We start from the raw sequence: 60,948 nt of genomic DNA, 5'->3' as shown, positions 1-60,948 counted from the left end.
CATTGAATTTGTGATTATCTTACGATGATTTTGATATGATTTACGGTGAGTTTGGATTGTGTTTGTTGTGAGGTTGTGAGGTCGGGATATAAGAAGAAGACGGAAGTGTATACTGTTCATCAGCCGATAGACATTTTTAAGTATAAGGACAAATAGATTAGTTATTGCAAAAAGAGAATACTATATACAATTGTAGAATGCACAAATGTCGCGTAATCGTTTTGAAAAAAAATAAGGTCTATTATTAAAAAATTAATTTTTTTTATTTATTTATTTTTTTTAAAAAAATTATGTGATACTTACATACTTCGTGATTATAAAAATAATTTATCTACCAACAAAATTACAAATGAGAGCTATTGCTAAAAGAGCAAGGTCCTAGATCCGAAGCGGGCAGAATACAGAGGATGTCCCATCAAAATTTCCAAATGTGAGCAACTTATTTGGATCATGCATTAACTCGTATTTGAGTTTAAGATATATCTTTAAAATCTCCGCGTTAGCATGTAAAATCTGTCTATGTAAATTTTATGTATACAGTAGTACTCTTAAAAAAAAATATTGATTATTTTAAAAAAGAGTAATACTATATGCTTATAATTTTATTTATAATTTTACGTATAACAATCATTTTATCAGTTTTTTTTTTTAATTTTTAATTTTATAATTTCAACTTATCAATAACTGTCACGTAAAATTAAGATTTTTTTACATTTTTCTTAAGAAAGTTAGCATTTCTCTTAAAATCAAATGGGCCATGCTTTGGTCCTTCAAACTGCGCGGCGTTTCAATTTGTTCTTCTAAACTGCACGTCGTTTCATCTTTGACACAGCATCGAATTCGGCCCAGATCCGGTAGAATATTCCCTCTAAATGACTTCGGCTTAAAATGTCCAATTAGGGTTTGGCGGCCCAATCCTTCTCTCTCCATCTCTCCACAAGCTCAAATCTCTCTCTCTCCCTCCCTCCCTCCAATGGCGGCCGTTAGCCGCCTCGCAAAGCTCTCCTCCATTTCCTATCTCAGGAGATGCTTATCTTCGGCCGTTGCATCCGAATCCAATCCCCCTTATACCTCTCCTTTCCTTCCAAAGCCTGACTATAATCTAATCCACAAAGACCCCAAGAACGGACATGTCCAATGGGTATTCCTGGGCTGCCCCGGCGTGGGCAAGGGCACCTACGCCAGCCGCCTTTGTAATCTCCTCGGCGTCCCCCACATCGCTACTGGAGATCTAGTCCGGGAAGAGCTCGCCTCCTCTGGCCCCTTCTCTCAGCAGGTTCTTCTGTCTCGTTCCTTGATCTCTTTTTCAGAGTTCTTATTACTTTTTATTTTCGTTATTACTCGGATGATTTTGTTTTGAACAACTTCATACTATGAAAGGGTTTTAAGAATTAGTGGTGAATACCGCAGAAAATATAGCCTTTTCTTAGTGGATTATAAGAGTTAAAAATAAAATTTTTCTTAACTGTCCATTCTAATTTTTTTGAAATTCTTGTTTACTGAGGCTGGCCATAGGAGTGCTTAACTTATATATATATATATATATATATATATATATATATTGAAATCTTAACCTCTTTGTTGAGTGACTGAAAATGGTGTAGCTGGTTGGACGCGTATAACTTGTGATTATTTAACTGATTGATAACAAGCAGTTAAGAAACTTCCTATTTGAGCTATATGAGCTGTCAGGCTTGCCGTTATATGGTATTTACATTCTAGTGATCTTATTTGTTATCTAGCGAGTTACGTCTTCCCCTTTAGTACGTGGGGCTCAAGGCAAGACAATTCGTTAATGGGAAAGCATATTGTTTAGAAGTTCTTTGAGAAAATTACAAGCTTTGATACTTCTCTGTGTCTGACTAAACTTCATTGTTTTCTGGTGCAGCTATCTGAGATTGTTAACCAAGGTAAACTGGTGTCGGATGAACTTATAGTAAGCTTATTGTCAAAGAGACTGCAGGCTGGGGAAGCTAAAGGTGAATCGGGATTTATTCTTGATGGTTTTCCTCGAACAATAAATCAAGCGGTGGGCATCTTCTCTGTGATCGAGAGAGTGTTATAACTTACTATCTTTTACATTTGAAAGAGAAGGAAAAAGAAGGAAAAAGAAGGATCTTTTTAAAATACATCACCAATGTTTCTTTATCCTATCTTTTAAAATGCATCACCAAAACTCATTTTTTATTTTATTTTACATACTAACTTTTACAATATACCATATATCAATTTATCTATTTTTTCTTCATATAATTTAAATATTATAATATTTTCTGGGAGAAAAAGTACAAGAAGAGAAAATAGTTAAAAAACTGTTTACATTTGTGCACAGTCCATGCTACATGTAGCAGCAACACTGTACAAAACTTGAAAATAGATATGAAATACATCAACTGTTGGACGGTACTTTTGGGCTACTTTCCTTCAAATTGTATAGAAATATGGGTTTTACAAAACCCATTGGGAATGCTAGTATGGGAGAACATAATCTTGCTTGCTACAACATAGTCTAGATTCTTTCTATTTTCCCAACAGCCTGTCTAATACCATTGAAAGGACATACCTAAGTCAGAAATACCCTGCCAAAACCCAAGATTATTAAGCCTGGGTTTAGTTTTCTTCCAAAGGTTTATCTTCCCAGTTCGGCCAGATAATCCTTCAATGAGAACTATGCAATTGCTAATTTTTGTTTTCATATGATTCTCATCTGGGTGGATAATCTCTCTCTGCTTTTATTAGGCAACCTGAGTTAGGTGACCAAGCAGTATTACACGAATCTCTCGCTCTCTCTCCTTGTTCCTTTGTGATATATGCTCAAATTTGGCTTGATTGTTTGTTCTCTCAGGAAATATTGGAAGGCGTGACTGACATTGATTTGGTGGTCAATCTGAAGCTCCGCGAAGATGTTTTGCTTGAGAAATGTCTTGGAAGAAGAATTTGCAGTGAGTGTGGAGGGAATTTTAATTTGGCATCCATTAATGCTAAGGGTGAAAATGGGAATCCTGGTATTAGCATGGCTCCACTTCTTCCCCCACCACAGTGCATGTCAAAGCTCTTTACTCGGTCAGATGATACTGAAACCGTTGTAAAGGAACGGCTTCATATATACAATGAAAAGGTATTGATATATTCTTTTACTTTTCTATCTATCAATGGGGCACTTGCAAGACACTTGTGAATGCAAACAGGTCTGTCTAAAATATTTTTTCCCCTTTTATGTGGTTGGTGTTTGTGTCCTTGAAATGGTTTTTTTGAAAATAGATTGCATCTCTATAGGTTTTAATGACTCCTTTTAGATTTCTATCTCTTGTGCTGATTATTTGGTGCCTTGACCATCCTATTTTTCTTGCAGAGTCGGCCTGTGGAGGAATTTTATCGAAGCCGAGGAAAATTATTGGAGTTTGACCTCCCCGGAGGGATCCCAGAATCCTGGCCAAAATTGCTGGAAGCTCTCAATCTTAATGATTATGAGGAGAAGCAGTCTGCTGCAGCTTAGGCTATTTTACTGCATCTTTGAAGGTACATCATTCATTGCATGTGTAAGGTTCATTAGTCAAGGGAGGGGAAGTTGGATGGAGAACATACTCTCCCTTGGAGAATTAAAAAATAAATAAAAAACTTGAAAACTGCGTTGCAATTTGATCTCTTCAGAATTTTTTTTGCTTCAATATGAAGTGGTTTCTGGCCTATTATTGTATGAGAGAGATCTGTCACAGTATTGTTTGGTTGAGGGATAACTTAATTTTAAGAAGTTATTTTTTGTAACCAATAAGCTTCAGTAGTGGAGGCTGATATATGAATAATGAATTTTTGTAACTTACGATTAATGATTTAATCAAGCTTCAGTTTGAAGTGAGTGATGTTCTGTAGTTCCCACATAAATAATCCTTATTGATATTGGTGATTTCGAATGATTATAGATTTCATGATCTTTTGTATAGGGGGTCTGAAATGTCTGAGATTGTGTTATCAAAAAGTACTTGTGTGCATTGTATGGCACACTGAATACATCTCTTAAGTAGGACAGTTTTCTTAAATATACGTCCCATTTCCCCTTGTTTTCTCTTGGGCTTTATGATATCCCTCAGTCAGTCATAGATGTAGTGATGAATGAATTTTCCAGTATGATATTTGGGAAATGAACCGCATAAGCAGTTAAGGGATGTTGTATCGGTTTAAGACACCCTGTGGTTGGTTGGTTGGTTGGTTGGTTCTGGCTAAATCATATTCAATCCATGCTTTGATTGGGTTTCCTTTGCAGCTGGCCGAGCTGGTTGGCTCAAGTATTGCCAAGCAGTAAGTTAACACAGCTGCACACATTGAATCGGGGCACATACCAGCTCTTGACTGCTAGAGATTTGAGTGGTGCAAGATAGATTGTGCTGTACATTTTACCTAATCAAGTCCACACATCAAATTAAAAATTCACCTCGATAATGATGTGTTCAAAATAAAGCTGCTTGCATAGTCAAATTATTGGGGTTTATTTGATCTATTAGAATTTTAGTGTGTACTCTGCATCGTGTTCGAGTGAGTATTAATGTTAAAGCTCTATCCATTTACTTATATATTCGAACAGTAGCAGAGTTTAAGCTCATCATTGAGCTACCATTTATAGCCTTGACTGGTTCAAGCTTGTTTAAGAGTTCGATTAATTTACTATTTTCTTAAAGAACATTTACTTCATTGAAGTCTTTTACATTTTCACAAGCTCATTGCTGTAATTAGTTACTTAATTATGCCATTAACATTTGTAGGTGGGCCTACTATGCCCCGCCCCACTCTTACTTCTGGGCATACTGCCCAATGGTTTTTTTTTTCTTTTATCTTTTTTCATTTTTTTAATACATTTAAATATTTAAAAAAAAATAAAAAAATATACCAATATATTTAAAATCACTTTCTTAATCATTAAATAAATAAAAATAATTTTGTCATGCTGTATAAATGGGAGGATAAAGTAATGTTTTTCTTTGTATTAAATCATGCATAGCACTTTATGACAAAATAGATTATTTATATTTTTTAGTGACTTTATTGACTGACTTTGACAATCCAATGTCGATTGCATTTACTAGGGGCTAGCATCGATCGAATTGAAGTCAGAATCTCCTAAATCTGACTTTGTCAGAGTTCGAGTTTGAATTTCCAACTAAGATTTGTGTAGCTCCAATCCGACTCCAATTTCAATTTGGATTTGGATTTGAATTTAAACTTTTTTTAAGATTTTTTTAAGCTTCATATTTAGTAAATTTTTAACCAAATCTCCTTTTACAAGACCAACAAGATGTCCTTGTTAATGGTCATTTTACATCAACATTTACAGTAAATATTTAATTATAAAAAAGTATTAACAATAAATATAATTGGAGCCCAGTTTTTTTCTCCCTAAACTCTGTTTTGGGCTTTTTTGTTTTTTTTGCCCTAAATGAATATGTTTGAGATATGGAATGAGACACAAAATGTTCATTTTATCTTAATTAAATTTTAATAGTGAATTCTATTTTTTTTTTTAAAGCGATTATGCGGTGTTTACGTACTTTATGATTGTATATAGAATTACTCCTAATTAAATTATCTTTACTATCTAATGCCAACGGGAAACATGGGGTTGATTTCAACTAATTTGTAAAACTTTTACAGGGCGATACCACCGACAAATCCCTCCCTTTTAGAGTTGAAGCAGTAATTGCTGTCTACCAGAAAATCTGTTCAACGATATTGATGGCATTGTTTACATAACAACTAGATTTGTCGACTTAATAAATTGAGTAGACTTTTAAACAGGACGCGGTGATAAATTTATGTTTACACGTAAGCTTTCTATTATAATTACTATAGAACCGATCTTATCTTATCTCTAAAAGGTTTTCTCCTCATTCGCTCACTATTCAAATGACCTTAGCTCCATCAATAAAATTCGGAAAGAAAATGAAACAAATACTTAACTGAGCTCTCTCGATTGTAAGGGTATTTCCGCGACGGAAATTAGGGGGCGAAACAAAGCAGCTTTGATTTTCAGAAGGAATAAATCTTCACAATTTTCTCACGCTCCATATTCTTTTTAATTTTTATTATTTTTTTATCAAATATTTATTATATGAATAATGAATTAAAAATTTGAAATAATTTAAAAAGAATAAACTAAAAAAAAATTAAAAAATTATAGAGTGTAGAATGTGGTAGAGGTTGTGTAGTAATACTTGTACAAAGGTCACAAACTCATTTTAAAAAAAGTTGATAAATATGATATTTATATAAAAAATAATTTTTCTAATAGTCGACTTATTCCACTTTTTATTAAAAGAAGTGCGTGAGACTTGTATATCTTAAAACTGTATATAACACAAATTTTAGATCTATTTAAACAAGGTTAAATAATAAAATAATTTTTGTAGTTTGACTTTATAACATATTAGTCTCTAGACTTTATTTTTGAATATTGTACTCCCTATCATTTCAATCATCCGGTTTATCATGTATATATAGTTGCCTATGGATGACAAACCAAAGAATAAACATACAGCAAGACAAATGTAACAAACCAGCCTGTCAACCGTAGGACTGCGGTGTCTAATAGCTTCCTAAATCACTTTTCTTTTCTTTTTTTTTCGTTAAGAAGAAACTTCATTTAATCAGCAAATGTAGTGCTTACAAATTAGAATGATTGAGCCAAATATATTGATGTAGAAAAGAAGGGACAGATCCCATTAACGCAGCATCAACATTTAGCTTGCAAAAACTAGGAGGAGGAGCGTGCCAACAACCCAATTTCTGCATTGAATAGTTTGGTTCAGCAGGTGCTGGGAGTACAAGTTTTTGCAAACTAATAGCATAGTTTGCAGTCTGCAGAGGGTTCAGTAGGGTGTGCTCAATGGTTCACTTGTTGCGCCTATACCAGAATGACCATGCAATTAAGAAGAATCTGCTAAGTAAACCTTGATCCCCTCTGTGTAATAGAGACACAACTGCTTCAGTAACTGTGTATAGGTCAGGCAAAGATGTTAGATCAGGTAAAAGTTACCGCTAGGCAACTTTAATATCATGACACTGTAACATGGCATGAGATACATCTTCAATAGGATAATTGCAAAAATCACATGTCGTACTCTCTATAATTTTCCTCTTGAGCAAGTTATGTTTCGAAGGTAGGTTTTCCTTGCAAACTCTCCAAGCAAATACTCTAACTTTATTGGGGACCCTCATTTTTCAAATGGCTTTCCACATTTTCTACTCTTCATTAGCATTTGAACTCTCAACAGTATCATGTTGTATAAGATTTTTGAAGAATCAATTAGAAAAAAAAATAGCTAGAGAGAGAGAGAGAGAGAGAGAGAGAGAGATATCGGCTAGGGCCGATGGCGAGAGAAAGAGAGAGACCACGACAGCGATGACGCCATAAAATACTAAAACATAGAGAGAGAGAGAGAGAGAGAGAGAGAGAGAGGGGTGGGAGAGATTTTTTAAAACTCTATATCAAAATGACGTCGTTTTACTAAAAAAAAGGTTATTATATATATATATATGTGTGTGTGTATGTGTGTGTGGACGGACATGACCCAATGAGGCAGGTATAGGCCCGTACCCCATCATTTGACGGCCGAGGGGGCCTGACTGCCCAAGTGGGGGCGGGCGGACGGGTGGCTGGGGCCTCTCTGCCCACCCCTAATTGAAACTATTCAAATATACCTAGAAGCCTAAAAAAAGTACCCATTAAAAAGTAACCAAAAAAAAAAAAGAGATTCGGTTCGATTGAAATCAATTCAATTGATTCAATTTGAATTGGTTAGAAACAAAATCGATTTTAGTTTTTTTTTATTTGTTCACTGAACCACTGTAATTAGTCGATTCAGGTTGATTTCAAACCAGTTTAAGCCGATTCCAACTTATTCGAAATTGCATTTATTTTTTAAACTATATTTGATAAATGAATTTCTTTTATTTCTTGTACGAAAATATGATGGAATTAATATATATATATATATATATATATATAACTTTTTCATCATTGTATTCAATGAGAATTGTAGAGAAAATGAAAAATAAAACATAAAGTTCTTTACTTTTTTTAGTTGAACAGAAAAGCTAGGAGATGATGAGTATTTTGTATTAAACTTGTGATTGTGCACAAGATACTAATATTGCCATATGCTTATAACTTAACAATATTTATGTTCTTCATATATAAGAATATTCAAGACAAAAAAGTGTAAACAATTGAGATTAAATACATAAATCACATGCTTCTTGAAATTATATAGATTCATATCATATTCTTATCTAAAGTAGTCTTTTATATATCACATTAAATGCTTGAACTGTATTATACATGATTTTCATATGATATTAAATGCTTAAATTGTATTATTATATATGATTTTTCATAATTTTATTAATAATAAAACCACCGATTCAAAATTATCATAAATCGCCAAATTTAATTTGTTGAATTGACAAATTCATTGAACCGATTCTTATACGATTCCGAATCCGATTTCCATTTTTTTGACTCAATACAAGCAACATGTTAACAACTTTTTATTCAAACAATTTTCAAATTTTGTCTTAAAATTCTCAACATTTTTCTTACCAAGACATACCCAAAATTCTTGATCTAGATCATGCCACAACTACTTTTGATCTTTGCAATGATTTGCTAGGGAACTTCCAAGAATATGTTTGTAACAATGCTTTGTTTTTTTTACATTCTTTTCTCCTTTAGTTTCTCACTAATAAGCTTAATATATAAAATCGAACTAATAACATTATATAAAATCGAACTAATAAGCTTAATATATATGTGTAAGCCATATGCTGGTCATCAGAATCATAAGTCAACTATATGCTTATTTTATTCTATTTTCGGTGTTCGAGTTTGTCGCATAAATAATAATAATAATAATAATAATAATAATAATGCATAGTCATGAATAGGAGAAGGACAGGATCCCCCAATAATATACGCACCAATTCAATGACCCAACACTATCAACACACTATCCAAAAGAAAAAAACACTATCAACAGGAAAAAAAAAAGGCTATTAAATCTATATAATATTTAAAAAATCTACTTGACACTGATTTCTATATATATATATATATATATGAAATCTTGAATTGATTGTGGTGATTCGATGTGTACAAATTTAAGATTATGTTTGAGTAGTGATGTATTTTTAGATATTTCGTGAATAATAATAAAAATGTAATGAAAAAATAATGATAGAATATTAAATAATAATAAATAATAACAAAATATTCTGAATTTTCAGTACTCAAGTTAGACCTAAAGGTTTAGGAGATATTGTAGGGAGCTTAATTACTTATAAAAAAAAGAGAAAAATGAAGGGATCGGAGAGCAATTCTATTGGCACGCACGTGTGTGGCATAATGCAACTACCAGTCTGGAATTTCAGGTTTTTGGGAACTTTTTAGTTGTTTTTGGGAGTTGGGGATGAATGCATCCCACGTGTTCCCAACTAACTTTCCAAAGGTCCCAAACCTCAGCTAACCCTCTAAATCTAACTCTATACTACATGACAAACCTCTCTCTCTCTCTCTCTCTCTCTCTCTCTACAGACATTTCATTTTTGTTTATAATCTTTTAAAAAATAATTCTATTTTATATTTTGTACATAAATTTTTAGGCCCATTAAAATGCAACTTTACCCATAAATGCCATTCTACTTGGAGGTGCCTGTAACTCAAGAATAATAATAATAAAAAAAAATCATTTCTCTTAAATAATAAAATACCCCAAACAATGAATTCATCCCAATAGCATTTGCACTTCCATGAATCGAATCCAATATGATTTCTTTATCTTAAAAATATTTAATATCATCTTAATCTCCCAATGTCTCATGGGCACTGATATGTTCACATGGTTTTATACAAGGAAAAAAACTTTTATCCTCAAGTATGTGAGTAAAGCACATTTAATAAATTACTTATATTGAATAATTTGATTTAAAAGATAAATTTTAAAATTTTAATCTTATGGATTATATTTTATCATTTAAGTGATGCGAACGGTGTGCTCTACAATTCATTTTTCTATGTCTCCCCAGTTATATAAGTCGATATCATGCATTTTAAATTTGATACCCCATCTGATAAAGATAAGAGTATGTGGTATATGAGATCTCACGTTGCTTAGGAAAGAGAAGTTCTTGCTCTTTATAAAGTTCTAATTGAGCTTTAATTACATCATTGACTTGTCCTTTTAAAATATAAGTCATGTGATTTAGATCTTCTATTAAGACGTTACATTAAAAAACTTAGTTTGGTTTACTCTATGAATTGACCATGTAAAGAAGCAGCTCTATGTATGCATTTTTAGAGATGGGAGTGTCAAATTATTAACTTCCATGAAAGGTGGGGAACAGGAAGCTATAATTAACAATCTATAAAAAGGAGAAAAGTCAGGCTACTCAATTCAATTAAAATCATTTACTAACATCATTTTCTAGTGCAAGTGCAGCAAATAACCCTTCTTCCTGTATGTACGCAGCTCTTGAGTAATTGGCATTGTCTTGCCAGATTCATGCAAAGAATTAACCGACAACATTATTGCACATTACATGTTTTCCTAACCATAAGTCATCAGCTTTTATTTTGTACCTGACATGTCTTGCAACCAACCTGGATCTCGCTTTGCCATTGAATTCTGGTTGCTATCAAGATTATCCCAACATTGGTTTGTTTGTACAAGGATTTTATGATTAGAGAATGTTGGAAGTTTCAAAAGATGGGTCTTTTCTGCTAGTAACTTTCGATTCATTTTCTTCACAGAATGGTGGGCGAAAAGATCTATCTTTCCACTAATCTGTGATCAATAGAGGAGCAGATTAAGACCCAAATCAATTATAGTGTCAGGTTTTCTGCCGTTTACTTTGGTTTCCTGTTGAGCTGGCCCGTACTGAGGTCTCCAGTGCATATCACGCGCTATGATATGTTATCTATTTATCGGAGAGTCAAAAAATGGGAAGCAGAGAGGCGCTGAGAGAGTTGGTTGGCCGTACAAGTAGGCTCGGTGTTCTTGGTCCAAACCACTCCGGTAATCTCTGCCTTTGAGACAAAAGTTCTGATGAAAATCCAACAAAGTAAAGTTTTTCTTGGATTTGCCTTACTTTCTGCTGCAACTTTCCCATCTGTTTTCCTTAGTAAGCCTCTCTCTCTCTCTCTCTCTCTCTCTAAACTGTTTAAAAACCACAGGCACTGAATGACCAGTGAAAAGTCTTTAAGGTTGTTTTTGCTTAATAAGAACCCGATATGATTGGGCGACATCACATGTTAAACTGGTCGAGGTTTCTCTCTCTGAGAGGTCAAGTTCTTGTATATATGTCACATTTTTATTTTCTAGATTCAGGTTTATTTATTTGCTTACAAAAAAAGCCTCCACCCAATACAGGTCCAGCCAAATGGTATAAAATGAATTGGTGAACGGTGTTTCAAGAAGCCAACAAACTTCTTTGCTTGATAGTTATTGCCATTCTGGTTGGCTCTCCCTTCCTTTCCTTTTATTTTGATTTTGTCTATCTGAATGTCTTTGGATTTGATCTGTGACGCGATTGCATGTGCTTTAGTTCTAAGGGTCGCTGGGGTTTCTTTGGAGTTCATTGCTACTCTCAAGTCCCATATTATCCAGCACCTTCCGTTTTGGTTTAGAAAGTTTGTCGAATTTCTGTTTCAGTGAGTTGGGCAAAAAAAAAAAAAAAAATTCTGTTTATGTGATGCTTTGTTTTGTATTCGTGCAATTTAGTGCCCATTGTTGCAGGACTCTTAAAATTCTCTTGTTGCTTATGGTGCTTGGTTTTTTCTTCTTTTTCTTTTTTATCCTTCAAAAGATGAAATAATTCAGATTGGTTTTTGGTTTTCTTAATGATTTAGTTGTTAAGAATGTCCCATATACAGAAGGCGATATTTTATGGTAGTTCTTAGCTCTGCTAGTCTCATTAGATTCTTGGTATCATGTCTTTAGAGGAGGAAAATGAATCTGGAAAGGCTAATAGCAATAGGGTTTTTATCATCAACTTTGGGATTGATGATAAGATTCAAGTTGGTATTTTTAAGTTGGTATTTTTATGTTGAAAATGATGTAACTTTATTGCAAACTTGCAATGAGAACCAAGAAATTCACTGTGTTGTAGGCAGATAAGCATCATTACGCTTGCTTGTAGATGTGAAGTTGGACGAGGAAATCCATAATGCATTGTCTATCCGTGGTGTCTTTTATTTTGATGGAGAATATGAATTAGTGTTCTATAGAGTTAAGAAAAAAGAATTCCATTGTTCAACTAAAGATTGTCATACTCAAAGTTGTAGAGAGAAATCTCAGTTGCTCAAATAAATATTTTGGGAAACACCATTGGCTATATCTCATATTTTTCTTGGAGTATCTTTATAACTCATATTTTGCTTAGCAGTGGAAGTTCCTCGTACCCATATTTTTTATCTGCTAATTTACTGTAATAGTTTTACTATATGTACTCTGAATTGAGTAGACATCAGTCGGATTCAGACTACGAGGCCCTTGTATCACACAATGTTTATTGACGATTGAAATTCATCCTTCTTTCTACAATGCCTTAAACAATAAACATTAAGAAAAAGGAGAAGATAAAACTAAAATTCATTTTCTGGTCAGAGTTGATTTGAAGTTTGTTTTATTTGAAGTTGGTTAAGCTTTAATATAAAGTTTTTAAACTGAAAATAACTTCAATAATAGAAGAAACTGTGTTTGCTTCTAGTTTAAAAGACTTGCTTGAACTTAAACCAATTATATCACATCAGTTCTTTTTAAAGATTTAACAAGCATTTCTTCTGAAGCTAAGCTAGCCGATTTAAGTTGAAAATCATCTTATTAGTTTCTCCTGCATTCCCATCTTCCTACAATGGTATCCAATAACTAAGTTAAATTCAGTTCCAGAAAGGTTGGTCTGAGTGATGAACATTTTTTCTTGGTGAACTATAGAAAGTTAATCCCATGTACGTGTCTTGGCTAATTATAAGTCAGATCCGCAATCCAGGTTTCACATAGCCAGGATTCTGATACCAAGTGATATGCATGGCTGCATGTGACAGAATAGTTTGTTAATAACTTAATGGCTTTGCTTTTCTTCATTGTTATAATTTTATTTCTCTATTTACTAGTAGTTTATCTGATCATCATGGGATAATGCAGGTTTGAAGAAGAGTTTGGCTAGGTAAATCTGGAATCAACACATGTGAAAGGAACATTTGAAGCATGCTTTAGTTGTCCTGCTTAAAGTATCACCTCCCAACAAGTTTATAGTCTACTCTTGCTGTCTCTAATAGAGGAATGTCGAGTATTCCAGGCCTATTGGAGTTCAAAGCTCTCCTTTTATTCATCGAGGCATAATGCTCTATGAAACTTTAAATTAGAACAGCATATAGTCATTTGAGATGGATACTAAGGAAGCAGAGAGAGTAGTTATTGCTAAGCCAGTTGCCTCAAGACCGACTTGTTCCAGTTTTAGATCTTTCTCAGAACTTCTTGCAGGCGCCATTGGTGTCTCGCCCTCCAATGTGTGTTCAACTGCAGTTGCTGCTATTCGACCAAAGACAGTGAGGTTCAAGCCAATGGTGAATCGTGCTCCACCTGGGCCGGTTTCTTCTCAGGTGACCTTCTAAGTTCTTCTCAAAGAAGATGACCTTCTAAGTTCTTCTCAAAGAAGATGATCTTCTAAGTTCTTCTCAGAGTCCTTAGTCATTTAAGTTCTTCTGATCTTTCTGTTGGCTGGTGATTTCAGGCCAAAATCTCTGGAGCAGCTGTTTGTAATTCAGCTGATGAGGTTCCGAAATTTGAGAGCAAAGCAACTGTGGTATACAAACCATTGGCGAAATTTGTATCAAAGACGACTGCTTCTCTCTTGGCAAATATGGTCAGTTGCTAACATATGCGTATTTGTTGTTTTATAGGGGTACCTCTTTCTTTTCTGACATGTATGGTCTCTTAATGGCTATTCATGTCGTTCTGTTGTTATTTTTACTTTATTTTTTCCATCTGGTTCAATGACATTGGATATTTTGTAGACTTCCTAAGCGTAAGAATATTCCTTTTTCTTTTTGAACAGGGAAACTTCAATACTAATCATCAACCACCACAACCAACAGTCGAGACCTCTTCCCAACATTCAAACCAAGAGAAACATAAGTTCAGATCCCAAAAAAGCTCAAATCTTCACCAGAAAATTCCCTCACAAGTTGAAACAATGCAGGCAGTTGGGCCCTCAAAGGTAGCATCCCAGAAACTGGAGGAGGATCCGAAAGCTTTGCCGACTACAGCTAATGGTGACAGTCCTTCTTATGATGGATATAATTGGAGAAAATATGGCCAAAAGCAAGTCAAAGGAAGTGAGTACCCAAGAAGTTATTATAAGTGCACACATCCAAATTGCCCCGTGAAAAAGAAGGTTGAGAGATCATTGGATGGTCAGATTGCAGAGATTGTTTACAAGGGTGAGCACAACCATTCAAAGCCTCAGCCTCTTAAGCGCAACTCATCAGGGACAACACAAACGCTAGGAATTGTATCTGATGGGCTTGGTCAAGATACCACCAGCAGCAGATACAATGAAGGAAATGATGGTTCTGAAGGCAGAGTAGAAAATCAGAATGAAGTAGGATTGGCTGCACGTTCTACTTATCAGGGTAATGCTGCACTAACTTGTGATCCTGTTTCAACTGGTACAATTGCTGCTGCTGCTGCTGGTACTCCTGATAATTCCTGTGGCCTTAGTGGAGAATGTGAAGAAGGGAACAAAACAATGGAGCTGGCGGATGAGAAACCCAAAAGCAAAAAAAGGTAAGATTAAGTGGATATTTATAGCTGCCTAAAATGAATGACACACTGGTTTTGCATGCTGAATTGGTGATAAAGAGAGCTTTATATCCTTATGCTTTTGGGAATGATGTTTCAATTGATGCTAAAAATAATTTAAGGGTTATAACCAAAATTCAGCATATTGTTAAAATTAGTAAGCTCTCTTTTTTGAGCCCACATTATAATCGTTCTTTTCATTCAAGTGGCATACGATTGTTTTTGCTGAACTTAATGTTCTCTGCTTCAGGAAAAGTGAGAGTCAATCCAACGAAGCAGGTCTATTAGGGAAAGGCACACAAGAGCCCCGCATTGTGTTGCAAAACTCCACAGATTCTGAAACTATGACCGATGGCTTTCGCTGGAGGAAATATGGACAGAAGGTTGTCAAGGGAAATCCATATCCCAGGTTAAGATTCTTGTCCATTTTATGTCGATATAATCTTCTCTATTTCAGGTTCCTGGTCTAATGCGGCCTTTATATTCAAGTCCTTTTAAGTAAGAAGCGATTGATCTTTCTTTCCAGATAATATTCCTTAAACCTCTCATTCCATGTGTCTTGCAGAAGTTACTACAGATGTACCAGTCTCAAATGCAGTGTGCGCAAACATGTGGAAAGAACATCAGAAGATCCAAGAGCTTTTATCACAACATATGAGGGAAAACATAACCACGAAATGCCACTCAAGAACACAAATCCAGTGGTTTCCGAAACAGATTTCCTCGCCCCTAGAAGTAAAGAAAGGAGAACATGAATGACTGTGTGCACTGAAATCTTCACCAAATCCATTATTTGATATGGTAGTGTAAGTTTGATAGAGGTTAAGGGCATTAGAAGCCAGATGACTTATGTGATCAGCAATGGTGGATCATTTTTACTCTAAATCTCACAGATTGTTGACCAAAGACTCTGTTTCTTTCTTTTCTCCTCTTGTGGGGGTAGCTCAGATTATTCTATGGAAACATATCTGTCTCTATACAGCCTCTTCACCGTGCTGCCTCAAAGCTTGTTGTAACACTAGCCGCACACTATGCGTGAGAAAAATGACGATGTTTTTTAATCCTAATCTATTTTAAATTTTGTTTATAAAGATGTAGTGTTCTTGATCTTTAAATACATGATCTTTAATTTTTTATTTTTTTTAAATTTATGGTCATTTAACATAAAAATACCCAATAGATAAAGAAGAGAAGAAAATATTATAGATAAAAGAATATGTTATTGTAAATTTATGATCATTTAGCACAAAACTGACTGAGGTGGTACAACAGAAACAGAACTATTTCCACATCTAGTGTGATGATATATATATGCACTCTCGTTTCTTTCAACTGCATGAAGTATTGTTAGACTTCCCTCTTCATCATTTGGAACTTGTGAAATCCCATGTGCTTATTATATCACATGGACGTGGAATAACAACCAATGTGTAAGATTCTTTTATATTTATACTTTCTATAAGCTTCATGTAAGAGTGTATAATAAAGCGGCATGGCGGATCACCCGACTCGTTTCTTAACGAGTCGGGAAAAAGTTATCACTAGGCCCGACCAAATAGTAAGCTTATCATTATCCAATTTTAAAACCCTCCCATACATTTCATTACTATGTTGATGATTATGTTCTCCTCGTATCTCAGTTTTGTGAAAAACAAAACCCACATTTCATTCTTATAGAACACTGCATTTTTACACCAGTCTTTGATACAAAATCAACTGATTTAATCAGCTAAGCTAAGCTGACAATGCCTTAATTTGCTTGCTACTGTTGAGCCACATCACCCACCTAGGCTCACTGAGATTTCAACAAGAGAAATATTTTCGCTAGAAAGGAATTACACAAAAGTAAACTTACAAACTAATGTAGCTTGATGCATTACTTCAAAATTGTAAATTTACTTTTATTGTAAAGTAGATCTAACGGATTAAATAAAATTACATTAATTTGTGTGTTTATTTTTGTATACTCTCTTTGTGTATGTAGCACTTCTCTTTAAACAAACTTGAATGTTCATGTCCATAAATATTAAATAATTTGAAATTTTAAAAATTTGTAGCACGTTGTCTACTTTCTTTATATCTAATTAATACCGCTAATAATAATAATAACAAGAAGTGGTGTTCATACTTCATACGAAGCCACATCATTCACTATTCGACTAGATTATTATTAAAGCACAATTAATAACTATAAAGTCGTATCATTTTCACCCTCCAATTTTTTTTTTGTCATATCATGTCATGATGTGTGTATAATGCAAAATAACACAAAATTTAACAGCCTGTCAAAAATTCAACGGAGGAATTTTCTTAGACTTTAGGAACTCGTGAAAACCTAAAAGAATTCATGAATCGACCCAAGTTTTAGTCTGTCAGTATAGTCAGTATTGCCACTCACTGTGGTGTCAAAAGCGAAGGGTTCTTGGAGCGCAAGAAAGACTCTGCCTGGGTCTTGTGATTGCGACGTTCGAGTTCGTGGGGAGTTCGTGGGGTTGCATGGCTGCTGATGTAGAGGTAGGTTGACGTCCTTACGTAGATCTGGTCTTTGTGGTACCTCAACCAATTCCTGAGATCTCTGTGGCTTATCGGGGACCAAAATATGTAGATGGAGAACTATGTTTTCAATTCTCTAAGGAGGAGATAGTCCGATCCTATGAGCTTTTCCGTTTCTCCATTATTCTAAAATTCTTACGATAGAGGCCTTCTTTGGATGCCATCAGGCTTTATATTTACAACCGTTGGAGATTATCTTGTTTACCAGTGGTTTCAACTATGAGGCGTCCAAGAAACGTGTTTGTACGTATGTCAAATGAAGCATATTTACAGAAATCACTTTCTCATGAAGTTTGTGAAGTGAATGGAATACAATACAGAGTGTTTCATTGGAAACCTGGTTTTAATGAAGATGAAGAACCATCTTTGGTTCCAGTTTGGATTGCATTGCCTGGGCTCCTGCCCAATTTCTATCAAGAATCGTTCTTAAAAATATTCACTGCACCGATAGTCCATTATATTGATAGAGATAATCCGACGGTTTGTGCAACTCGTACAAATGGTTCATAGCTATGTCTAGAGATGGACGCTTCGAAGGAGCCAATCCCGTATTTTTGGATACGGCTACTAGGTAGTGGTCGCAAACAGGAAGTGATCTATGAAACATTACCAGCATTCTGTTCTAGTTGTAAAATTCAAGATAATAATGTGTGTATCTGTAAAATAAAGATCCTGCGGAATGGAGAAAAAGTTTGGGAGAGGAAGAAGGGAGTAGAGACTGAAACTGCAAAAGAAGTCCAAGGCGCAAAGTTTTTGGAAGATGTTGGTAAAGGCAAATGTGCTATGGTTATTTCGAAATATGATATTGGTAATACTAGTAACATTTTGCAACTCCAGGTTGTGGATGTGGCCACAAATCAGCCGGTAAATGAGTCTAAAGGTGGTGATAAACCGGTGGACGAGTTTGTATCAAAACAGGGTGAGCCTTCGGTTGAAAGGGTTGTAAATACGCAAGAGGAGGTGGGAGAGGTTAGGTTGGCACCTGATGATGATGATGTCATACTAGCGCCTGATGATCCTTTCCTTACATTAGAAGACTCTGTTTCTAGACCTGATCCATAACTTGATGCTGAGATATTTGATACTCGTAAAGATTATGCCACGGAGAATGAAGAGGAGGAATCAAAAAAAAGAAAAGGTACTCAAAATTTTTTTGATAAGGTTTGGAGATCGTCTCGGATTTTAGCCAAACCCAATAAAATTTCTTTATGATCAGGCCAATTTTGATATGGAATATCCGAGGTCTACATACCTCGAAAGGGAGATTAAAGAAGTTGGTTGGTAAGATGAAACCTCAAATTATTGCTTTGATGGAACCTTTTGCGTTGTTTGATAAAGCTCAGGGTATGATGAATATTTTACATATGGATCATTTTATTTCGAATGAAGGGGAGGCTGGGAAAATTTGGGTGTTGTAGCAAGAAAATATTTCAGTTCAATTGGTTTTACGGTGTGAGCAATTCATTTTACTGCTTGTTGATAATGGGATTAGCATATTACTTTGTGGATTTGTCTATGCCAAATGGACTATGATTGATAGAAGAGATTTATGGGCACAATTAAATAGCCATGTTCTAGGCAATGAGCCATGTATTATTTCAGGTGATTTTAATATTATAAGGGAGGGTTTTGAATGGAGGGGTGGGATGCCTCGCCTAAGAGCAGCAATTGAAGAATTTAAATCTTGGATTCACGAGTGTGGTCTTATTGAAATGAAGGTTGTGGGAAGAAGGTTCTCTTGGTGTAATGGACAGAGTGGTTTATCGAGGAGTTGGATAAAATTGGATAGAGTTTTCTTGAATGCTAATTGTCTAACCAAAGTGCCTAATGCTACTAACAATTATTTAACGAGATCAACATTAGACCACTCTCTGATGTTTGTGGAATTTCAAGCTGATCTTTTTTCTTATGACCCTACTCCTTTCCGTTTCCAGGAAATGTGGACAGAGCATACATAATTTCACTCTTTTGTGGCTTCATCTTTGCAGGGGGATGTAGGGATACATGGCTTTTGAAGTTGGCCTTTAAACTTAAAAAGTTTAGGGGGGTAATGTGAAATTGGAATAAGCAAATTTATGGTAGAACAAAATTTCATATACGGGACCTGGAAAAACAAGTTGATGATTTGGAGTCAGTCTTGATAACTGAATGGGACCCTAGGATTGAACATGAGAGGTTGCAGAAACAGCTGGAGTTGGATGAATGGAGGCATAGGGAAGAGATTAGATTGGCTCAAATGTCAAAAATTAAATAGCGTCTTGACGGAGATCAAAACTCTAAATTTTTCCTGGCCTACTTATCATATAAACGGAAGAAACAAGTGGTGAATATAAGTCTTCAAGATGGAACAAATTTGAATTCTCTGAAACAAATTCACGTAACTGTTGTTTAGTATTTTTCAGAATTTTTGCAAGAAGAGGCTCCTAATGGGTTGCCAAATTTATCAAATCTTATTTCGCCAACTATGTCAATGGTTGATAGTGATGTTATTTGTATTATTCCTTCCGCTGAAGAAGTTCACCAAGCATTGGTTTCTATTCCCTCTAATAGTGCACCGAGTTCAGATGGTTTCGGCTCAGGATTCTATAAGAAATGTTGGGATATTGTTCAAGCTGATGTTATGGATGCTATATCGGAATTTTTTCAAGGAGGTAGGTTGTCCAGATTTTACTCATCTTCTTACTTGGTTTTAATCCCAAAAATTGATAATTCTACGGGATTTGATAAATTTAGACATATTAGTCTTTGTACGGTGTTTTACAAACTTTGTTCGAAGGTGATAGTTAATCGGTTAACTCCTCTCCTTTCTAAAATGATATCTCTGGAACAAGACGCATTTATCCCTGGTAGAAGTATTTTTGAGAACATAAGTCTTACTCAGGAAATGGTTCAGTTTATTCACAAGAAGGTCCATGGGGGGGAATGTGATGCATAAATTGGATATGGCGAAGGCATATGATCTTGTTAATTAGGCTTTCCTGTTGGAAGTTCTTCGCTCATTTGGTTTTTCTTCACAAGTCTGTGCGTTGTTCAGTGAATGTATTTTTACTCCCTGGTTTTCTATCATATCGAATGGCACTACTAAATGTTTTTTCAAAAGTGGGCGCGGCTTGAGACAAGGGGGGGACCCTTTGTCTCCTTATTTGTTTATTATTTTGTAGGAAGTTTTATCTCGACTGATTAAGCAAAGTGTGTTTGAGCAGAAATTTGGCCAATTTTCACAAACTCATGGCACACGTTTGTTATCTCATCTCATGTATGCGGATGATGTCGTTATTTTCACTAATGGTGGTCAAAGCTCTATCTGCTGCCTTTTGAAAATTTTGGCTACATATGAGGAATGGTCTGGTCAAGTAATTAGCAAATAAAAGACGGTTATGTTTTTTTCGAATAAAATATCCATCGTTCGTAAACGACATCTGAAGAGAATTACTGGTTTTTCTGAGGGGAGTTTTCCTTTCAAATATTTGGGAGTCCCCATTGTTTCAGGAAGGCTTAAAATTGCGGACTTTGAGGATCTTGTTAACAAAGTGAGTAAGAAAGTTAGTGGCTGGAAAAGGAGGTTATTGCCTGTGGGTGGTAGATTAATTTTACTACGACATGTTCTTGCCAGTATGGTATTGCATTCTTTTGCGGTTTTACAGGTTCCAAAAGCCATAATTTCTTCTTTAAATAGATTGATGAGTTCTTTTTTTGGGGGAGAAAGCAAAGGAAGAGGCAAGCGAAAATGAGTTGCTTGGAATCAAATCTGTCATTCTACTGCAAAAGGGGGTTTGGGAATTAGAAACTTGGATGATATGCATAGAGCCCTTCATTTAAAATTTGCATGAAAATTGATGTATGAGGATTCTCTCTGAGCTAATTTTTTCTGATCCAAATATATTGGGAATAGGCCTATGATATTGTTAGGCCATCAAAAGGGGTCTCGATTTTGGCAAATGATAGCAAATTGTATTCCTCTTGTTTTGAATAACTCCAAATGGAAAATAAATGAGAGGCAGATGTTCTTTTGGTATGATAAGTGGTTGGATCAAGGGATCCTTCCTGACAACTTTTTGGTGGAGGAGCAACCACTATTAAAAGTGAAGGATTGTCGTATCAATAATGGCTGGAATATGGATTTAATAGATAGGATGGTGGGAATAGAAACTACGGATAATATCATAAATGTGCTTAGCAAATGTAAGGAAGGAACAAATGTGTTAATATGGACTAAATCTGAGAGTGGTGCATTTACGACTAAATCAGCTTGGGAGTGTATTCGGTTTCAAGGTGCAATTTTGGAGGGACATAAATGGATTTGGAACAAATTACTTCCAAAATAAGTCTCGGTATTAATGTGGAAGGCCTTCCATGGAGCATTGGTTGTAGATGACAGAGTTAGAAGAGTTGGGATTCCTTTAACTTTGAAATGTGATTGTTGCCGACAAGGTCAATATGAAGATCAAAACCATGTATTATTTGCTGGGGAAGTTGCTGTTGCGGTATGGAAAAAATTTGGTTCATTATTGGGTTTGCCGATTGGTAGATCATGGTGTGAAACAACTCTTAGTTGGTTTCGACGTGCGTCCAATTCATCTCAGATGGGGATTATTCTAGGATTGCTACATTCAATCATAATATGGAAACTTTGGGAGTGCAGGTGCTTAGCATGTATGAAAGGTAGATTGGTTTCGGAACATGCTATGTGGCATTCTATCATACACTAGATTGGCGTAATTTGTCATGGTGTTTCTCGGGTGCAGAGGATTTCTCAAATTGACATATACATTTTACACAGTCTAAAGATTCCTCCAATTCCAACTCAAACCAACCAAATTCAACTTGTTTCATGGACAAAGCCTACTTGTGATCGAGTAAAACTAAATACAGACAGAAGTAGTCTCAGAAACCTAGGGCCTTCGGGAGCAAGAGGGGTGGTTCGGGACATGCATGGTGCTCTGATTTTTGCTTTCTTTGTGAATATAGATTATGGCTCTAGGTCACGTGCTGGGCTGATGGCTTTGTTGGAAGGTGTTAAATATTGTAATCAAAGGAATTTCCGTGCGGTAGATATAAAGATTGATTCGAAGGTACTCCTTTCTTGGTTGCAACGTGAACGATGTGGCATTTAGTATTTAGAGGACTACTGGGAGGAGCTTCAGACTTTGCTTCCTAAGTTAAACTTCATAGTATCTCATATATATAGGGAAGGGAATGCGCTTGTTGATTGGTTAGCTAGGAGGGGAGCAAGGGGAGGTGATTCGGAATGGTCCCATATGACAGAGGTGCCAATTCACGCTTACTAAGAGTTGATAAATGGGGTCTCCCTATGATTAGATGTATAGGCTCATGTAGAAATGTCTAGCGTTAGCGCACCTTTGGTTTTTATTTTGGTTTAGTTTATGCTTTTAGTATTTTTGTGCAGGTGCTCTACTAATGTGCTGCCTGTACCTCGTTGTTTATCATTTTTAGTCTTAGGATTTGGTCTTTGTTTGGGCTTTATTTTGTCTCTGAGATTTGTGTCTTGGTTGTATTTCCTCGGAGTCTATGACTGTACCACGGTTTTCCTCTACTACAAGTGAGGGTAATTAATAAAATTTGGTAGGGGTCCCTTGTGGACATGGGCCCTAACTCTTTAATAAAAAGGAAAAAAAATAGGTGCTTTTTTTTTTTTCTCAACATATCCCTTTTACTTAGACATGCTTTAAAATAGCTTTTTGTCCCTCTCTTCACTTAAGCAAGATTTGTGGATTTTCTTATAACTAAGGTAGAGAACAGAAGATTATTTTTTAGAGCAAAATGCTAACATTGACACTAATTTAAACTGTCTATTCAGTATATAATACTTAAAGGTATACCAATTTAGTCACATAGAGCATTATTCATTTAAGAGAGAGAAGAATGGAAGACAATAGATGAGAATAAGGCAGTGACAAATTGAGAGGGCATCCCATCCAACCAATTAAAGTTTTAGAGCTCTTTTGGATAGTTGAATGAAATGAAATGGTTTTGGATGGGTTAAATAAAATATTATTAGAATATTATTTTTTTAATATTATTATTATTTTAAAATTTGAAAAAGTTAAATTTTTTATTATATTTTATATAAAAATTTAAAAAATTATAATGATGAGATGAGATGAGATGAATTGAAAGTATTTCTATATCTAAACGAAACCTTATACTAAACCCGTCCGTTCAAATTGAGAGTAGTGAGAGGGGGTGGGCCGTTACCCAACAAGCCGAGAGGAATTTGCAGACGGGCCACATACATGGCAGGCTCCCGCGACCCAGACCTAATCTCAAGTATCAATTTTAAAAGTGTAACATTTTGAACTTAGAACAATATGTAATAAGGACAATCTTAATGAATATGAGTACGGCTAGATATAGTTATAGGTTATACAAGCGATATACTCTTTTCAGAAAATAATAGAATCTACCAAAAAAAATTATTTTTTCATGTAAATATTATATTTTCTCACTTTTTTTAAAAGAAGTACGCGATATTTATACACTCTATGACTACAAATATCATTTCTAAATAGAACCATTATAAGTACAAAGTCGAAATCTATTGGTAATGATTTCCATTTATTTAAGCATAAGCAATACTACACGCGTAGGATAATACAAAGTAGCTCACATCTTCGACCAGTAGTACGTAAGCACAAAACTCATACACACGTACCATTTATTATACAAAAAGACATTACGTAGACGCACAAGGCCATTTATTTTGCTCCGAAGTCCAGAAGACGTGCTGGAACGTTCAATGCTTACTTGGCCTGAGAGACTCAGATCGAACGTTGAAATGAGGGGTTAGCAAAAAACATGATTTCCAAAAACAAGAATAAAAAATTCTTTAACGGAATCAAATTTATAATCCAATTTACTAAATAAGATAGTAGTACCAGAAAGCGAGCCTTGAAGGTTTCCAGATGCTCATTGGGATCAATCTTTGTTTGCTTGTAAGCATCGATTTTGTTTACCTCCTGCAAGATGGTTAACAAGAACAGTTTCCATTCAAGAACCACGAAAATTCATGCTTCTTTCAAACCCAGGTTAAAGAAGAATAGAACATTAAAAAAAAAAAAGATTTGTTCAGCAGGTAGAGTTTGTTTCTGTACTTCTACTTAGAGGTGTAATCGGTCCGGTTCAATTTTGAATAAAATTTAAGATCAAACCGGTATGTACCTGTTTTGTATTTTTTAAAACCGATTACGTCCCGGTTACTCTCCTAAACCGGTACCTCCGGTTTTAGATCCACTAGTCGGGTCCGATTCTCCGATTTTTTAAAATGCAAAAAAACATATAATAAAGTGTTATTTCTTATGATAAAATGTTATTTAATAATTTAATATATATTTTATGTTGAAAGCATATGATCAATTTAATTTTCATCTTTAAGATTAAATTTTTATTTTATAAATTATAATAACATTATCTTATATATAATTATATTAATAACATATTATCAAACAAATTACAAATGTTCATATTTAGGATTAACATTTCATGTTATAATTTATAAATTATAATATGAAATTATTTAATATATGATATATAATTATATATTATATATAAAACTTATATATATATATATATAATATTTTGTATAAATATAAAATTAAATTATATATATATTTTCCAATCGGTCCGGTCCCGAAAACTACGGAACCGAAACCGGACTGGATCCGGCCGATTTTCATAATATAGGAACCGATTCCGGATGAACCGTCCGGTCTGGTTTTCCGGTTTTCCAATTTAAATTTACACCCCTACTTCTTCTACTTCCCATACAAGAGTGTAATCAAGCTTGATTAACTCAAAACAATAATCTCCAACGAAGGGTATGAACTTGACTACGTAATTAATTGGCATTGATCTTCAATTAGGTTCCAAAGATAGCACAAAAGCAGACATGACACCACAATTTTATGTCGGGAAGGGGGTAGGGGTGCTACCTACATGGTGCGGAGCAGGGTGGACCCACCCCCGCACGGGGAGGGTTTCCAACCCTAGGGGCGGGGCCCCCCGCCCTGGTACTAGGGAGTGGGGTTGAAACCACACCACACCTTGTCCCAGCTCAACCCAATGACCCATTGGGTCTATAGATAATTTTGGGTCTAAAATTTTTTTTAGACCAAAATTATAATACAATTTAAATTATCAATTAAAATTTATGCATTCAAAAATAATATAAACTTATTAAAGTTGTATTTTAGATTGCATTTGTCTTCTAGGTCAACTTTTATACAGGAGGTCAAGACAATACAATAGTCATGCTTAAAACTCTCATGGTGCAACTTTACACCACAACAACAAAGCCGCAGCTGTCGGTTCATACGGACTAATAAAATATCACATACATGATTAAATACCTAGTGCTGTAAAGAATTACTTGAACAGTGTATAATGTAGATACTGTGGATTCAAAGATTTGAGTAAACAAATTCAACGGAAGAGACGAATTGTCAAGGAGTAAATCTTAAGACAGTGGATGTGGTTATATATAGTACCTCGATCCATTTCGTAAGTTTAGGCCTGCCTGCTGTGATGTCATGCTTCCACACCCCTGAGAAGAAGATATGGAATCTTTCAAAGAATGTGATAAAAGCTATGTCCACCTGTGGATCACATAGTCCAACCAAAAATAATTAGGGGAAACACACTGCAGCAACAGGAAAAAAAGGCAACACAATCGAGAAATCAACTTACCAAACTGAATTGTCCCAAGAAGAATGGCCCGTCATCGAACTTATGAAGAGCCTCTTCTATGTGATCAAAAACAGGGCCTGATGGGAGTTCAAGGTCTTAGTCAATACAGTTGCTACACGAAATGATATCCCTAAGCATCAAATTTTTATAACTTACCAGATTCTTTTATAGGGTCTCCTTTGAATGATGAAAACACTGTCTTGGTGAAGGTGTCAGTGTAAGCTATCAACTCTTCAGCAAACTCCTTTTTAGCTGGATCCTACAACACTTGCCAATCACTAATTAGTCAAGTTTTAAGAGAAAAGGAAAGAGAGAGACTTTTCTCATCAAAGGCACAGATGAATTATGCAAGTCTTTACATTGGGTGAAAGAGAAGGCCCCTCAAAGTTGCTGTCTAGATATTTAATTACATCGAGACTCTCTCCTATGATTTTTCCATTGTGTTCCAACGATGGCACCTGTTATATGGATTATTCGATAATTGATGAATAAAATCTTTCAGCACAATCAGGTATATGTATTAAATATCTAATACCATCAACGTAGGCATAGTTTTCTTAGGAAATTTTAACCGTGTTTGCAGCGTAGACTTTCTCCTTGTACCAAGCAGGTCTGCTTTGAAGCTTAATTGCAACTAATTTGATACTGTCTTGTAATCCCTGCACCTCAAGATATTCAGCAACCTTAAATATTATGTGAAAAAACGAAAACAAAAGAAAACAAAAGACCCCAATAGAAAGGAAAAAGAAAAATGACCCCTAAAGGAGGAAAGTCATGTAAAACTAGAGCAAAACAAGAAAATGGTACATAGACACTAGATTATGAAATCAAAATAACGGAAGATAAAGAGTCTATGACAACCTTATAATTTCTGGTGATCCATGCACGCTGTGCAAATGGGCAAACGTAAGCAATGTACAACCTTCGATGGGGAAAAAAAAAGTAGTGAGGAAAGTGAATCAGAGAAAAGAAAACAAACGGATCAGCATATTTAGAAGAGTAGAGTGAACCTCGTAGTTCCATCAAATAGAGGAGGTGGGTCGGAAGTGGCTTCCAAGGACGGGGGAAGATTCTCTTGCACGCTCCTGCACAACCCAGAGAAATATAAAAATGAACAATCTCACAAGTTAAGGGAACCCCATATGGCGAAACCCGTTGAGACTGAGAAACCCGTTGAGACTTGAGTCGATGATTGAAAATCCATATCGGGAATTTTGGATTCCGAAACACTTACGCTGCAGCCATTGATGATGATGGTGATGTTGTCCAGAGATCGATCTTTCTACTTTACTTTTATGTCTTTGTTTGAGGGATTGTCTGGATATTATCTCCTTGATTTTATACCGATTTTCCTCGCCAATCTGAGGGGCAATGGCGACCTTTTTGTATAGCAATTCGAAGCAGTGAAGACGTGTGCAGTGACGAAATGTGGGGCTGGGAACGTGGGGGACAGAGTGAGGTGTGAGGTGTCAGATAGGGGAAATAATAATAAATAAGCCATGCCTTATCAAGTGGAACTCGATAATCTTTTAAAAAATTCTGAAATTTTCAAGCTTTTAAAAAATAATAAAATTTATTATTAAAAAATTAATATATATTTATTTATTTTAAATTGAAATGGGCAGTTTTCGTTTTGATATGAAATCCAAACGTGACAGGCCAACTGCGATAGAGCACGTGTTTCGGTCCGACTTCCGAGGCACATGTAAGGATTACCTGAAAACCAGCCACGTTGATTAGTTTCAGAATTTTCGTAAGTTTTAAAAAGATTTTGCGATGTTTTTTTTATTAGATTTTATGTATATAGCTAACAAAATGAGAAAGTAATTGAATAAAGATTTTAAAATTTATTCTTATTAGATTTTTAAAAGTAAGTAGGTCCTTTTGAAAAGTTATTTAAATAAAATTTGTAAGAGATATTTTTTATAGGTTTTTATGAAAATTGTTTTTATTTCTTGTTTTTTGTTTTTTGTTTTTTGTCCACATAATCCAACTTAAATGTTTAGATGTAAAGATTTCTTAAAAAATAGTTTTTTTTATTATAAAATTAAAAAGAGAGCAAGAGAAATAAAAGATTGCAATATAGAAAACTAGCTATTTCAAAGCTCAATATTATTCACCTTGAATTGCTTGTGTCTTACAAATAATTCCGACACCATTTTAATTTTTATACACATAAGAGATAAAGAAAATAAATAAGTGATATATTAATTAATGAAATATATTGACGAATTTAGAAATTATAAGAGTTGATAAATGAATAAGCTAGAATTCTATGAGGTGGAATTTAAATGGTCGTCTATCAAATTCATGTATGTATTTATAACACTTTCCTTTAAATCTCAGTAGAACTCATCTCCCTTCCTAAACCTTTTCACTTCAATCCCAGACTTCTCGTCATGAATCCCTCCAATTCAGACTTGGAGAAACTCATCACCTAGGCAGAAGCCCTCTCATGGAATGACCTAAATCTGGAACCGGAACTAGAGGTGGCGAAGAACTTCTCTGAACTGACACTAGTTGGCAAGCTTATCTCCATGAAAGCCCTTAATAGACAAACGTTCCATGCAACCATTAGAGCTAGCTGGAGCTTCGTGCCACACATTTCCATTGAAGATGTAGGGGAAAACACATTTCTTTTCACCTTTGCCTCTCATTAGGAAAAACACCGAGTGCTGGACAATAGGCCCTGGAATTTCGAGGGCTTTCACATGGGTCTAAGGCAGTGGCCCCCAGGATTAAGCATCCATGATATTCCCCTTCATATGTCCATTTTCTTGATACAGGTCCACAGGTTACCATTAGAAATGTTGACTAAACCAAACGCGGCAAAAATCGGTCAAGTCCTTGGTAATCTTCTAGAAGTAGACCTTGCATCCATCTTTGGTGTCACGATCAGACGTTACGTCTGAATAAAGGTGGAAATCAACATCAACAACCCATTATCAAAAGGATTTGAACTTCTCCGTCCCAATGGAATCTCTCACAGGATTTATTTTAAATACGAGCGTCTCTCAGAGTTCTGCTACACTTGTGGAAAGCTCTCTCTAGGTTGTTACTCAGGCAGGGGGATCCTCTCTCCCATTTTCTCTTTATATTAGGCTCAAAAGCTCTCTCTAGGTTGTTACTAAGGCAATAACAAACTGAGTCTATTAAAGGTGTCAGTATCAGTAGGAATGAACCATCTCTCTCGCATTGGTTATTTGCTGACGATCTAATCCTCTTTGGTTCTGCCAACTGTAACACTGCCTCAGCCTTTGACAGATCACTAAATACCTATTCTCAGTGGTCGGGACAAAAAATCAATAACTCCAATTCTTCCATTCAGTTCAGCAACAACAGTAGACAAGCAACCAAAACAAATATAAGGAATATCCTTCATTTCAAGCTCTCATCTTCAAAGATTAAATATCTAGGAGTGCCTCTCAACTCTGGTAGTCCGATGAAATCACACCTTAATGATATCTTGGTCAAAATTCAAGAAAAACTCGTAGGATGGAAATCAAAACTTCTTTCTCAAGCTGGGAGGACCACGCTTATCAGAACTGTCGCAAGCATAATACCTTCTTATACTATGGCTACAACTCTTATACCTATAAACATGGCAAAAAAACTTGATCGTGCTTTGATGAGGTTTTGGTGGGGCTTTGAAACTCACCAACAACATAAATATACTCCCAAGGCGTGGTCCTCTATTTGCATGCCCAAATCTTTGGGCGGCTTAGGAATCAGGCTTACATCCCACTTCAACAAAGCCCTCCTGGGCAAATTAGTCTGGCATCTTATTAGTAATGAATCAAGTGCATGGAAAACAGCTATTTTGAACAAATATATGCCAAATAGCGATTGGGTGACTGTTAAGGCCAAAGACTCAGATTCAAGAATTTGGAAATGCATGATAAAGCAGAAGATTTCATCTTGTCTAGTGTACTCATTCAAATTAATAATGGCACTGCTACGCATGTGTGGTCGGATCCTTGGCTCCCTTCTCTACACCCCCCGATTCCTACACCACAAAGTCCAGGTATATACCATTATCCAGATCTTAGAGTTGCTGAATTAACACTTGAAAATCCTAGAAGATGGAACATGCTTCTTTTGAAACTTTGTTCTCTCCTGCAACAATTGCTGCAATACAAAGCATTCATCTTTCTCAATATCAATTCCATAATATCAATGATCTGCCCAAATGGAAACATCACTCTTTAGGCAATTACAGTGTAAAGTCTGCTTATGCAGCTTAGTTCTTAACACAAATACAATTGCACCTGATATCATTTGGAAGAAATTGTGGGCTGTCAAATTACAAGATCAACTGAAGCTTTTCCTATGGAAAGTTTATAATGAAATTCTTCCCACTCAACTCTCTCTTAGTCACTACCTCCCACTCACAGAAGATCAGGTTCTCTGTTCTCTTTGTCATATGGAAAATGAAAATCTGGATCATCTCTTTCTCATTTGCATTTTCTCTAGATTTTTGTAGAGAAATGCTCCGTGGCCACTAGATATAACTTGCTTCACACAAGCTGGCATAAGGAACTGGGTTAATATTATCCTAAATCCATTAGACAAACTACAGATTTCTGCTTCTGAAGTTCATAACTTTCAGGTTTTCTCCACATTAGCTATGGATACTTTATGGTTTATACGGAATCAGACCACACATAATATTGCAAACCATACAATCCACTACTTCATAACAAAAACGCAGGAACTATACAGAGAACATGCCAAGGCTTGGGAGATGGAACCAATCGAATCACAACATAGTTGGAGACCCCCTGAATCCGAGGATACCTTCTCCATCACCTTTGATGTGGCAGTTAGAAACAACAGCATCACCTCACTGGCAGTATGCAGAAATAACCAGGGCACCTTTCAATTTGTTGTTGCACAAAACAATCGGCATGGTGATCCAAACCTCGGGGAAGCAACGACTGCCTTCATAGGTGTCCAAGAGGCATATATACAAGACAGATTGCTAATGTTGTTCTTCAAGGAGACTCTCTAAATACCATTCGATCCATCAATTGGGAAATAGAAGGGGTATCTTGAGACACAAGGTTTTTGCTCCAAGACTTTCAAGCATGGCAAGCTGAAAAAATACATCGATCACAAAATCGATGCGCGCATTCCATTGCACAATGGACTCATTCCAACTTAGAGTTTGGAAACATCCCACTTATTAAAATACCTACCTGTTTGCTGGAATTTCCAAGTGGGAAAGATCCACCATCTGTAACATATTAGTTTTCAACTCTTCTTATGTTTCTGTACTTCATGTTGCTATACCTTATGTTTCTGGACTACTTTAGTGCTGTAAGGAACCTTTTAAGTTTATGGAATGAATCAACTACTTGCTGAGAAAAAAAAAAAAAACACTTTCCTTTAAATGTCCATACATAAAGAACATGTCTAGTTAAAAATATTGCTAAGAAAAAATCTGATAGAAAAAAAGGCGAAAGAAAAATAGTATAATAACCTTTAAGAGTGCAATATATGACACGACCTGTAAACTCAACCACAAACATAACACAAAATTAACCGGGTTGAGTTTAATATAAATGAGTTCGGGTCAAAATGAGTTAATCCGTTAAAACATAATTAGTAAATAGTTCAATAACGGGTCAACCCACTTAATGAGTTAACCCGTTTAAATTTTATTTCAAATTATTGTTGGATTGTAATATTGAAATTTCTCAGTATACTTATATTTTTATTATAGGGATCATAATTATTTACCTATGCTCATATTTGTTATTGTTGGGTTTGTAATATTGGTTTTCTTATAGGTTAAAATTTGAAAAATATTGATATTTTTTGTAAATAAGTAGTCTTTTTTATAAGATATTGTCGCTACTAATAAATATATATTTTAACTTTTATGTAAAATTATATTAATTAGGTCAAATGTGTTTTGCGGGTTAGTTCGACCCATTTATATTAAACGAGTCGAATTGAGTCGTGTCTTGTTAACTCATTTCTAATTAATTATTAAATAAATCAAAACGGATGACATGACATGATCTGTTATTTAAATAGGTTGTGTTAGGGTTTGAATGTCTGATTCATTTAGCTTAACGAGTCGTGTTCCGCCCACTCCAACTCCGTTCGACTTTTGTTCCAGTTCCAACTCTAACAGAGTCAGAGCGACTCCAAGATTACTGTTGGAGTCAAAGTTGGAGTTCGGAGCGAAACAAAGCTCCAAACTACGAACTCCGACTTTGTTTTTTAAAAAAAAAAATCTAGATGTATCGTTTATATTTGGATTTAAAAAAATAAAAAAATAAAAATAAACGATGTCGTTCCCCTTAATGTGGAACGGTGTTGTTTCTTCACACGGGAGTCCAAAACCCAAGACCCCCCCTTCTCTTCTTCCTTCTTCCCCATATCCCCTTCTTTCCTTCTGAATCTCTCCTATGAGCCTCCGTGAGTCCGTTCCCTCTCTGCACCTCTGTAGTCCGTTCCCCTTCACTTCTCAGGCTAGCCTCCGTTCAGTCGTTGCGACGCTGTAACTCATAAGTTTAGTCCAACTCCAAGCCCTAAATCATGTAATTTTCCCAATTTTTCTTTTTTTCAATGTTGTTCATGGATTGCCTGGAATTAGTTGTTTTGTGTCTAGTTGTTGGCTATTGGCCTGTTGGGTTGCTTGTAAATGTAAAATGGAATGGATTACGGTGGAGTGAAATAATTTAAAATGGCACTAGTGTATGCATGGAAGGTGTTTGTGAAAATGAAACTGTGAAAATTAAAACTATCACATTCTTCATGAAAATCTTTAAGAACCAGCACTGCTAAAGAAGCTGAACTCGATTCCAAAAGAATTCTAAAATCCAACTGGGGAAGAATATTAGTCATTTTACAGAATCATGTTTTGATGTGTGGTGGCTCTAAATGTTGTTGGGAGTGGTGGCAGAAATCCTAGAGTCTATCCACATGGAAGACGTTGTACGTGAGACTCATCTTCAAATGGTTAGTTTGTAAATAAGCTGCATCATGCATTTGAATATCCAGGAAATGGTAATCTAAGTGTTTTAATTCCTTGGTGAAGTTGTTCGAATAGTACAAGATTAAGGTTAGGCATGCATTGATGCATATCTTCTCCATTAGAGCAGTATTCATGAAAACTAGTACCTGTTGATCAAAAGGGTCCACTCATGTACATTTCAAGCCAACATGCATGTTGTCTAAATTAAAGTCATTAAATGGTTCTCTAGATATTTAGATATGGATCGATACTATTGGTGGGTGCATGAATCAAAACGACATGATATTCCACCGTCAGGTTAGTGAAAACATGAGCAATATTAATATACATTCTCTATATATTAAGATAAGAGTAGTAGTGAAAACGACATTTTTTTTTTTTTTTTTATCTTCTTCCATAAAGTCATAAACTTCCAATTACTACAGGGAGTAATTTGCTATATATTATTTATTCTCTCCAAAAATATATTATTTTTCAAGAGAAAAAGCTTGAAGTCATGAATCTCTAAGATATCATTTAATTCTGAAGTCTTCAACCACATATGATCGTATAATCATTAATTAGGAATAAGGTGATGTATTTATTATCTTATGTTGTTTGGTTGACGTTTGAATTTCTTAAATAATCTGAAATATAGCAATACCATATTTTTGAAATATAGTATGGAGTTAATTAGGAACTTGAGAGGAAACATCATGAATGGGTGGGGCGATTCATGTGGTGAATCATGATAGAATTTGATGTCAACGCTCAGGAATTAGAAAAATACTATTATGCCCATTCCTTTTGACACTTCTATTTGATTGCTTGTCAAAATTATTTTTTTATTTAATAATTAAAAAAGTGATTTTAAATATATTAATATATTTAAATATATTAAAAAAAATTATACTGGACGATATATACAGCGATCAACATAGGACGGCATAGTAGCCGCACCCAGGAATTAAGCTCCATGAATGTTAGTAATTTGGGAAATGCTATATCTCCCGCTGGGAGCTCCCGCTGGAGATTAGTGTATTTTTTATGTGTTTTTTTTTAAATTATTTTTTATATAGATTTTTTTAATAATTTTAAATATTTTTAAAAAATAAAAAAATTTAAAATATTATTAAAAAATACTTTTTTAATCACGAAGTAAAATAAAAAATCATAAAAAAATATTTTTTTATTTTACTTCGTGATTAAGAAAGTATATTTTAATGAATTTTTTTTTACTTTCTAATTAAGGAAGTATTTTTAATGATGTTCTAAATTTATTTTATTTTTTTAAAAATATTTTTTATTTTACTTCATGATTAAGAAAGTATTTTTTAATATATATTTTTTTACTTTCTGATTAAGAAAATATTTTCTGAATGATGTTTTAAATTTATTTTATTTTTTAAAAATATTTTAAAATAATAAAAGATCTATATAAAAAATTACTTAAACAAAATACATGTAAAATAACACTACACCCCAGCGGGGGCTGTAGCATCACCCTAGTAATTTTGGCATTTCCCCCGCATCATGAGTCATGACATGACACCTTGACACGACACCACTCTCCCTTTGGTCGCTAGTGAAAGATAGAAACGGATGCCTTTTTTGTGTTATCTTATTCACGGTAACGTATGCCTACATTAGAGCATTGGCAATGGACTAGCCAAATGCCAATGCAAGTCTATAATTTAGCTAAATGTAAAAAAAAACATCTACATTGGACTAGCTAAAAATATAAAGTTAAAGACTTGAGCTACAGTAAAATTAAGTTCCTCTCCAAATATAGCGAGTTACTGTTCATGGTTTATACTAATATTTTATTATTTCATCTACTTCCCACGTTATTTTCTCTTTCCTGGTCTATTTCCCTCGTTTTCATCTCTGCTTCCCGAAACAAAGATCTCCGTAGCCCGAGGCCTTCTTAAACCCGCGAGACGCCTTCTTCAACCCGCGAGACGCCTTCGTCTTCTTCAAGCGCGAGACGCCTTCTCTCCGTCGTCCTGCCGGCGTCTTCCAGCCCAAAAGGTAATTTCTCTTCCTCGCTCCTCCCTCCCTCTTCTCTGCGACAATTTCCTCTCACTCTTCTCTTTCTATTTTCTCACATTTCATCAAATGATTGACACTGTGTTTAGGGTTTGCGCGGAACTCTGTCACAAGGTTGCATTGCCCGTGAATCCTCGTCCAAAGATTGCACATTTCCTCTACAAACTGAACTTCAAAATCGCGATTGGGGTATTTTCGTGTAACTGATTTGAGATTTCGGTATTGGTTTGTGATTTGGGTATTTGTCTGTGGTCATGCATAATGTTTATTGATTATGGTATTTTGCTTTGAGATTTCGGTATTTTTGGTTTGTGATTTGGGTATTTTTGTGCTGGAATCTGATTTGAGATTTGGGTATTGTGGTTTCGGAATTGGGTATTTTTTATAGTAACCAAAAATATTGTGGATTTGGGTATTGTGGTTTCTGAATTGGGTATTTGTAAAAATCTGATTTGCCGTGAACTTTGCTCCCACGAATCTGAATGGTAGACATAACTTGCTGACCTCGTGGACTATTCTAGGGAGAACTAAGATGTTTACAAGTTTCCAGTATAGACACATATTATCTATATTTAACATGCCACCAATTTTATGAAAGTATAGACACATATCAGTAGTTAAATATTGATGTTTCACAAAAAAGTATTGAAAAGGGATGAGTATGTGCAATTAAAACGGTGGCTAATTGAACCATCAATACTATCTGCACTGTGAGTATGGCATTTACCCCTAAGCATTCAAAAAGCCTTTAAAATTTTAGACTTTGGATTGAAGAACTACCTCACCTAACTACCTCACTCCCGATCATAAGTAGATGATGTTGCTTACTAGATCATTAATTAAAGAGAAAGGAAAAAGATGGGGATTATTAGGTAATCATGTGATTGGTTAGGATGGCCTTCATCCTTCATTAATTTTTGCTAAACTAAAATTTATTGGGCATTCATGTGCCCTTGGCTTACCATCCAAAATGGATTAATCATTTGGAAGATTTTGTGCCATGCATTACAAGCAATCTTACAAAGTAGCATTATAAGTTTATTTCGAAAGAGTCAATATTGGTTTTGGAATAAAGCTCGATTCGAGAGCTTGAATATATATATATTTCGAAAGAGTCAATATTGTGAACTGTTTTGAGATAAATAATGTACTGCTTTGTGAATCTGTGGACTGTTTTGAAATTTTCTGGACTGTTTTGGCAATTTGAAAACTGTTTTGGAATAATTTGGAGACTATTTTGTCAATTTATGGACTGTTTTTGGTATTTGTGATCTGTTTTGGATAATTTATGGACTGTTTTACCATTTGTGAACTGTTTTGAGATAAATAATGTACTGCTTTGTGAATTTGTGGACTGTTTTGAAATTTTCTGGACTGTTTTGGCAATTTGAAAACTGTTTTGGAATAATTTGGGGACTATTTTGTCAATTTATGGACTGTTTTTGGTATTTGTGATCTGTTTTGGATAATTTATGGACTGTTTTACCAATTGTGAACTGTTTTGAGATAAATAATGTACTGCTTTGTGAATTTGTGGACTGTTTTAAAATTTTCTGGACTGTTTTGGCAATTTGAAAACTGTTTTGGAATAATTTGGGGACTATTTTGTCAATTTATGGACTATTTTTGGTATTTGTGATCTGTTTTGGATAATTTATGGACTGTTTTACCAATTGTGAACTGTTTTGAGATAAATAATGTACTGCTTTGTGAATTTGTGGACTCTTTTGAAATTTTCTGGACTGTTTTGGCAATTTGAAAACTGTTTTGGAATAATTTGGAGACTATTTTGTCAATTTATGGACTGTTTTTGGTATTTGTGATCTGTTTTGGATAATTTATGGACTGTTTTACCAATTGTGATCTGTTTTGAGATAATTAATGTACTGCTTTGTGAATTTGTGGACTGTTTTGAAATTTTCTGGACTGTTTTTCACTACTTCATATATGTTTCACTACTTGCCTCAATATTATTCATATGCATTAGATTATTCATATGCTACATGTATATTAATTAGATTATTCATTAGATTATTCATATATGTTTTGGACTGTTTTGTTGCGATAAGCATGCTGCCCCATTAGATTATTCATATGCATTATATATATATATATATATATTTCAGTTTCCATGATTCATATGGTTTTATATATATATATTATGAAGTTAGGATTTCACCTTTAGATTGCTGCTGAGTTAGTGAGTTAGTGACACAGTTTGCTGCTGAGTTAGTGAGTTAGTCTGAGTTAGTTAATAAGTTTGAGTTAGTTTTAGGCACACTGCATATATAATGCAGATGCTGATTTTCGGTCAGAGTTTGTATGTGGGATCACCTCATCTCAGAGTGCTTTAAAACATAAGAAATATGAATTAGATATTGTGCACTTATAACTATTGGAGCTGGAATTGCTGAAACCACTATTGTGCACTTATAACTCAAGCTGAATGTTGTGAATATGCTGGAATCTTGTGGATTTGGACTTATATTGGGTCAATTTTCTGGCTCATTGAAAATTTAATCTTTCTCAAGGATGGACACACGTTTTGAGGATGACCCCTTCTTCACCACTCTCTTACAAAGTGGGGGAGGAGGTTGTAATAGCACCCCAACGCAACATTCTAATGTTATGATCCAAGCAACCACAACTGACTGTGAAAAGAGGCATCATTCAAAAAAAGTTCAAAGAGGTGCATCTTTCACTGTAGAGGAGGATAATCTCCTCGTCTCAGCTTGGCTCAACATTAGCATCGTTGCGATCAGGGGTACTGATCAAAAGTCAACTCAAATGTGGGAAAGAATTACCACATTTTATCATGAATATAAAAAACCAAACATTGTTGACCGTTCTGAGGGCTCATTGATGAATCGATGGTCCACGATTCAAAAATTGACAAATAAGTTCTGTGCATATATAGCACAGGTAGAGTCATTGCACCCGAGTGGTGCAACCGAGCAAGACAAGGTATGTAATTATTGGATTTTTAATCATGAATTACATACCTTGACTTATTTATGAACTAAAACATATTCCTTCACCTTTATAGATTGAGAATGCCAAGATGTTGTACAAAGAGATGGTAGGGTCTAATTTTACAATGGAACATTGTTGGTGTCTTTTGAGACACCAACCAAAATGGTAGCAACACATATCTACCTTTGGTAAGAAGAGAAAGTCACAAGAAAAATATGTTGGTGAAGTTGATGTTGATTTAGCCGAGGAGGACCTGGAGGTTCTTACTGAGAGACCTCCAGGCAAAAAAGCTGAGAAAGAAAGGGAGAGGAAGCGGAAGTCGATGGAAGGCAAAGAGGTAGAGATCAAAACAGCGTTAGCCAAAATGACCGAGGACAGAGCGACGACCATGGAAGAGCGGAGAAATGCTATGTTGAAAGCAGATGAAAGAAATGATAAAATATTTGAACTAAAGAAGAAGAAGCTTGAACTAGAGGAAAAGAAATTTGAACTAGAGAAGAAGAATTTTGAACTAAAGATAATGATGCTAGATGTACGTGGCATGAATGCCATGCAACAAGAATATTTCAGTAATATTCAATTTGCAATTTTTAAGGATTCGAAGTCTTATTCTGGATGTACATCTACATCTCCGTCGACGCCTTATGGAGGTGTCTAACTTCTAGTGTTGGTGCTACTAATTTTTTGAGAATTTAGTGGGTGCCTAGCCACATGTGGGATGTATAAACATGTGGCTGGATAGCAACTAAATTATTGGACTGTTTTTATGGATTAATGGACTGTTTTTGTAATTTTAGTGGACTATTTTGTAATTATTGGACTGTTTTGATGGATTAGTGGACTGTTTTTGTAATGGCAATGAACTATTTTGTAATTATTGGACTGTTTTGATGGATTAGTGGACTGTTTTTATGGATTAGTGGACTGTATCTACCATTTTAGTGGACTGTTTTGTAATTAGTGGACTGTTTTGATGGAAGGATGGACTGTTTTGTAATTTTAGTGGACTATTTTGTAATTATTGGACTGTTTTGATGGATTAGTGGACTGTTTTTGTAATTTTAGTGGACTGTTTTGTAATTATTGGACTGTTTTGATGGATTAGTGGACTGTTTTTGTAATTTTAGTGGACTGTTTTGTAATTATTGGACTATTTTGATGGAATAATGGACTGTTTTTGTAATTTTATTGGACTGTTTTGTAATTAGTGGACTGTTTTGATGGATTAGTGGGATGTTTTTGTAATTTTAGTGGACTACTATAATTATTGGACTGTTTTGATGGGAGTCTAATGAGGCTGATTTTAGAGCTAAAGCACCGGCTAATTTGCAATTCAGTTGGATACTTTCTGGACTGTTTTTGGTATTCGTATGTGCTTGAAATTAGCAGGAAAATGCACCCCAAGGTTGCAGTCGTTGGTATTCAGGTGACTGTTTGCCCACTGAGGTTCATTCTATCTCCGTCCATTACACTTGGTCATAAAATATTTGATGCAGATGGACTACTATAATTAATAAAGTTATTAATTAAAATTTTAAAATATTAAAAAAAAAATTATTAAAATAATAATATTTTATTATTATTTAGACTTTAAGATAGCTAATCCAATGTGAACTACTTTAGCTATATATTCATGTTATAGTCAAAACAACTCATTCTAGCTAAATTTTAGACTTGGCAATGGCTAGGCCATTGCCAATGCTCTTAATCAAACACCTTTGTTTTCTTTCATCTGAATACGAGTCCCCAACAACCAAGATTCAAGAATTAGATTGGCCTTTCTGAGTTCTAAACAATTAGTAGTAAGTACAGTTTGTTATTCTAATTTTTTGCTTTTAATTTATTTTTTTAACTTCTTTGATTATGATATGGATGCTACACCTAGTGGAGATGATCGTCCACAAGTGGATGCGGTGAATGCCAATGTTATTGCTCCTACACCGATGGTTTACTTCCACCCATAGAGCTACATCTAGAGCCACATTTAGAGCAACTATTTCATGTGCGAGTAGTCGACTATCAGTAGATATAAAGATGAGAATATGTTCATTAAAGAGGAAGAGATGCCCATTGAGCATAATCAATCACCACGGCTTTCTAAGAAAAGATCATGGACATGAGAACATTTCACCAAAATTCCTGTTGATAGTGTGAACCCGCAAGCAAGATGCCACCACTGTGGACAACTTTGTGGTTGTCATTCGAAGAAGCAAGGCACCAGTGTATTAATAGCACATCTTAATGGTTGCTACTGGTATAAGATCGCGAAGGGATTGACAACCATTGATAAGACCAAGCTTAGTTACGAAACTTTTACGGCCACTAATAGTACACAGGTTAAGAAATTGATCATCCCTTAATATAGTGAGAATATGTTGAGAGACATGCTTGCAGAGATGATAATTACTGATGAGATTTCTTTTACCACAGTCAACAAAAGAGGCTTCCGAAAGTTTGTACAAACTATTGAGTCACGATTTCCCTTCCATCACGGTATACAGTGATGCGAGATTGTATGAAAAGGCATGCGAAGGAGAAGGCGGAGATGAAGAAGATGTTTATTACCACTGGCCAGAGAGTATCATTTACAACTGACACATGGACACCCATATAGAACGTTTACTACATGTGTATCACAGCAAACTACATTGACAGTGAGTGGAATTTGCATAAACGAATTATTGGCTTCAAAGAAATTATTGATCATAAGAGTGCATCCATTGGGGCGAAGATGGATGATTGTATAAAGAATTGAGGAATTCGAAAAGTGTTGTGTATTACAGTTGACAATGATAGTGCCAATGACACTGCAATTGATTGGTTCAAGCAGAATACGACAGTGAAAATTATGTCATTCATCAGCACAAGTTTATTCATATTCGATATTGTGCTCATATCATCAACCTCATAGTTGTTGAGGGGTTAAAATAGGTTGATGATTCTATTACTAAAGTACACAACATTGTGCGATATGTGAGGGTTTCCCTCCAAAGGCTTGCCAAATTTAAGGGAATAGCAGAACAACTTCAGATTGAATGTATGTTGTGCTTGGACGTTCCTACTCAATAGAACTCTACATACATGATGTTGGATGTGGCACTGAAGTACCAAAGAGCGTTCGAGAGGATAGAGGTCGAGGATGGGGGCTTGAGGTATGCTTTGTTGGAGCCAGCAAGCCAAAGGCTCGGTGCGCCGAGCGCACATGATTGGACTAGTGTGAGGTAATTTGTTCAATTTTTGAAAATTTTTTATGACATAACTATGAGGATATCAAGATCTAAATATACGACTGCAAACTTTTACTTTAGCCAGCTCTCAGGACTTCACTTTCACTTGCAAAATAGTTGTGCTGACTCTAAGGAATTGTTATCTACTATGGCTATAAGGATGAAAACTAAATATGATAAATATTGGGGGAAATATTGAGAAGATAAATAGATTACTATTTGTGGATGTGATCCTTGACCCTTGATATAAGTTGGCCGTTATAGAATTTTGGATAAATTTCATCCTTGGGGCAATGAAGGCTGCAGAGTTTATTAGAGTACTAAAAAGTGATATTGATGATTTATACAGTCACTACAGTAATAATGGTCAGAGCTCGTCCGTAGTTGGTAGCTCCTCACACTCGAGGCCAATGGGGTTGACAGCTTCCTTAGATGATCATAACTCATCTTGAGAGGGTACAGACCATCTTATTATGCAGCAGTATCATCAACTCATTACAACGAGGAATATTATGCAATGTACGTATGAGGTTGAACGATATTTTATGGAAGCTATCGAGGCACCTAGTGGTATATTTCAGTCATTAACTTGGTGGAAGGTTAATTCCGCCAAATATCCAATCATTTCCTGTATAACCTGAGATGTTCTAGCCATTCCTATCACTACGGTTGTCTCGGAGTCAGCGTTCAGCACTAAAGGTCGCATGTTGGATGCTTATCGGAGTTCATTATCACCGTCAACCGTGGAGGCCCTCGTTTGCACACAGAACTGGATAAATGAAAAGCTCATTGGAGTAGATACCGTTGGTGTTAATGCCGAGAGCTATAGGTTTGAATCGGGTAACTCTATATGCTTGTAAATGATTATTTAATTATTTTTAATGTTTCATTTATTTAACTTCTACTTTTTATGATTTAATATATCTAATTGTGAACCCTAACATAATTACTGATGATTGAGAGTTTGAGTCAAACACCCCTTAAGAGTTGGGAAGGAGTTGAGGGACTATGGACTATGGAAAACCCCATTTCTTGGTGATAATCAAATTCTACTTTTATCGTGTTCAATTTTTTATTCTCAATTTTTTTTCCTTGTATTGATTGCGACTTTCTATCTTCATTTCAGGTATGACCAATGGACCATTGAGCGAAATCCTTGTTGCACAACTACACATAGTGTTAATATAGTTATCTCTAAGTCAGTGTTCAGTGTTGAAAGAAATGAGACTGTTATAACTTATGGCTACGTGTTATTTAGTTTTTGAACTATTGTATTTAAGTTTTTTTCTTATTTTTTCAGTTTTTTTTACAGGTTCAAAATTGGGCTTTGGTGAGCCCAAAAGTCAAAAAAGGGCCTTGATTTAGCCCAATAAACGGTTGGAGCTCCGACCTCCATTCAGAGTTGAACTCTAACTCTATTCGGAGTCAGAGTAGTCGTCGGACGACTACTTCGACTCCATCGGAGTCGGAGCTCAGTCTTATCCAATACTATTCAGTATACACCAAGTGTGGCTAAGATCTTGCCAAGTGTCCAAATAAAACTTCCTTAACCTAATTTGAAAGTTCCGCATTGTAATTTTGAAAAAACTAATCTAGGTGTGAACACCGAGGCTACTATTCACTCCAAAAAAGTAAAAAATAAACTGTGCACTTAAAATCCTAAATAATCATACTAACCTCAAAGTACAAATTGTTTCTCAAAATTTGACTTCGAAGTATCTCAAAAAACTCAAAACGTATTTTCAAACAAGCTTTATTTTGGAAATCGAAAATGGTTTTATTGCGCCATAGAATCCCAAATAATCCGCTGAGACTAGTGACGCAGACCTTTTCTCATTCTCATGCTTCTAGATACCTCAAATAAATAAAATAGTACTTATGGAACTATAATGAATGGCAACATTAACTATGCTGACGAATTAAAACCTACACGATTGAGTCAATTCATGAAAACTTTCAAATTTTCATGAGATTCCAAAAACCTAAAGAAATTCCTCAATTGAATTTTTGGTGGGCTGTTACAACATGGTTCGGAGTCGGGACAGTGAGACTTGCGAGTGAGAGAGGGTCGACAACGTGATTGTGAGAGTGAAAGCCTTCTAGCTTAGTCCCCGTACCTCACGCGTGCTGCCTTCCTGCTTCCTTGTGGGCTTCATGGGCTGACCTTGCCCTTGCCCTTGATGGCCCGGCCAGGGCCATCCTATTCTCTTATCGGGCTGTCCTTAGGCCCACCTATACCGTGTGGGTTGGGCTAGTTCAGTCAGGCACATCACTGGGAACAACTCCCCTCACAAGTTTGATGATATGTTAAAATTTGATATATTTTTTAAGATATTGTGGTTATTAATAAATATAAATTTTAACTTTTATGTGAAATTATGTTAATCAGGTCAAATGAGCTAAAAGTTTTAGTTCAACTCATTTATACGAAATAAACAAGTTTAAATAAATCGTATCGTGTTAATATATTTATAATCAATTATTAAATAGATTAAAATGGATGACACGACTGAATAGACTGAATTGAAATTTAAAAATTTGATACATTTAAATTATGGGGTTGAGTTCAAATTAATCGATATAATCAAATATTTATAACTTAACACCACACTGGCCGAAAACACGACTTTTCATCCTCAGGAATGCTCCTAACAACCGACGAAGTCAAAGTGTAAAACCCGCCTGAACTGGCATCTTCTCCCACTTCTCTCTGTCTCGATCCTTCAGCTTCACAGAAGCTCTCTCTTGCCCAACCCTAGATCGCAGCTGGTGAGAGCCAACGTATAACACAATATCTTATTGCGTTCCTCTTCGGCCAGGCATGGCATTTAGAACAATGATACCTTACTCTCGCCCCCACCTTGCAGCCGCACATTTCGTAACTGCACACGTCTTCACTGCTTCGAATTGCTGTACGAAAAGCTCGCCATTTCCCATCAGGTTGGTGCAGATAAACAGTATAAAAGCTAGGAGATATCTGGGATTGCAAACAAATACAGAAAAGGAAAGGATAAGATCTCTCAGGACAACATCACCATCATCATCATCATTGGCTGCAGCGTAAGTGTTTCGGAATCCAAAACTCCCCATATGGGTTTTCCATCATCTCAACGGGGTTTTCTATGGGCTTCCCCTAATTTGTGCGTTCCTGTCAAAATGTTTGCGATTGTTCACTTTTTTTATTTGTCTGGGGTTGCACAGGAGCGTGCAGGAGAATATTCCCCCGTCCTTGGAGGCCACTTCCGAACCACCTCCTCTATTTGATGGAACTACGAGGTTCACTCTGCTCTTCTAAATGTTTTTTTCCCTGTCATATGCTGCTCCTTTTGTTTTCTTTTCTCTGATTCACTATCCTCACTACATGTTTGTTTACGATTTTATAATGTATACCGTGTGCTAAAATGAACTTGGACCTTTTTCTTTTTTTTTTTCCCATTGAAGGTTGTACATTGCTTACGTTTGCCCATTTGCACAGCGTGCATGGATCACCCGAAATTATAAGGTTGTCATCATCTCTTTATCCTCCGTTATTTTGATTTCCTAATCTGTCTATGTACCATTTTCTTGTTTTGCTCTAGTTTTGCATACTTTTCTCCTTTAGGGGTCATTTTTCCTTTTCCTTTTTATGCCTCTTTTTTTTTTTTTTTTTTCATTTTTTTTGCATGGGAAATATCTATTTATCATCATTTTTATCATCATCCTCTAAACATCCCTTGATCTGACATTAAATGATAGGTCTACAAGTGAAACATAATAAATAGTCTCCAATAATTTAATCCACATTATGGGATGATGAAAGGATAATGGTAAAAGAGATGATGAGTAGCATTACTCTTTCACATAATATTTCTGTTGCTGAATATCTTGAGGTGCAGGGATTACAAGACAGTATCAACTTAGTTGCAATTAAGCTTCAAAGCAGGCCTGCTTGGTACAAGGAGAAAGTCTATGCTGCAAACACGGTTAAAATTTCCTAAGAAAACTATGCCTACGTTGATGGTAGTAGATATTTAATACATACCTGATTGTGTTGCAAGATTTTATTCATCAATTATCGAATAATCCATATAACAGGTGCCATCGTTGGAACATAACGGGAAAATCATAGGAGAGAGTCTCGATGTAATTAAATATCTAGACAGCAACTTTGAGGGGCCTTCTCTTTCACCCAATGTAAGACTTGCATAATTCATCTGTGGCCTTGATGAGAAAAGTCTCTCTCTATCCTTTTCTCTTAAAATTTGACTAATTAGTAATTGGAAGTGTTGTAGGATCCAGCTAAAAAGGAGTTTGCTGAAGAGTTGATAGCCTACACCGACACCTTCACCAAGACAGTGTTTTCATCATTCAAAGGAGACCCTATAAAAGAATCTGGTAAGTTATAGAAATTTGATGCTTAGGGATATCATTTCGTGTAGCAACTGTATTGACTAAGACCTTGAACTCCCATCAGGCCCTGTTTTTGATCACATAGAAGAGACTCTTCATAAGTTCGATGATGGGCCATTCTTCTTGGGACAATTCAGTTTGGTAATTTGATTTCTCAATTGTGTTGCCTTTTTTTCTTGTTGCTGCAGTGTGTTCTTTTTGTTGATTATTGGTGCAGGTAAATATCTCATTTAGAGATTTATTTCAATGTATCATACTTTAGAAAATGATCATGTTAATTTATACGTGGAAAGCGGAAACAAATAATATGATTACGTAACAATATTATCTATGATGCGAGTGTCCCTAATTATTTTTGGTTGGACTATGCGATCCACAGGTGGACATAGCTTATATCACATTTTTTGAAAGATTCCAAATCTTCTTCTCAGAGGTGTGGAAGCATGACATCACAGCAGGCAGGCCTAAACTTGCGAAATGGATCGAGGTACAATATATAACCACATCCACAGTCAATTTAGATCTCCATTTAACAATTACTCCTTGACATTCATATTTTCCGTTGAATTTGTTTACCGAATCCTTGAATCCACAGCATCTACATTATACACTAGTTCAAGTAATTGTTTGTTTGGAACCTAATGGAAGATCAATGCCGATTAATTATGTAGTCAAGTTCATACCCTTTGTTGTAGGTTATTGTTTGAGTTAACCGAGCCTGATCGCACTCTTCTATGCGAAGTAGAACTACAGAAACAAACTCTACCTGCTGCACAAGAGGGCACACGCATGATACATCTTTTTATGTTCTATTCTTCTTTAACCAGGCTTTGAAAGAAGCGTGAATTTTCGTGGTTCTTGAATGGCAACTGTTCTTGTTAACCCTCTTGCAGGAGGTAAACAAAATCGATGCTTACAAGCAAACAAAGATTGATCCCAATGAGCATCTGGAGACCTTCAAGGCTCGCTTTCTGGTACTACTATCTTATTTTGTAAATTGGATTATAAATTTGATTCCATTAAAGAAAATTTACACCTGTTTTTCGAAATCATGTTTTTTGCTAACCCCTCATTTCAATGTTCTGTCTGAGTCTCAGGCCAAGTAAGCATTGAATGTTCCAGCTCGTCTTCTAGACTTTGGAGCAAAATAAGTGGCCTTGTGCGTCTACACAATGTTTCTTTGTATAATAAATGGTATGTGTGTATGAGTTTTGTGCTTATGTACTACTGGTCGAAGATGTGAGCTACTTTGTCTCCGTGTATGTATACATGTACGAATGATGATATTCACAAGAATTTAATTAACATACTTGGAATTAGAAATATATGTTTTTAAAATAGTTAAGATTTTATGCATCAATCAGTTTCATAAAAAGTAAAATCAAAGTCGAGTTATTTTCAAAGGATTTGTCGAATAGTCTTATTTGTTTATAAGCTTGTTACTAAATAGGTTTCTAAGATTGTCCTTAGAAATTATTAGGGCTGAGTAACGAGAGCCTACTACGTGGCCCGTCCATAAAAGTTATTTATCATAGATTCTTGATGCTGAGATTCATCTTGATGTAATGAAGTTTGAAAATACTATTAAAACATGAGGTGAAGCATCCCTGTAGGATTATGCTAAAACAATGATTTTCTGTTGCCACCATCTACATGAAGAATTGAAAATTGAGTACCTTACCATTTATTCTATGTGATAGTTTAAGTGAGAGATACGAATACCAGAAGATCATATCTTTCAAAAAGTTCATTGTGATTGAAAGCACCTGAAGTTGCAATATTATTAGTAAATACAACTTTACATTTTCTTTCCTTTTTTTTTTTTTTTTAAATCACAATTGAAATTGTGTATAGAAAAAATCTCTAATGAGTATATGTTTTAAATTAGCGGTGGAAATTTGTAACACAATCCATGAATCTAACACGAAGTCGACACAAAATTAATAGGTTTGCGTTTGATATAATTGGGTATAGGTCAAAAGACTCAAAATGAGTTGACATTTAAGACATGATTAATAAACGAGTCAATCCGCAATCAACCCATATGACCTGTTTAACTTTTATATTAAAATTAAAATGTTATCTTTTAATCCTAAATATTACTAAATCTAAAGTTCCTAAACACTCTTTCCCTCTTAGCCCTTTGAGGCTTAACACGTCTACTGGTCGACAAGTCGCATGCATAGGGTCAAGGACAACCCAAGTCCCTCAGTGCTGACAGCTAGACAAGACTTGGAAGGTGGGAGCACCTAATCGAGGCCACGCAACATTTAATGAAGGACAGAGGCGAACACACCACAATAAGGACCCAAGGTTGTCAACGATCGCCATGTTCAAGCATGGATGGCCTGTCACATGGAAGGGAGTTGGCAGAGGACGCGACTTGGGTACGGAGCTGCACCACCACGATCAGCCTGACAAGGGATCGCCCCAACCAGGTAGAAATATCTCCCCCTCGGGAGTAAACACACACACACACACACACACACACACACACACACACATATATACATTGATTAGAAGCTCATGTAGATCACAAGTTTAAAACTCAAACTAACTTAGGTATTGAAGGTATCCCCCACCACCCCGAGCCTTCATTTCCTGTGTACGTAGGATAGGACTAACCCTCAAGGTTGGAGTTGCTTGGGATGTGAAACAAGACATCAACAATGGTGCCGTCTATGGGATTTATCCTATAAAAGCGTGTCCTTCGCATGCAGGAAACGATGCCTTCCCAGACTTCACGAAGAGAGCAAGGCTAGTTCGGAATAATGGAAGCAAGACTCAACGAAATAGGAGACACAATAAAGAGGCTGAAGGAGGAAGTGGGAGGCCACCGACAAGAAAACGACGCGTTATGAAGAACCAACGAAGAACTGGTAGGAGCGGAAACTAGCCACAACAAGCATGCCGAATTGCGACGCTCACTAGAGGTCGTTATGGCCGAAGAAGAGAGACGCATGATGCACCTTGAGCTCCGGGAGCTTGGGGATGAGTACGCAAAAATGGCCAAGCGAATGGGTGCATTGTCCTCTGTGGACCAGCTGCTCACTAGCACAGACCTATCGTACATCGCGGAAGTAATGGTCATTCCTCTCCCAACAAAGTTCAAGGTCCCCTAGATTGAAGCGTATGACGGATCCATGGATCCACTAAAATACTTGGAGACATTCAAGACTCACCTGACTCTTCACGAGTTCTCGAGAGAGGTCGCATGCCGAGCCTTTCTGCTAAAGCTGAGGGGTGTGGCAAGAGCCTAGTTCGGATCCCTACCCCCAGGGTCCGTTGACAGCATCGGCGAGCTAGCCTTTCTCTTCCTAACTTAGTTCATGGCAAGCCAGAAGAGGAGACACCAGTCTGCCTACCTCCTAACGGTAAAGCAACGTGACGACAAGAGCCTAAAGTCGTACATTTCCCGATTCAATCGAGAGCATATGACCACAGACGACCAGGATGAGAAGATCACCCTGGCAGCCCTGCTAGGGGGGATCTAGCCACGGAACCCATTTATGATGGAGATAGCATGAAAGACCCCCACGACTCTGAGAGAGTTCATGGATCGAGCTGACGAATTTATCAACGCTGAGGACACCCTCCACGCTTTGATGGCCCTTTGGAGAACAAAGCTGGAACAGGTGGACAAGAAAGTCGTGGGGTAGAACAGTGGGGCAAACTGTGAAGGAAACAAGAAAGGCGCACATGAAGTCAAACAGAGGGACGAGGCGTCGGCCCGAGCGCGTGGCCGACCACGCACGCATACGAGTATGGCCGTGGAAGGCGACCGCCTTCCGAGCGCACGAGACTCAACGAGGTCAGGAGAGTAGCGGATACTACACCTACCACCGGTCGGATCGACACCAGATCGAGGACTGCTATACGTTGAAAAAAAGGATGGAAGAATTGGAGAACTTGCTAGAATAGCGACGTCAAGTGAACGAAACGCCGGCATGGCGAACAAATGGAAGCCCAAGGCCCCGGTGGAGTAAGAGCCCAATGAGATAGAGGGCCAGGAGGGAGGCCCAAAGGAGCTCGCGGCGTTAGAGCTCTGTCAGGGCAGGTACCCTGATAGGAAAAATCTACACGATCATATGGGTACATGCTAGAGGAGGACCCACCTCATCGGCATGAAGGGGCCACGCCTGCAAAGCTTGCTACGAGGAAGTATTCACTACAGGGAGGGCAGCTACCGGCACTAGGAGACACATGGGGGGAGCCGCCATAACGTTCAGTAAGAAGGACGAATAAGGCATTCTCTACCCCCATGACAATGCCCAGGTGGTCACCGTATAGGTCGCCAACTTCACCACATAGAGAGTTTTGGTTAACAATGGCAGCTCAACAGATATCTTGTTTTGGGAAGCCTTTGTCAGGATGAGAATCAGTCCAGACCGATTGCGCCCTGTGTTGATGCTGCTCAAAAGTTTCATAAGAGACATCGTCCAGCTAATGGGAGCCATAAACCTGTCCATCCTGGCTGGGAAGGCTCCCAGAACTTTAGCTACGATGGCCGATTTCTTAGTGGTGAACGCCCCATCCTCATGCAACGCGATATTGGGTTGCCCGACTTTGAACAATCTCAAGGTGGTAATGTCAACGTATCATCTCAAGATGAAGTTCCCTACCAATGCAGGAGTGGGAGAGATCCAAGGCGAACAGGTGCTAGCCTGAGGGGAAGGAAGTCAGAACTCTCGAAGAAGCATGAGAGGTCGCCGGCCCACCCTCACTGCCCACTTTGGCCAAATTGGACGATGAGGTCCGAGACGAGTAGGCACTACGGTAGGCAGAGCCCAATAAGCCCTTGAAACTGGTTTTTGTGGATTGGCAAAGGCCCAAGCGTACCATACGAGTGGGAACTAAAATGGCTCCCAAGTTGAGGCAGGCCATGAAACAGCTACTCATCAAGCATCAAGATGTCTTTGCATGGAGCCACAAAGAAATACCTGGGATCGACAACTCAATCATTGAGCATCACCTCGGTGTGGACCCCGCGGCAAGGAAGATCAAGCAAAAGAGTCTAAGCTTCAGCGCGGAGAAGTATGCGGCCATAGCCAAAGAAGTAAACCACCTCCTTGCAACTGGTTTTATTAGGGAGGTCCACTATCTCGAGTGGTTGTTCAATATAGTGCTAGTCAAAAAGACGAGCTGGAAGTGAAGGATGTGTATAAACTTCACCAACCTGAACAAGGCCAGCTTCCTGCATCTACTTGATAGTCGACTCAACAACGAGCCACCGACTGCTCAACTTCATGGATGCGTACTTGCTACAACCAAATCCAAATGAGCCAGGACGACAAGGAGAAGACAGCCTTCATCACCGACTAGGGACTCTACTGCTACAAGGCCATGCCATTCGGCTTGAAAAATGCGCGCGCAACGTACCAGCGGCTAGTCAACCGAATGTTCAAAAACCAGATTGGCCAGAATATGAAGGTGTACGATGACCTACTGGTTAAGAGCAAGAAGCTCGAACAACATTTATCTAATCTCCAGGAAGCTTTCACGATATGCGGTGCTACTAAATGAAGCTCAACCCGCTGAAGTGTGCCTTCGGAGTGGAGTCGGGAAAGTTTTCGGGCTTTATGGTCTTCGAGAGGGGAATCAAGGCCAACCTGGAAGAGGTTGAGGCCACAATGGGAATGCCTTTTCCCCGCAACCTTCACGAAGTGCAGAGGCTCGCAGGATGGGTTGTAGCCTTGAACCGTTTCATCGCCCGCGCGACCGACCGATGCCTTCCCTTCTTCAACGTCCTAAGGAAAGCAAGAGAATGGGACATCGAATGCGACCAGGCATTCAGGTACCTAAAGAAATACCTGGCCCACTCGCTACTTCTTAGTCAGACCAAGCCGAGCGAAAACTTGACCGTGTACTTGGCCATATAGTCGCACACCATGTCTGCCATGATAATTTGCGACACAGAAGAGGGGTAGCGACTCGTCTATTACACAAGTCGGGCGTTCCATGGAGCCAAGGCCAGATACCCTCGGGCGGAGATGCTGGCATTTGCATTGGTGATCGCCGTAAGAAGATTAAGGCTGTACTTTCAAGCCCATCCAATAAAGATGCTCACCAACATCCCCCTCAGAAAAATCTTATAGAAGCCCAACACATCCGGTCGGCTAACGAACTGGGCAATTGAAGTAAGCAAGTTTGATATAGACTACCTTCCTCGCATGACGATCAAGGGCCAGGTGCTGGCAGATTTTTTAGCCTAGTTTATCGATTTCCCAGAGGAAATACAAGTTGCACCTAAGGGAAAGCCCTGACAAGTCTATGTCGATGGCTCATCTTGCTGGGCTGGTCTGCAAGGAGTGCGATCTCTTTCGCTACTTCCAAATCCAGCAAATACCGAGAGGAGAAAATCAGAAGGCAGATTCATTGGCAAGGGTTGCCTCAGGATAAAAAGGGCTTCTTCTTCCTGAACATACCGTGATCCGAACAGTTGAGGTCTCAATTATCGAGATGGAGGTATCGGTTGTCTCCCTGGCGCCACCCAAGTGGGCCGCAGACATCCTGAAGTTCTTTAATGAAGGCGAACTCCCGGACGACCAGGAGGAGGCATGAAAGTCAGGAACTAAGCTGCCCGATTCAACTATTGGGAGGAGTTTTATACAAAAAGGGTTTCTCCAAACCTCTCCTAACGTGCATCACACCAGAAGAAGCCTAGTACGTATTAGCCAAAATCTATGAAGGAATCTGCGGGAGCCATTCGGGCGGACGGGCGTTGACCTCAAAAGTAACACGGGCAGGGTACTATTGGCCCTACTCTCTCTGAGATGCAGAAAGTTTTGTGAAGAAATGCCCGAAGTGCCAGGAACACGCACCCATGTCCCGCTGCCCGCCAGAGGAGTTAACACGCACCCATGGCCTTTCGTGCAATGGGGGTTGGATTTGATCAATCTGTTTTCTACGACCAAAGGCGGGGTAAAGTTTGTGGTCGTAGCAGTGGATTACTTCACAAAATGGGCTGAAGTGGAAGCATTGGCGACTATCACGACCCCAAGTCATCACAAAGCTCCCTTGGAAGACAGTGGTCTATCGATTCGACATCCCCCAAAGCTTGATATCGGACAAAGGCAAGTAGTTCGACTATTCGCACTGCCGGACATGGTGCGCTGAACTAGGGTCAAGGTCAAATACTCTTCTCCGGACAAAAGCTTGAAGTCATGAATCTCTAAGATATCATTTAATTCTGAAGTCTTCAACCACATATGATCGTATAATCATTAATTAGGAATAAGGTGATGTATTATCTTATCTTATGTTGTTTGGTTGACGTTTGAATTTCTTAAATAATCTGGAATATAGCAATACCATATTTTTGAAATATAGTATGGAGTTAATTAGGAACTTGAGAGGAAACATCATGCATGGGTGGGGCGATTCATGTGGTGAATCATGATAGAATTTGATGTCAACGCTCAGGAATTAGAAAAATATTATTATGCCCACTCTTTTGATACCTTCATTTGATCGTTAGTTAAAATTATTATTTTTTTATTTAATAATTAAAAAAATAATTTTAAATATATTAATATATTTTTTATTTTTTAAATATATTTAAATATATTAAAAAATAAAAATAAATAAAAAAAGTTTTTTTTAGTATGACTGGTCATAATGGGGCGGCATGGTAACCGCACCCCAGGAATTAAGCTCCATGAATGTTAGCAATTTTGGCATTTCCCCCACATCATGAGTCATGACACCTTGACATGACACCACTCTCCCTTTGGTCGCTAGTGAAAGATAGAAACGGATGCCTTTTTTGTGTTATCTTATTCACAGTAACAGTAACGTATGCCTACATTAATCAAACACCTTTATTTTCTTTCATCTGAATACGAGTTCCCAACAACCAAGATTCAAGAATTAGATTGGCCTTTCTGAGTTCTAAATAATTAGTAAGTACAGTTTGTTATTCTAATTTTTTTGCTTTTAATTTATTTTTTCAACTTCTTTGATTGTGATATGGATGCTACACCTAGTGAAGACGATCATCAACAAGTGGATGCAGTGGATGCCAATACTATTGCTCTTACACCGGTGGTTACTTCCACCCATAGAGCTACATTTAGAACAGCTACTTCCTGTGCAAGTAGTCGACTCCCAGTAAATATAAAAGATGAGGATATATTCAATGAAGAGGAAAAGATACCCATTGAGCACGATCAACCACCACGACTTTCTTAAAAAAGGTCATGGATATGAGAACATTTCACCAAAATTCCTAATGATCGTGCGAACCCGCAAGCAAGATGCCACCATTGTAGACAACTTTGTGGTTGTCATTCGAAGAAGCAAGGCACCAGTTTATTAATAACACATCTTAATGGTTGCCACTGGTATAAGATTGCGAAGGGATTGACAGCCACTGATAAGACTAAACTCAATTACGAAACTTCTACGGCCACTGATGGTACACAGGTTAAGAAATTGGTCATCCCTCAATACAGTGAGAAGATGTTGAGAGACATGCTTGCAGAGATGATAATTACTGATGAGTTATCTTTTACCATAGTCGACAAAAGAAGCTTCCGAAAGTTTGTACAAACTATTGAGTCACAGTTTTTCATTCCATCAAAGTATACAGTGATGCGAGATTGTATGAAGAGGCATGCGAAGGAGAAGGCGGAGATGAAGAAGTTGTTTATTACCACTGGCTAGAGAGTGTCATTTACAACTGACACATGAACGTCCATACAGAACGTTTATTACATGTGTATCATAGTGCACTACATTGACAATGAGTGAAATTTGCATAAATGAATTATTGGCTTCAAAAAAATTATTGATCATAAGGGTGCATCCATTGGGGCGAAGATAGATGATTGTATAAATGATTGGGGAATTCGAAAAGTGTTGTGTATTACAGTTGACAATGACAATGCTAATGACACTGCAATTGATTGGTTCAAGCAGAATACGATAGTGAAAATTATGTCATTCGTTAGCACGAGTTTATTCATATTCGATATTGTGCTCATATCATCAACCTCATAGTTGTTGAGGGGTTGAAAGAGGTTGATGATTCTATTACTAGAATACGCAACATTGTGCGATATGTAAGGGTTTCCCCCCAAAGGCTTGCCAAGTTTAAGGTAATAGCAGAACAACTTCAGATTGGATGTTCTTGTATGTTGTGCTTGGACGTTCCGACTCGATGGAACTCTACATACATGATGTTGGATGTGGCACGTAAGTACCAAAGAGCGTTCGAGTGAATAAAGGTCGAGGATGAGGGCATGAGGTATGCTTTGTTGGAGCCAGCGGGCCAGGGGCATGGTGCGCCGGACGCACATGATTGGACTAGTATGAGGTAATTTGTTCAATTTTTTAAAATTTTTTATGACATAACTTTGAGGATATCTAGATCCAAATATACGACTGTGAACTTTTACTTCAGCGAGCTCTCGGGGCTTCACTTCCACTTGCAAAATAATTGTGCTGACTCTAGGGGATTGTTATATGCTATGGCTATAAGGATGAAGACCAAATATGATAAATATTGGGAAAATATTGAGAAGATAAATAGATTACTATTTGTGGATGTGATCCTTGACCCCTGATATAAGTTGATTGTTATAGAATTTTGGGTAAATTTCGTCATCGGGGCAATGAAGGCTGCAGAGTTTATTAGAGTGCTAAAAAATGATATTGATGACTTATACAATTACTACAGTAATAGTGGTCAGAGCTCATCTGTAGTTGGTAACTCCTCACACTCGAGGCCAATGGGGTTGACAGTTTCCTTAGATGATCATGACCCATCTAGAGAGGGTACATGCCATCTTATTATGCAGCAGTATCATCAACTCATTACAACGAGGAATATTATGCAGTGTACATCTGAGATTGAACGATATTTTATGAAAACTTTCGAGGCACCTAGTGGTATATTTCAATCATTAACTTGGTGGAAGGTTAATTCCGTCAAGTATCCAGTCCTAACCTGTATAACCCAAGATATGCTAGTCATTCATGTCACTACAGTTGCCTCGAAGTTAGCATTTAGCACTAGAGGTCGCGTGTTAGATACTTATCGGAGTTCATTGTCACCGTCAACCGTGGAGGCCCTCGTTTGCACATAGAACTGGATAAGTGAAACGCCCATTGGAGTAGATACTGTTGGCGTTGATGCCGAGAGCTATAGGTTTGAATTGAGTAACTTTATATGCTTTTAAATGATTATTTAATTATTTTTAATGTTTCATTTATTTAACTTCTACTTTTTATGATTTAATATACCTAACTGTGAATCCTAACATAATTGCTGATGACTGAGAGTTTGAGACGGACCCCTTGAAACTTGAGAGTTGGGAAGGAGTTGAGGGACTATGGACTATGGAGAACCCCATTTCTTGGTGAGAATCAAATTCTACTTTAACGTGTTCAATTTTTTATTCTCAATTTTTTTACTTGTATTGACTGCGACTTTCTATCTTCATTTCAGGTATGACCAATAGACCATTGAGCGAAATCCTTGTTGCACAACTGCAGATAGTGTTTATATAGTTATCTCTAAGTCAATGTTCAGTGTTGTAATAAATGATATTGTTATAACTTATGGCTACGTGTTATTTAGTTTTTGAACTATTACATTTAAGTTTTTTTATTATTTTTTCAATTTTTTTTATAGGTTCAAAATTGGGTTTTGGTGAGCCCAAAAGTGGAAAAAGAGCCTTGATTTAGCCCAATAAATGGTCGAAGCTCCGACCTCCATTTGGAGTTGAGCTCCGACTCCGTTTAGAGTCAGAGTCAGAGTAAAAATTTTCCTTCGACTCCGTCGAAGTCGGAGCTCAGTCCTATCCAATACTATTAAGTATTTATCAAGTGTGGCTAAGATCTTGCCAAGTGTCCAAATAAAATTTCTCTAACTTAATTTGGAAGTTTCGCATTGTAATTTTGAAAAACTAATCTAGGTGCTAACACCGAGGCTACTATTCACTCCGAAAAAGTGAAAAATAAACTGTGCACTTAAAATCCTAAATAATCATACTAACCTCAAAGTACAAATCGTTTCTCAAAATTTGATTTCGAAGTATCTCTAAAAACTCAAAACGTATTTTCAAACAAGCTTTATTCTGGAAATCAAAAATGATTTTATTGTGCCATAAAATCCTAAATAATCTTCTGAGACTAATGGCGCAGACCTTTTCTCATTCTCATGCTTCTAGGTACCTCAAATAAATAAAATAGCACTTCTGGCACTATGATGAGTGGCAACATTGACTATGCTGACAAACTAAAACCTACACGATTTGGTCGATTCGTGAAAATTTTCGAATTTTCATGAAATTCCAAAAATTTAAAGAAATTCCTCAATTGAATTCCTGGCAGGCTGTTACAACATGGTTACGAGTTGGGACAGTGAGACTTGCGAGTGAGAGAGGGTCGACAACGTGATTGTGAGAGTGAAAGCCTCGTAAGGCTAAGAGGGGTTGGGCGCAAGGCAGAGAGGGAAAGAGTGTTTAGGAACTTAAGATTTAGTAATATTTAGGGTTAAAAGATAACATTTTAATTTTAATATAAAAGTTAAACAGGCCATATGGGTTGATTGCGGATTGACTCGTTTATTAATCATGTTTTAAATGTCAACTCATTTTGAGTCTTTTGACCTACACCCAATTATATCAAACGCAAACCTGTTAATTTTGTGTCAGGTTCGTGTTGGATTCCTAGGTTGTGTCACAAATTTTCACTGCTAATTTAAAACATATACTCATTAGAGATTTTTTTCTGTACACAATTTCAATTGTGATTTAAAAAAAGAAAAAGAAAATGTAAAGTTGTATTTACAAATAATATTGCACCTTCAGGTGCTTTCAATTACAACGAACTTTTTGAAGGATATGATCTTCTAGTATTCATATCTCTAACTTAAACTATCACATAGAATTAATGGTGAGGTACTCAATTTTGAGTTCTTCATGTAGATGGTAGCAATAGAAAATCATTGTTTTAGCATAATCCTACAGGGATGCTTCACTTCATGTTTTAATAGTATTTTCAAACTTCGTTACATCAAGATGAATCTCAGCATCAAGAATCTATGATAAATAACTTTTATGGACGGGCCACGTAGTAGGCTCTCGTTACTCAGCCCTAATAATTCCTAAGGACAGTCTTAGAAACCTATTTAGTAACAAGCTTATAAACAAATAAGATCGACAAATCCTTCGAAAATAAGTCGACTTTGATTTTACTTTTTATGAAACTGATTGGTGCATAAACAAAAATTATATTTTGTTAATATTGAAAGACACAACTAGCAAAATATTCCATTCAACTACTATAAATTTGAATAACTATGCATTTATATTTTGATTCTATTGTTTTTAACTTTAAATAAAAAATCTTAACTATTTTAAAAACATATATTTCTAATTCCAAGTATGTTAATTAAATTCTTGTGAATATTATTATTATTCGTACATGTATACATACACGCAGACAAAGTAGCTCACATCTTCGACCAGTAGTACATAAGCACAAAACTCATACACACATACCATTTATTATACAAAGAAACATTGCGTAGACGCACAACGCCACTTATTTTGCTCCAAAGTCCAGAAGATGAGCTGGAACGTTCAATGCTTACTTGGCCTGAGAGACTCAGACAGAACATTGAAATGAGGGGTTAGCAAAAAACATGATTTCCAAAAACAAGAGTAAAAATTTCTTTAACGGAATCAAATTTATAATCCAATTTACTAAATAAGATAGTAGTACCAGAAAGCGAGCCTTGAAGGTTTCCAGATGCTCATTGGGATCAATCTTTGTTTGCTTGTAAGCATCGATTTCGTTTACCTCCTGCAAGATGGTTAACAAGAACAGTTTCCATTGAAGAACCACTAAAATTCATGCTTCTTTCAAAGCCTGGTTAAAGAAGAATAGAACTTAAAAAAGATCTTGTGCAGCAGGTAGAGTTTGTTTCTGTACTTCTACTTCCCATAGAAGAGTGTGATCAGGCTAGATTAACTCAAACAATAATCTACAACAAAGGGTATGAACTTGGCTACATAATTAATCAGCATTGATCTTCCTTTAGGTTCCAAACAAACAATTACTTGAACTAGTGTATAATGTAGATGCTGTGGATTCAAGGATTCGGTAAACAAATTCAATGGAAAAGATGAATGTCAAGGAGTAATTGTTAAATGGAGATCTAAATTGACTGTGGATGTGGTTATATATTGTACCTCGATCCATTTCGCAAGTTTAGGCCTGCCTGCTGTGATGTCATGCTTCCACACCTCTGAGAAGAAGATTTGGAATCTTTCAAAAAATGTGATATAAGCTATGTCCACCTGTGGATCGCATAGTCCAACAAAAAATAATTAGGGACACTCCCATCATAGATAATATTGTTACGTAATCATATTATTTGTTTCCGCTTTCCACGTATAAATTAACATGACCATTTTCTAAAGTATGATACATTGAAATAAATCTCTGAATGAGATATGTACCTGCACCAATAATCAACAAAAAGAACACACTGCAGCAACAAGAAAAAAAGGCAACACAATTGAGAAATCAAATTACCAAACTGAATTGTCCCAAGAAGAATGGCCCATCATCGAACTTATGAAGAGTCTCTTCTATGTGATCAAAAACAGGGCCTGATGATGGGAGTTCAAGGTCTTAGTCAATACAGTTGCTGCACGAAATGATATCCCTAAGCATCAAATTTCTATAACTTACCAGATTCTTTTATAGGGTCTCCTTTGAATGATGAAAACACTGTCTTGGTGAAGGTGTCGGTGTAGGCTATCAACTCTTCAGCAAACTCCTTTTTAGCTGGATCCTACAACACTTCCCATTACTAAATTAGTCAAATTTTAAGAGAAAAGGATAGAGAGAGACTTTTCTCATCAAGGCCACAGATGAATTATGCAAGTCTTACATTGGGTGAAAGAGGAGGCCCCTCAAAGTTGCTGTCTAGATATTTAATTACATCGAGACTCTCTCCTATGATTTTTCCATTGTGTTCCAACGACGGCACCTGTTATATGGATTTTTCGATAATTGAAGAATAAAATCTAGCAACCCAATCAGGTATGTATTAAATATCTAATGCCATCAACATAGGCATAATTATCTTAGGAAATCTTAACCGTGTTTGCAGTGTAGACTTTCTCCTTGTACCAAGCAGGCCTGCTTTGAAGCTTAATTGCAACTAAGTTGATACTGTCTTGTAATCCCTGCACCTCAAGATATTCAGCAACATAAATATTATGCGAAAGAGTAATACTACTCATCATCCCTTTTACCATTATCCTCTTATCATCTCGTGATGTGGATTAAATGATTAGAGACTATTTATTATGTTTCATTTGTAGACCTATCATTTAATGCCAGATCAAGGGATGTTGAGAGGATGATGATAAATAGATATTTCCCATGCGAAAAAAATGAAAAAAAAAACAAAAACAAAACAAGAGGCATAGAAGGGAAAAGGTAAAATGACCCCTAAAGGAGAAAAGTATGCAAAACTAGAGCAAAACAAGAAAATGGAACATAGACAGATTAGGAAATCAAAATAACGGAGGATAAAGAGATGATAACCACCTTATAATTTCGGGTGATCCATGCACGCTGTGCAAATGGGCAAACGTAAGCAATGTACAACCTTCGATGGGAAAAAAAAAAACGAAGGTCCAAGTTCATTTTAGCACACGGTATACATTATAAAATCGTAAACAAACATGTAGTGAGGATAGTGAATCAGAGAAAAGAAAACAAAAGGAGCAGCATATGACAGGGAAAAAAACATTTAGAAGAGCAGAGTGAACCTCGTAGTTCCATCAAATAGAGGAGGTGGTTCGGAAGTGGCCTCCAAGGACGGGGGAAGATTCTCCTGCAAACTCCTGTGCAACCCCAGACAAATAAAAAAAGTGAACAATCGCAAACATTTTGACAGGAACGCACAAATTAGGGGAAGCCCATAGAAAACCCCCGTTGAGATGATGGAAAACCCATATGGAGAGTTTTGGATTCCGAAACACTTACGCTGCAGCCAATGATGATGATGATGGTGATGTTGTCCTGAGAGATCTTATCCTTTCCTTTTCTGTATTTGTTTGCAATCCCAGATATCTCCTAGCTTTTATACTGTTTATCTGCACCAACCTAATGGGAAATGGCGAGCTTTTCGTACAGAAATTCGAAGCAGTGAAGACGTGTGCAGTTACGAAATGTGCGGCTGCAAGGTGGTGGCGAGAGTGAGGTGTCATTG

The 60,948-nt window shown here is 36.5% G+C and overlaps 5 protein-coding genes across 7 annotated transcripts in view; 3 read left to right on the top strand and 2 right to left on the bottom strand.

The window, feature by feature from the left end:
- The first annotated feature begins 897 nt into the window (after window positions 1–897).
- Window positions 898–3,860, top strand: LOC109012837 (adenylate kinase 1, chloroplastic). The gene is made up of 4 exons (XM_035689838.1): window positions 898–1,276; window positions 1,889–2,029; window positions 2,846–3,118; window positions 3,353–3,860. Exons 1-4 carry the CDS (start codon window positions 974–976, stop codon window positions 3,494–3,496), a joined length of 861 nt encoding a protein of 286 aa, XP_035545731.1. The 5' UTR covers window positions 898–973; the 3' UTR covers window positions 3,497–3,860.
- Window positions 3,861–10,481: 6,621 nt separating this feature from the next.
- Window positions 10,482–15,937, top strand: LOC109012834 (WRKY transcription factor 44-like). 3 transcript variants are annotated; one of them, XM_018994665.2, is made up of 7 exons: window positions 10,482–11,166; window positions 11,415–11,500; window positions 13,188–13,645; window positions 13,777–13,908; window positions 14,101–14,831; window positions 15,097–15,255; window positions 15,412–15,937. In XM_018994665.2, the coding sequence occupies exons 3-7, from the start codon at window positions 13,430–13,432 to the stop codon at window positions 15,599–15,601; spliced, it is 1,428 nt and encodes a 475-aa protein (XP_018850210.1). In that variant the 5' UTR covers window positions 10,482–11,166; window positions 11,415–11,500; window positions 13,188–13,429; the 3' UTR covers window positions 15,602–15,937. The 3 variants fall into 3 exon arrangements, with proteins under 3 accessions (XP_018850210.1, XP_018850209.1, XP_035545481.1); XM_035689588.1 differs by lacking the exon at window positions 10,482–11,166 and adding an exon at window positions 11,212–11,327; XM_018994664.2 differs by lacking the exon at window positions 11,415–11,500.
- A 7,966-nt stretch (window positions 15,938–23,903) lies between these two features.
- Window positions 23,904–27,512, bottom strand: LOC109012838 (glutathione S-transferase L3-like). Its single transcript, XM_018994673.2, has 10 exons — window positions 27,337–27,512; window positions 27,113–27,187; window positions 26,964–27,024; window positions 26,675–26,761; window positions 26,462–26,560; window positions 26,259–26,361; window positions 26,103–26,179; window positions 25,904–26,011; window positions 24,296–24,376; window positions 23,904–24,169 (listed from the first exon to the last, which is right to left on the bottom strand). The coding sequence occupies exons 1-10, from the start codon at window positions 27,345–27,347 to the stop codon at window positions 24,161–24,163; spliced, it is 711 nt and encodes a 236-aa protein (XP_018850218.2). The 5' UTR covers window positions 27,348–27,512; the 3' UTR covers window positions 23,904–24,160.
- Window positions 27,513–43,944: 16,432 nt separating this feature from the next.
- LOC109012835 (glutathione S-transferase L3-like) lies at window positions 43,945–47,032 on the top strand. Its single transcript, XM_018994668.2, has 10 exons — window positions 43,945–44,378; window positions 44,520–44,594; window positions 44,760–44,820; window positions 45,194–45,280; window positions 45,393–45,491; window positions 45,590–45,692; window positions 45,772–45,848; window positions 46,087–46,194; window positions 46,601–46,681; window positions 46,805–47,032. Exons 1-10 carry the CDS (start codon window positions 44,140–44,142, stop codon window positions 46,811–46,813), a joined length of 939 nt encoding a protein of 312 aa, XP_018850213.1. The 5' UTR covers window positions 43,945–44,139; the 3' UTR covers window positions 46,814–47,032.
- An 11,050-nt stretch (window positions 47,033–58,082) lies between these two features.
- LOC109021119 (glutathione S-transferase L3-like) overlaps window positions 58,083–60,948 on the bottom strand; it is a 3,029-nt gene continuing 163 nt past the window's right edge. Inside the window, exons 1-10 of the mRNA XM_035689841.1 lie at window positions 60,723–60,948; window positions 60,506–60,580; window positions 60,282–60,342; window positions 59,828–59,914; window positions 59,617–59,715; window positions 59,415–59,517; window positions 59,256–59,332; window positions 58,910–59,017; window positions 58,440–58,520; window positions 58,083–58,313 (exon numbers count right to left, since the gene is read on the bottom strand). The exon at window positions 60,723–60,948 is cut by the window's right edge and continues 163 nt beyond it. Coding sequence (XP_035545734.1) covers window positions 58,305–58,313; window positions 58,440–58,520; window positions 58,910–59,017; window positions 59,256–59,332; window positions 59,415–59,517; window positions 59,617–59,715; window positions 59,828–59,914; window positions 60,282–60,342; window positions 60,506–60,580; window positions 60,723–60,948 — 926 coding nt within the window. The 3' untranslated portion in view covers window positions 58,083–58,304. The remainder of the gene's footprint in view (window positions 58,314–58,439; window positions 58,521–58,909; window positions 59,018–59,255; window positions 59,333–59,414; window positions 59,518–59,616; window positions 59,716–59,827; window positions 59,915–60,281; window positions 60,343–60,505; window positions 60,581–60,722) is intronic.

Source organism: Juglans regia, chromosome 4, assembly GCF_001411555.2.
Source record: "Juglans regia cultivar Chandler chromosome 4, Walnut 2.0, whole genome shotgun sequence".
Classification (NCBI taxonomy): Eukaryota; Viridiplantae; Streptophyta; class Magnoliopsida; order Fagales; family Juglandaceae; genus Juglans; species Juglans regia.
The sequence above is the reverse complement of the archived record's forward strand: the minus strand, read 5'-3'. Positions and strand labels throughout refer to the sequence as shown.

Bases quoted from the DNA above. Each gene is read 5' to 3' on its own strand.
- LOC109012838 (XM_018994673.2), bottom strand. The intron at 27,025-27,112 runs GTTCACTCTACT...TCCCCATCGAAG, and splicing joins CTATTTGATGGAACTACGAG to GTTGTACATTGCTTACGTTT. The intron at 26,180-26,258 runs GTAAGTTATAAA...AACTCCCATCAG, and splicing joins AGACCCTATAAAAGAATCTG to GCCCTGTTTTTGATCACATA.
- LOC109012834 (XM_018994664.2), top strand. From the start codon at position 13,430: ATGGATACTAAGGAAGCAGAGAGAGTAGTTATTGCTAAGCCAGTTGCC. The intron at 14,832-15,096 runs GTAAGATTAAGT...TCTCTGCTTCAG, and splicing joins AAACCCAAAAGCAAAAAAAG to GAAAAGTGAGAGTCAATCCA. The intron at 15,256-15,411 runs GTTAAGATTCTT...TGTGTCTTGCAG, and splicing joins AAGGGAAATCCATATCCCAG to AAGTTACTACAGATGTACCA.
- LOC109012837 (XM_035689838.1), top strand. From the start codon at position 974: ATGGCGGCCGTTAGCCGCCTCGCAAAGCTCTCCTCCATTTCCTATCTC. The intron at 1,277-1,888 runs GTTCTTCTGTCT...TTTCTGGTGCAG, and splicing joins CTGGCCCCTTCTCTCAGCAG to CTATCTGAGATTGTTAACCA. The intron at 2,030-2,845 runs GTGGGCATCTTC...TTGTTCTCTCAG, and splicing joins CTCGAACAATAAATCAAGCG to GAAATATTGGAAGGCGTGAC.
- LOC109012835 (XM_018994668.2), top strand. From the start codon at position 44,140: ATGGCATTTAGAACAATGATACCTTACTCTCGCCCCCACCTTGCAGCC. The intron at 44,595-44,759 runs GTTCACTCTGCT...TTCCCATTGAAG, and splicing joins CTATTTGATGGAACTACGAG to GTTGTACATTGCTTACGTTT. The intron at 44,821-45,193 runs GTTGTCATCATC...CTTGAGGTGCAG, and splicing joins GGATCACCCGAAATTATAAG to GGATTACAAGACAGTATCAA.